Raw genomic sequence first — 71635 nt, 5'->3', positions numbered from 1 at the left:
AATCACTTAACCATTTGGTTAACCTAAAGATTTTTAACTGGTTTGTCTACTATATGTGGATTTTGAGAACTAAAGAAATAAAATGTGTGTTTGTAAAGTATAAACATGTAAATTACATGTATGATACATGATAACCATACATAATGACTACTCGTTATTGCTAATTGATTTCATATGGTGGTAACCACAATTGGTCATCATATAGATGTGAAAGGAGGTGTGTGAACACATTTCTTTCAACATGGAGCAGAATAGACAGCAAGGGAGAGGAAGAAATCAAAGAGCTCGTGGATGAGGGGCCTGTCAGAGAGGTGGGCATGGGCCCCATCAAAGAGGTCAAAGAGGTGGGCATGGGCCCCATCAAAGAGGTCAAAGAGGTGGGCATGGGCCCCATCAAAGAGGTCAAAGAGGTGGGCATGGGCCCCGTCAGAGGTGAACATCAGAGAGAGGGAGGCAGACAGCAGGGAACTGTTGTGTCTAATGAAGTCCGGGCTATCGTCGTTGACCATGTGGTAAACAGAGACCATGGCTGAGGCTGCCAGATTAGTTCACCCCAATCTGAAAAGATCAACTGTCAATTCAATCATGAGAACATTACGCCAGGATATGCAGGATGTTCCATATGCTTTACTGATACATTTACAGCAAATTACATATTGTAATGCATGTAAATTCATGTTACAGTATTCTTACAGTATTATCTATTGACATTATACTCTGTTCTACGCTCAGAATTGACAGAAGACCCAATGGTGGTGTCCGTGGCCTCGTGCTGATCGACCAGAAAGAGTGGGAAGTGGTATAAATGGTGAGGGCCAAGAGTGACATATGGCTGTCCAAAATAAAGCAGGCCATTGAGGAGAACGATGACACCTTTGCCAACGTGGCATCCATCGGCATACCAACAATCGCCCACCTTTTGAAGAGGCACCAGGTACTGTATCTATGAAACACATTTACCTGTTGCCTTTTGAGAGAAACAACGACTGGGTGAAACAACTGTGGGCCAAGTATGTTCAGGTACAGCACTGTATTACTGTTACTTCACAATACCATATTGGAACTATACTTTAAAAATAACTAACCAAAATATATTTTTGGAGGGTGATGGTGCTTGATGAACCTGTGAACCATCACAAGTATATCTTTATTGATGAAGCGGGCTTCAACCTGGTCAAAACTCGACGCCATGGGCGGAACCTCGTCGGCCAACGGACGACCATCCAAGTGTCTGGACAACATGGGTGTAATATCTCCATCTGCGCAGCTATCGCTGAAGATGGTATGGTAGGACGTAGGTCATTACTTGGATCCTACAACACTGCACACCTCATTGTGTTTCTCAATTAAATTGAGCAGGCCTGTCAAGGTGAAGGGGACTCCTATGTCATTGTTGGGACAATGTCAGGTTTCACCATGCAGTTGGTTCAGGCATAGTTGGGGGCCCATCCCAGATTCGTGACCCTATATCTGTCCCAATTCTCTCCTTTCCTCAACCCTATTGAGGAATTTTTTTCAGGTTGAAGGTGTACGTTCGCCATTCCCATGAGCGTGCCACCCTTCTGGCCATGGATGAGGCATGTGACAACATCAATGAAGACCAATGTCAAGCTCGGATTCACCAAAATATTTTTCCAGCAGTACATGAACAATGAGGACATTCACTGTGATGTGGATGAGAATGTATGGCCAAATGCTCAAGACAGGCTTGATGAAAGTTAATGCGTGATAAACAGTAGGTTTTATTTTCATTCATTACATTTATTTCATTTAATTTCTTACATTTGAATACAGACAGTACACCTACTTTATGTTGCAATTCTATCTGAAAAAAAATCTCTATATATTTGCATGAATGATTGTAGAGAATGTCTTCATTGAGCACACCTTTGACTACACATTGGATAGATATTATGGAAATTATAGATTTTCTGTCAATTTTGTTGGATAATGTAAGTGTATTGCCTAATGTGAAAACTGTGTAATCTACTGCAATTTACAGTACTGTTGCATATTACTTTCAGAACTTCTAAGGGCGATTTGAAACACGTGTCTTGCATCGTTTGCTATTGCATTTACATTTTACATTTTAGTCATTTAGCAGACGCTCTTATCCAGAGCGACTTACAGTAGTGAATGCATATATTTCATACATTTTTTTAAATTGTATTATTTGTATTTTTTTTGTACTGGCCCCCCGTGGGAATCGAACCCACAACCCTGGCGTTGCACACACCATGCTCTACCAACTGAGCCACAGGGGGGATTAACTGGTAGTTAAAACGACTAAATTGAAAAAGATATCATTATGTTGTGTTTTGGTGATTAAACCAATGTTCTCATTACATTTCACAATCAACTTATATTTTGAATCAATGGTTGTGCGGTGAGAGTTTATAATCTAAATGAATGCACAATGACAGGTTTTGAAAAACAACTGGCTGCGTTACAAGTATGACAGGTTTGGAGTTTTGTATTAAGAGTTGTGAAAATGTACCACATAATTGTGAATATAGTACCAAAGCAATTATTTAAAAAACTGTCAATCAGCTGCATGCTCATCACTGATTCTGCTAGCAGATGGAAACGGGTGTTTTAGAATGGAACAAGTCATTATTGACAAAGAAGTTTGTGGATGAGCCGTTCGTTTTACCAACACTAGAACACAGCCATGTCTATGAGGTTCACTGACTGTCTCTGACAGGGATAGGAAAGCAGAATGAAATGGTTGGCAGTGTAAGTGTAGTCTCACTGGGTGTGTTTGCAGTAGTGCAAAGTACTTAAGTAAAAAATACTTTAAAGTACTACTTAAGTAGTTTTTTTGTATCTGTACTTCACTTTACTATTGTTGACAACTTTTACTTTTACTTCATTACATTTCTAAAGAAAATAATGTACTTTTTACTCCATACATTTTCCCTGACACTCAAAAGTACTAGTTACTTTTTGAATGCATAGCAGGACAGGACAAGGGTCCAATTCACACACTTATCAAGAGAACTTCCCTGGTCGTCCCTACTGCCTCTGATCTGGTGGACTCACTAAACACAAATGCTTCGTTTGTAAATGATGTATGATTGCCATCTGGTTTGCTTAATATAAGGAATTTGAAATGATTTATGTTTTTCTTTTACTTTTCATACAAAAGTATATTTAAAACCCTTTTAGACTTTTACTCATGTAGTATTTTACTGGGCGACTTTCACTTTTACTAGTCATTTTCTATTAAGGTATCTTTACTTTTACTCAAGTATGACAATTGGGTACTTTTTCCACCAGTGTGTGTGTGTGTGTGTGTGCGTGTGCGTGTGTGTGTGTGGTAGGAGGATGAGAGAAAGACAGAGAGACAACTGGTTCCTGGCATTTGCAGCACTGATCTCTACATTCCGGGCTTTCTCAGACAGTGGAACACACACAAACACACACACGACACAGAGATAGATAGAACACGTCACCGTTTCCATCCTGTGCACACCGGGCAGTCTGCTGTGAGGAGGCCTGCACTGCAGAGACCAGAGAAATTGTTTCCCTCGTCGCTCTATTATTTCACACCCACAAAAATGACTGAGTGATTTATGCGATGCGGCTTCACTTGAAATATGAATTTTGTGACATATTGCAAATTTGGCAGGGGAAAAGGATTCAAAAAGAAACTCAAAGATGGTGAGAGTGCCAACAGAGAGGAAGCTCTTTGTAGGGTTGATATTAGTGTGTGTGTGTGCGTGTGTGCGCGTGTTTGTGTGTGCATGTGTGGGGCTTTGTTTCATCGACAGACACTTGCCATCTTTTACCCATGATCCCGCTGTGAGGGGGAGCAGGTTTGTGTTCATCTGAAAACATAGTTAAGTTCATCTTGCTCATTGTTTGTTTCTTGCTGCTTTATTTACCCAAGCTTGTCAAATTTAGTGGAGTGTAATGCTGTGTGATGCAGTATAATGCTACGTCTTATTAGAATGTAACGATTTGATACTTTACTGAATCAAAGTGGTTTCCAGTACAAAACAGTCAAGAGTATTCAACCTCGTGTACCATAGATAAAGTATGTTGGCTCTGTGTACGGTGGTCCTAAAGGGAAAGATTTTGTCAATGGTTTCATTCAGGGTCACTCATCATTGCTTGATCCATATTGTATCTTCGGGATTTCATCGATGCCCAAGGCCTGAAGGCCATGCCTGGAAATTACTTCTCGTTATAAAATGGTTAGTTCCAGCCACACATTTTGAGTGGTGAGAAGTCTGGGAGAATCTAAGCAAGAAAAATAAATGTTCTTAAAAGTTTTGAATGCTCTGCAGCTGCATCAACAACAGTCTTTTGACTGTTAATATCCCTTATTTCTTATAGTACTGATATATATATTTCCTCTTCATTGTTTGTCATTGTATTTGGGCCAGTAAATATTCTTCCTTTTGTGTTCTGTTCCAAAGCTGGTGGATAATTAGGCTTCATTAGTCTGAGTGTGCCAACAACTTTTATTGTTCTTATTTTTCAGACCATTACGCCGGACATTTTGAAATGAGACATGAGAAGATAAACTGGGATGCATCATCAGTGACCAAGTACATCATCTGCAAGGTTATTCAGAAGAGCCCCTCAATGTCAGCGACTCAGAAACTCAGAAATGAGAGCAACCTAACTTGAGATCCCCCACTACGTGTCTCCCCCTGATCCACTATTTCTGATATTATGTTCAATATGATTTTAGAGAGGTTCTGTACCAGAATTGAGCTGCAGATTGAAGTCACCTAAACACACCAAAGGCTGCAGCAGATACAGTATATGATCTAATTAGAAAACCTGAAAGCCATTTCACCCAAATCTTTCTGACTAATAGTTCTCACTTCCCACGCTTGTTTTAGTGGAGAATAATATTCCGTCCCTGGCCTTTTGTGGCGCTAATGCTAGTGTAATGATCTGCCATATGCACCCAAACCTTGTGACAGAAAGTAAAGCAGCTGTTTTGATGTTATATTATTAGGAAAGCTGATGCTAGAAACATGAGAATGAAATAGTGCGATAGGACGAGCTTTCAACAGGGAAGAAGACGTGATGAAAGCAGATAAGGGGCACTAAAGGTTCACACCATATAACCAACTCAGTGGCCTTGTGATTAGAGTGTCCTCCCTGAGATTAGCATGTTAGGGGTTCGAGCCCCGGTTGGGTCGTACCAAAGACTAAAATGAGACTCTAAAAAGCCTAGCAACAGAAAAAAGGTTGCTGCCTTTCTGGCTCGGACAAGACTGCTTTAAAGGGCCATGCCAGACTATATCACGTCATTTTCTATGAAGCTTGTGTACTTTGAGGTAACGTTAAATACAATATTCACTCAAACATGTATGCACACAGACTGATACACAACAAAATATTTGTGATAAAGTCTATGACATTATTTTCTAAAGCTAAGTATGAAAGGTGCTGAGTCCCACAGAGGGGACATTCTAACAATGAATTCCAGTTCTTAACAGCCCTCCATCTCCCACTGGCTCATAGAGTTTACACTGAATGCATTTCACAAGCACAGCTGCTTGGCAAATAGGCCATGTAATAGTATTTAATATTCACTCTCTCCCACTCTAGAGGCAATACAAGTATTCTTTGTGTGGCTGCATGTGGCAGAATATTACTATTGCTGAGAGTCATATTGCCAGACCCACCTTGATGAGTCTTCTGGCTCGAGATGTTTTTACTTTTTACTCTGGAATGTATTAAAAAGCTCTTTAATTTACATTTGATACCTAATTTTGGCAGCTGTGCATAAAAATGCTTTAAATCACAATCTTAAGTCTCGAAATGGGCAACGGATCACAGTTTTCCTAGTTAAGCTCATTTCATGAATCAGTCGGACTCTCAGGCTCTCTCCGCAGCTCTGCGAATTCATAATTCAGAACTTTGAGCCTTTTTAATACCAATCCAAAGATAAGAATAGTGGTTAGTGAGTCATGGTTTGATGAGTTCCGTTCTCTCTCTAGAAAATAATACATATATGGTTGTCCTCTACATCATATGTGCATGTGTGACAATCACCATACCCAGATCAATTTTATATATATATATATTGCATTGGCATATGGGCTCTTCATCATACCCAGATCCATGTTTATATATATATATATATATATATATATATATATATATATATATATATATACACACAGCTCAGAAAAATAAAGGGAACACTTAAACAACACATCTTAGATCTGAATGAAAGAAATAATCTTATTAAATACTTTTTTCTTTACATAGTTGAATGTGCTGACAACAAAATCACACAAAAATAATCAATGGAAATCCAATTTATCAACCCATGGAGGTCTGGATTTGGAGTCACACTCAAAATTAAAGTGGAAACCCACACTACAGGCTGATCCAACTTTGATGTAATGTCCTTAAAACAAGTCAAAATGAGGCTCAGTAGTGTGTGTGGCCTCCACGTGCCTGTATGACCTCCCTACAACGCCTGGGCATGCTCCTGATGAGGTGGCGGATGGTCTCCTGAGGGTTCTCCTCCCAGAACTGGACTAAAGCATCCACCAACTCCTGGACAGTCTGTGGTGCAACATGGCGTTGGTGGATGGAGCGAGACATGATGTCCCAGATGTGCTCAATTGGATTCAGGTCTGGGGAACGGGCGGGCCAGTCCATAGCATCTATGCCTTCCACTTGCAGGAACTGCTGACACACTCCAGCCACATGAGGTCTAGCATTGTCTTGCATTAGAAGGAACCCAGGGCCAACCGCACCAGCATATGGTCTCACAAGGGGTCTGAGGATCTCATCTCGGTACCTAATGGCAGTCAGGCTACCTCTGGCGAGCACATGGAGGGCTGTGCGGCCCCCAAAAGAAATGCCACCCCACACCATGACTGACCCACCACCAAACCGGTCATGCTGGAGGATGTTGCAGGCAGCAGAACGTTCTCCACGGCGTCTCCAGACTCTGTCACGTCTGTCACGTGCTCAGTGTGAACCTGCTTTCATCTGTGAAGAGCACAGGGCGCCAGTGGCGAATTTGCCAATCTTTATGTTCTCTGGCAAATGCCAAACGTCCTGCACGGTGTTGGGCTGTAAGCACAACCCCCACCTGTGGACGTCGGGCCCTCATACCACCCTCATGGAGTCTGTTTCTGACCGTTTGAGCAGACACATGCACATTTGTGGCCTGCTGGAGGTCATTTTGCAGGCCTCTGGCAGTGCTTCTCCTGCTCCTCCTTGCACAAAGGCGGAGGTAGCGGTCCTGCTGCTGGGTTGTTGCCCTCCTACGGCCTCCTCCACGTCTCCTGATGTACTGGCCTGTCTCCTGGTAGCGCCTCCATGCTCTGGACACTACGCTGACAGACACAGCAAACCTTCTTGCCACAGCTCGTATTGATGTGCCATCCTGGATGAGCTGCACTACCTGAGCCACTTGTGTGGGTTGTAGACTCCGTCTCATGCTACCACTAGAGTGAAAGCACCGCCAGCATTCAAAAGTGACCAAAACATCAGCCAGGAAGCATAGGAACTGAGAAGTGGTCTGTGGTCTCCACCTGCAGAACCACTCCTTTATTGGGGGTGTCTTGCTTATTGCCTATAATTTCCACCGTTTGTCTATTCCATTTGCACAACACCATGTGAAATTTATTGTCAATCAGTGTTGTTTCCTAAGTGGACAGTTTGATTTCACAGAAGTGTGATTGACTTGGAGTTACATTGTGTTGTTTAAGTGTTCCCTTTATTTTTTGAGCAGTGTATATATATTGCATTGGCATATGGGCTCTTCACCATACCCAGATCAATTTTTGTATATATATATATATATATATTGCATTGACATATTGGTTCTTCACCATACCTAATGTATCTTCTTGCACCATGAGAACCCTTGATAGAGGTGGTAATCTACTGAGAATGCATCATGTTGATTAGAGCTAGTCAGTGAGAGTGAATGAGTAGGTCCAGCCACTGATGGGATGTGAATGCTACAAAAGGAGAAAAGCATCCTGCCGTGATTCACCCTCTATCTGACTCAAGGGCTCTTTATTAGCAATCAAATAAAAATGGAATGTTTCAATGGAAAATTAAGGAGAGGGAGAGAAAGAGAGGGAGAGAGAGAGAGAGCTGTGCTTTGTCAAGATTTGTCTCCAAGCATCTCAATGCTTAACCTACCCTGCATCATTACAGTTGCATATTCATGAGATCAACATTACAGAGGATACTTTTTGTTGTTTTCCTCTTCCTTCAATATACATTTTAAAACTTCCTCCTTCATTGAATTTTGTTGGACTATTAACACCCCCACTGTCTCTGTGTAAATGGGTGTCCCTTTCCCTGCCAGGACAGCAATGCTTTGAACCAATTGGCCGGTAAGGAGAATGTTTTTTTTTCTTCCGTCAATGAACTAAGTAGACCAGACCGAGCTGCTTTTGCATTGATGTCTATGGGAGACACACCCAGTTAAGTAGACCGGAACTGACCATTTAATTTGATGGTAAAAGGCCTGAATGAACTATCTTGATTCCTCCACCATCTTTGGTTTCACTCTCACAGCTAAACATCATATACCTTAAAGGGGGAGGAAGGATGGACGAAATGGAGGGAAGAGAAAAAAGAGGGGAGGAAGATCTCTGAGAAAAAGAGATCCACAATAGAGAACGAGAACCACAATATGGATGCCGTCCTTATACACTGAGTGTACAAAACATTAGAAACATCTGCTTTTTCCATGACATAGACTGAGCAGGTGAATGCAGGTGAAAGCTATGATCCCTTATTGATGTCACTTGTTAAATCCACTTCAATCAGTGTAGATGAAGGGGAGGAGACAGGATGAACATAACTTTTTTAGCCTAGAGACAATTGAGACATGGACTGTGTATGTGTGCCATTCAGAGGGTGAATGGCCAAGACAAAATATTTAGGTACCTTTGAACTGGGTATGGTAGTAGGTGCCAGGCGCAGCGGTTTGATTGTGTCAAGAACTGCAACGCTACTGGGTTTTTCATGCTCAACAGTTTCCCGTGTGTACCAAGAACGGTCCACCACCCAAAGGACATCCATCCAACTTGACACAATCATGGGAACCTTTGGAGTCAACATGGGCAATCATCCCTGTAGAATGCTTTCGACACCTTGTAGAGTCCATGCCTTAACGAATTGAGGCTGTTCTAAGTGCAAAAGCAGGTGCAACTCAATATTAGAAAGGTGTTTCTAATGTTTTGTACACTTAGCGTAAGTAGTGAGAGCTAGCACTCTGCTTAGCGTGAAATAGAGACCAGCTCTCCTCCCACCATAGACAGCTCACATAGACCCATTTCACAACACCTCAGTGTGGTGTGCACTAGCCTTTAAGTATTTCCTCCATCTTGTGCTAAGGGTTTATAGAGAATAAGCCAATGCATAATGTATCCTAATTGATTACAGTAGGATTAGGGACCTGCATGATTTGGTATGATATGGACTAAGAGTCTAGGACTAGACTGTTTCAAAATATTGGACTTCAGACTCCATTTCAGAACAGAACAGACAGTCTTATCTGAACAATTTAACGTGGCATTGTGGAACGATAGCATCAATACTGAGGGAGTTGCTGGATTTCAACATTTGCTGGAGCTGTAGTGACACCTACTGAACATGAAATGTATTGTCATAGGGGAGAAGACGCCTAAATCTTTCTGCTTCCATTCTGATCGTATAACCAGCAAATGTGGAAAAAGTGCTTGAAAATAAATTGCTTGTTAACGGCTGTCATCCACGCTAGATCAAACATTGTTAGGGTGACAAAGAAAAGTAGGGTGGATGTGTTATCAAGCATAAACACTTACAGCACTCACTCTGCTAAGTAGATGACTAAATTATGTTATGGTTTACTTAGCGGAAATATACTTAAATAGTATCTGCATTCATCAAACATTACGCAATACTCGGGTGGCGAAATCTCAGTAAACGACCCCGTTGCATATTTTAAGGAAGAGCACAGATCTGCATTGAAATTGGAGCAGAATTAGACCCAATCATGTATCCACACGTGACATCACTTTCCCCTTATTTTGTAGTTATAGACTGGAAATCCACTCCAACTTTCTGTGGATGACAGAATTAATTTAGGAGAAATTCTATCCTAATAGTATTTAAATCTGTCTCCATATCATGTGTACTTAAATGCAAGAAGCTCTGTTCGTGTCTTACGGATCTAGCCAGGTAGCGAGCCTAGGCGTTACCAGTTTCAGACAGTGAAATTAACGGTTATGCAATTAACAATAGACTAGACACAAAAAGCTGATCCTTGCAATCAATGTTCTAGCATTAAATTAATTTAGTCAAATTAGAGCAGAGGTGCCAATGTAACAGAGTAAGAAATATGTCCTGTTTTATTTGTAAAGTTCACCAAAATTAGTTTCATAAGCTTTGAATACATGTTCTTGAGTACATGTTTGAATATTTTTTATTGTTTCAATTATTCCTATTGATAGGTTTATTTCATGGGTACTTGACTGACATCCTGTGGTTGATTGACGGTATTGCACCCTAAGTTTTGCGCACCATTTTCCCTCAGACTGTTTCATGCTAATAGAATTAATGGTAGGTAAGTAATGCTTCTCCACTCCTTTCCCAGTTCAAGGCACTTCCTTTGTATATAATTATGTCCAAATTGTTACAGAATATGTATGAACTAATGTACAATGTAATGACATTTAGTTTGTCATAATGTTTTTTGGGGGGAGGGGTTCACCATTATTTAACCATGTAGACCAGTTGAGAACATTTACAACTGCGACCTGGCCAAGATAAAACAAAGCAGTGCGACAAAAACAACAACACAGAGTTACACATGGGATAAACAAACGTACAGTCAATGTGAAGCAGTGGATGGAGTATCGCTGCAGAATGCTGTGGTAGCCATGCTGGTTAAGTGTGCCTTGAATTTTAAATAAATCACCGACAGTCCCGCCAACAAAGCGCCCCCACACCATCACACCTCCTCCTCCATGCTTCATGGTGGGAAGCACACATGCAGAGACAATCTGTTTACCTACTCTGCGCCTCACAAAGGCATGGCGGTTGGAACCCAATTTTTTTAAATTAAAAGTAAAAGTAATCAAAAATAGTAAAATAAAGTACAGATACCCCCCAAAACAACTTAAGTAGTACTGTAAAGGACTCATCAGACCAAAGGACAGATTTCCACTGGTCTAATGTCCATTGCTCGTGTTTCTTGGCCCAAGCAAGTCTCTTCTTCATATTGGTGTCCTTTAGTAATGGTTTCTTTGCAGCAATTCGGCCATGAAGACCTGATTCATGCAGTCTCCTCTGAAAAATGTATGTTGAGATGTGTCTGTTACTTGAACTCTGTGAAGCATTTATTTGGGCTACAATTTCTGAGGCTGGTAACTCTAATGAACTTATCCTCTGCAGCAGAAGTAACTCTGGGTCTTCCTTTCCTGTGGCTGTCCTCATGAGAGTCAGTTTCATCAGAGCACTTGAAGAAACTTTCGAGATTCTTGAAATTTTCCAGATTGACTGACCTTCATGTCTTCAAGTAATGATGGACTGTTGTTTCTCTTTGTTTATTTGAGCTGTTCTTGCCATAACATGGACTTGGTCTTTAACCAAATAGGGCTATCTTATGTATACCAACCCTACCTTGTCACAACACAACTGATTGGCACAAAGGAAAGAAATTCCACAAATGAACTTGTAACAAGGCACACCTGTTAATTGAAATGCATTACAGATGACTACCTCATGAAGCTGGTTGAGAGAATGCCAAGAGTATGCAAAGTTGTCTTCAGGGCAAAGGGTGGCTACTTTAAAGAATCTCAAATATAAAATATATTTTGATTTGTTTAAAGCAGCTCCAAAATGCAGGTGTTTCCGGTTGGTAATGTTCTCTAGTTGCCCAGTGATTGGCTAAGTGTTCCGTCTCTGATGGGGACACCAGGTCACCTCAAAATATATGGGGAGAGCTCGAAAATTCAAGCACCTTGGGTGCAAACCGCGACATTCAAACGAGGCTGCAAAGAAAACAAATGGGACTGTAGTGACTGTGTTGACTTCAAAATCTGGGGTGTGAACTACGTTTCTATTGAAGCGTTGATCGACATGGTAATGGCTCTATAGTATTGGAGAAAAGTTGAAAAAACTGACCCTCCGTTACATCGTGACGTGTCATGCCGTAACGTACAGCACGCATAAAGCAACTATTTTTGTCTTACAATCTCTCTCCACCAGGTGTAGCACTTCTCTCATCGTTTAAAAACAAGAAATTGACAGTGACGGGGTAAGGGGGGATACCTAGTAATTTTTTGCGTCATCACTGCAAGCGATCATGACTCTCAAAGCCGCTGTTTACTTCTGAAGATCACTTTAGCACCGCCCTAAAAACCCGATTCAAATTCGACACAAACCTTCAAATAGGTATGTAATGACACATTATATAAACTCTTTATAGTGTTTTATTTACATTTTAGAGGCGATAAGGTGATAAGTTGGACAGATCGAGTGAAAAAAAGCTGTTTTCCCACACGACATCTCTCCTTCTCACTACCACGCATTAGTTTCGCTTCCCCACCCACCATTTTAAAAAAAGACCCGACGGAGCTCATTGCCTTCTTGAATCATGCAGAAACAGGCAGCGTGGCGGTCTCGGCATGAATTTTGTTGTAAAGGGGAGAAATTGTCAATACCAATGTAAAGCACGTTACAGTTGATCTGGAGGTATTACGTTTTTTGGGCGCTAAAATAAGGTCAATTGTACGGACCAAGGCGATGTACAAAAGTGAGTGAGTTTACGTTAGAACCTGAAGGTTACACCAAATTGGAAACCAAAGTATAAGATGTGTTGTGTAATTAACTGTACCATTAAACCATAACATCAATCAAATAATATTACTCTGAAGTATGAGGACAACAGTATGTATCAATTTAAAAGTAATCAGATGTATTACAGGAATGCAATAAGATACAATTATCAAAAGAGTACATACCATAAGTCATTTTGTCTAAGTCTAGAACATAGCACACACCGTAACTGTGGCAAAGTCAAAGTGTTGCCAGAAGATTTGTAATTACAAATGACACAAATTGAATGGGGACAAACATCCTCATTTTATCCTACCCAGGGCGGAACCCAATTTCAATAACCCCCAACGTTTATTAGCTTCACTTTGCCAGCCAAAACAAAGAAATCAAAGAGAATAAAAACATCACACACATTCTCTAATCTAATCATCACAACTCAATCTAAATAATATGAGCACACAACAGGGCCGCTACTGCTTTGATGAAACCAGTTTAGTCAAGTAACTCTGGAAATAAATATCTGCTCCACATACAATACAGTGAGACATATCAAAATGTTCAGCTCTTTATTAGCTATTGTGTCACGTCCTGACCATAGTGAGTGGTTATTTTCTATGGTGGAGTAGATCAGGGCGTGACAGGGGGTGTTTGTCTGTTTTTGTATGTCTATGTTCAGTTTCTAGTTTTGCATTTCTATGTTGGTGTTGTTTGGCATGACCTCCAATTAGAGGCAGCAGGTTGTCGTTGTCTCTAATTGGAGGTCCTATTTAAGTTGATGTTTGTTTCACATGTGTTTGTGGGTGATTATTCGTTGTGAGTGTATTTGATCCTCCTGCGTCACAGTTTTGTTTTGTGTATATTTTGAAGTGTTTAATTGTTGCATTCGGTTTCACTGGTTAAATAAATATGTGGAACTATGAAAACGCTGCATCTTGGTCCGCTCCTTCTAACAGTTGTGACATAATGAGATTACAAACATGACAATTCAATTCATACAGTTACACTTCATATGTCAACTCAAGTTTGATCAGTCTTCACACCTATGATGGTGCCAGGAACTCTTGTTCCGGAAGGAAGATGCAAGTGTGGGAATGCCTCGCCCCTAAAATGTGAAAACATACGCACCCAATCCGGACAATGCCATAAATCGTGATTGAATCCCACAATGTGTTTTGGCGCCAGCATGTCGTCAACGATCCCTCCGTCACAGGTCATCATGCGTTGCTCTATCATTCTCTACCCACTACAATTTGGGCAATTATATCATGTAGGCCTATGTCCGTTATGTCTTCATGGTATTTGATAGCCCAAAGCCCGAGTATGTTCAATCGCATTTATAGTTTTGGTAGTACATTATCATTTGGTCCTATGTCCATAACTGAGGGAAGTAGGGGTGCTGAGGGTTCTACAGCACCCCTTGAAAAATCTTAAATAAAACTATATTCCTATGAGTGACTGATGATAGAATGTAGTAGTCCTGTGTCTTGTGTATACTGTATATGTTGCCCCCTACTGGATATATGCAGGTATGGTATGTATTATGGCACCGAATTCTCTTCAGTGATTAAAAAACAAAAGAAACTGTTGATTTCCTTGTCACTGAGTGTCCTGCATCCTTTATTAATGCATTACATATGAACTAAGTAGGCCTGTAGTTAATATTGCATCAGTTATTTTAGACTGAGGTAGGAAGTATCTGAAGTATTTTGTGTGTGTGTGTGTGTGTGTGTGTGTGTGTGTGTGTGTGTGTGTGTGTGTGTGTGTGTGTGTGTGTGTGTGTGTGTGTGTGAAAAAACAGATCACTCACATCACAGAGGACGAAACAGAAAGAATGTCTGAAAAACTACAGTTCCTCACAATGACAGCTCATTTTGGAAGTGGGCTGCTCATTTGATGGCTAGTTTCTTAAATACCAGCCCCTCGTGCTTGTTCAGCCTGGGTGGAGGCAAGTTTGTGGCACTGATATTTGGCGGTCTCTGCCCCGTACACAGGCTTGCAGTGCGTGGCCTCCAGATTGTGGGCCTGACAAAAACTAGCCAAAGCAGTTGGCAGCTGGGTACTCCTCTGTTTCAGCTGTCGTAGGCAGAAGAAGGAGATTCTTTCTGTGCCCCCTGTACCCTTCAGTGACTTGCATACAGGGACCTTTGAAAAGTTTGTATCCTTTTTTTAATGTAAATTTGATTGGTGGATTCAAATAAAGCATTTAATGTGTGCGTTACAGTTTAGCAGACCCGCTGATTGAGAGCGACTTACAGGAGAAATTACGGTTAAGTGCCTTGCTCAAGGGCACATTGGCATATTTTTCACCTAGTTGGCTCTGGGATTCGAACCAGCAACCTTTCGGTTACTGGCCCAGTGTGTGTGTGTGTGTGTGTGTGTGTGTGTGTGTGTGTGTGTGTGTGTGTGTGTGTGTGTGTGTGTGTGTGTGTGTGTGATCTAGAATCTACACATAGACAGCATTACTCTGTTTAGTAATAGTCTGGTTGTGTAGATGGTGATATAGCTATGACTATGTTATGATTAAATTGAGTGTGCCACTCCATGCTTGTCCTCAACCTGCATTAATCCCTGTTAAGTGGTAATCACTAATTACTAGACTAACATTAAAAAAAGTTATTTTCTAATCTGATTTAACACATGACCCCCACAAGAAGTCAGAAAGGCCATCAATTCATGCAATGATATTTAATCAATTAGCCAATAAGTTGGTTGGGTTACTTTCTCTTTGAGAAGCGCCTGGACAGGCCTTTGGAGATCGCCGAAAACATCCTGATGACAAGGGTATGCTTGCAAGGCTTCTCCTGTTGAGACGTGGAGGGAAGATCCTCTGGAAGTGCAGATGTGGCAGCATGTGGAACTATGCTGGGCACTACAGAAGACCGATTTGACACGTACTTTAATTTAGGAATGATGTTATAATGTACAATAGCATCTATTCTCAGTTACAACATAAATTACACTGGTACATGAGAACCAGGAACTTGAGTTGTGGAAAATAGAAACACTTTTACATAAGAGATAATTAGACTAGATCATTTTTGTTATTTTGCAATAGCTTTTCTTTGTACACCAATATCGAATACAAAATGTCCTGCTGTATGTTCTTACCCAGGCTACTCTCAGCAGTAGTCTGGTCTTCAGACTCTGAGAGGTGTGAATCCTTATTGTTCCCCTTCTTTGAGGATTAAGTGTTAGAAGAGAAAAAACAACCTCATAATAATAACAACAGAATCTAACACACCAGAAAGATTCATAAATGAATGGATGGTTTTATATTTGGGACACACAATTGAGTTATTTACTCACCTTGAACAATTTAGGCAAGCCTTTTCTAGGAAGGAGAACTTCACTTTGCTAGCCTTCGCATCCTCAGCCAGAGGAAAAGCTTTAGATCCAGTGGCTTCGAACAATGTTCTTGAGGCGGGCCTTATTACATAGGTCGAGGAGCTCTTTACTCAAGGACTTGACAAGAATCCTATCAAAGGTATAGTCGTGAGTCGACACAGCCAGTTGGAGGATTTTCTCTGAGCTAAACTCCTCCAACAGATGTTTTTACACGGCCCTGTACTCTTTATGAATCCTCAGGCTTTCTGGATAAGCTTGGGTCTCAGAGGAGCCTGATATTGCACACAAGACAGCCATTACCGTCGAGGATCAGGTCTTGTGATGTGCGTGCGACATCAACTGGGTACAGATCCATTTGGGTTTTGGATTTTGGACAGAAGCCTCACCCCTAGCATGTTGACGAGGCCGGTAAAGGCATCATCAATGTCTGAGTTGTCAGAGGATTGGGATGGAGGCGAGGCATATTTGACCACATCTGGGCCCGTCGACATCTGATCACTGATGATTTTCTGAGCTACACCAGAACGACTGGTGGTATCCTCTTTCTCTCCACACATGTTGGCTTCAAAGCCTCGTACTACTTTGGAGGGTTCACTTACTGCCGCACTGACATGGGAGAGAGATGGCCGAGGGGAGGACTTGCCACTCATTAAACAGCCTGGGTCAGTGACAGTTGTCAAAGATACTTGGAGGCATTCTGGTTTCTCGGTTGAAGATGACCCTCTGCTTTGGGCATCAGAAACCAAAGTCCATGACCTGGCTTACCATAACTTTGTTAAACAGACTGACTGTGCCACTCACTGAATACTGATGAAGAAGAGGAGCAGGAAATCCTATCTTCGGACGTGCTAGCCGACACACTGACTCCCTGAGCCAAACTCATTGATGCTAAAGAAAGCACAAGGCTAGGATGCAGGAGACGCTTCACAGACTCCTCTGCAAACAGCTGAACAAGCTCATAAGCTGTTGGATTCCCAACCTTCTTGTCCTTTCTCTTCAGCTTAGTAAGAACTGTATCGGATGCAATCTTTCCAGCCGCCACTGTCACTGATTAGGTTGACTTGGTGAGTAAGATCATGGGAGAGAGCACCAATCCTACTCTGATATATGACCTCCTCCATTCTAGCAATCCCAGCTGTCAGATCACAGTGAGCTGTAACCTGCCCTTCTTCCTCTGGATATTCCCCCTTTATCATGGTATCTGTTATAGCAGACATGGATTTCCTGGCATCACACACCAATGTTTCTGGCTCAGTGGATTCACTCATGTCGATGACTGAACATCTCACAATGGGTGGAGTATTACTCTCTGGTAATTCAGAAGGGATGGGAGTGCCAGGGAGAGCAAATTCCCACTCTTTTCTGTAATTTTGCTGATGATGCTGATTTGGCTGATGACCTTGGCAAAGAGGAAAATGGATTCCAGGTCCTCACCACATCCACTGCTTACCTTCTCAATGTCCTCCAGCATAATTCCAACCACATTCTCTATTTGTGAAAGCTCTCCTGCTGTCACCGTTTGGTCTAATTTTTCTTTTGGAAATCAGAATATGGCTGAGGATTGCTTTGCCTTGAGCCATTGTTGCTTTGGCTTGTTTTTCTAGTTTGAAATAATTATTTGCTTTGACATGCAATGTGCCATTTGGGGATCTCTCTGGGTGCTTGTTGGTTTATCTAATTTAGCTTCCTTCACAAGATCTTTGACATCATCAACAAAGTTGTCAATTCTTTTCGACGCCTCCAAATCCACATCTGTCTGTATGAGCCCAATGGCCACAGAAATCAAGGATCCTGTCAGATGGGCCAGACGTATTCATTAAGCTGAGAGTGGCACTAAATGAATGGGAAGTCTGATCAAAAAAAAAGGTAACGCTACAAAACCTTCTCGCTACCATCTCGGCCACAGCCTTTGAAGCTTTGGTGTTGAACTTCGCACTTAACAGTGTCAAGGTTTTTCCACCAATGCCTTGCAATATACTGTATGTTCAGGTTCTCTGGAACAGGAGAGTCTTCAGCATCTAGGTGCTCCAATGCAAGGTCACTGCCAGATGCCAACATTTTAACTTTCACAGCCACTTCTCAAAGCAGCTTAGATGATTTCCGGATCTTCTTTTTTTCCATTTATCCAACATGTCTTCAAAAACAGTCTTCACCTTGTCTGTCGCAGGTGGAATGCAGGACTCAACATCTAATTCATCCTCTGGATTGGTGTGATCATTGAAACACTTCTGGACCATGTTGACCATCTGTTCAGTTGCCGGAGTACCAGAGGCAACAGGGGAGGACTGCCCAGAAAGGGTTCTGCTGATGGTCATAGATAGGACAGAGTTGAGCTGTTCAATCACCTCCTTGACAAGACCAGCAGTCAGCTCAGGTGGGCAAGAGGACATAATCTCATGGTCAGAGTTGCTCCTGGACACTGCTGATGTTACTGTCCTCTGACGTCCCTAGGTGGACTTTCAGTGAGCTCTGGGAACTTCAAAACAAACAAGCAATACATGATCAAATCAATCTCACTCACAGTAGCAGTGCGTGGGTAAAATCACTGAGGAAGCCAAGCCAAGACAGCTAAAAAAGCCATGTTACAACCTATGTTGTGATAATTGCGTTGTTTGCTCTGTAATCCATTTGTTCATGAGCCACCGTGATATACAATAAGGCCGTGACAACAAAAAGACAACAGTCACACAGTGGCGGAATGAATTCAACTACACATAGTTTGTTTCATCACAAAACCAGAGACCAACATCTATCCGGTGAAATCCACAAAGCAAACGTTGCCTACAAAACAATTATCACCTGCAGCATGGTCAAACAAGTTCATGTTTTTCGATAGTTTACTATACAACTACTGATTTAGAACCACAGAGTTACCGCAAGTCAGCACAAAGACAGCAGGAGTACCGCTACTCCAGCACCTTGAGGAAGTAGAAGAAAATGTAAGAGAAATCTATATTCTCTCTCAATACCATGTTCTGGTAGTGATATAATTGTTTTATAGGTCTCTTTGAGTAAAACTGTTCATCCTGGCTACAATATTTGACTACAGTTAGACTACAGTTTCATTGAAAACGGATTACAATTGGCCTGCACATCACAAGACAGATATAGAGAACCAATGCTGTGGCCTATTTCTCTTACCTGCATTATTGTCAGTGCCCTGCTCCCCTGGCTTCTTGCCACTACTACTCCTCTTCCACTCTCTGCAAGTCAAAACACAGAAATGGTCCTATTCAGACCCCTTGACTTTTTCCACATTTTGTTTCGTTACAGCCTTATTCTAAAATGGATTAAATTGTTTATTTTCTTTCTCATCAATCCACACACAACACCCCATAATGACAAAGAAAAAAACGTTTTTTGAAATGTTTGCAAATGTATTTAAAATGAAAAACTGAAATATCACATTTATATAAGTATTCAGACCCTTCAGTCAGTACTTTGTTGAAGCACCTTTGGCAGCGATTACAGCCTCGAGTCTTCCGTGTGACGCTAAAAGCTTTGCACACCTGTATTTAGGGATTTTTCTCTGCAGATCCTCTCAAGCTCTGTCAGGTTGGATAGGGGGCGTCGTTGCACAGCTATTTTCAAGTCTCTCCAGAGATGTTCGATCAGGTTCAAGTCCGGGCTCTGGCTGGGCCACTCAAGGACATTCAGAGACTTCCCCCGAAGCCACTCCTGCATTGTCTTGGCTGTGTCCATTGGCCTGTTGGAAAGTGAACCTTCGCTCCAGTCTGAGATCCTGAGCGCTCTGGAGCAGGTTTTCATCAAGGATCTCTCTGTACTTTTCTCCATTCATCTTTCCCTTGATCCTGACTAATTTCCCAGTCCCTGCCGCTGAAAAACATCCCCACAGCATGATGCTGCCACCACCATGCTTCACCATAGGGATGGTGCCAGGTTTCCTCCAGATGTGACGCTTGGCATTCAGGCCAAAGAGTTCAATCTTGGTTTCATCAGACCAGAGAACCTTGTTTCTCATGGTCTGCGAGTCCTTTAGGTGGCTTTTGGCAAACTCCAAGCGGGCTGTCATGTGCCTTTTACTGAGGAGTGACTTCCGTCTGGCCACTCTACCATAAAGGCCTGATTGGTGGAGTGTTGCAAAGATGGTTGTCCTTCTGGAAGGTTCTCCCATCTCCACAGAGGTACTCTGGAGCTCTGTGAGAGTGACCATCGGGTTCTTGGTCACCTCTCTGACCAAGGCCCTTCTCCCCCGATTGCTCAGTTTGGCCAGGCGGCCAGCTCTAGGAAGAGTCTTGGTGGTTCCAAACTTCTTCCATTTAAGAATAATGAAGGCCACTGTGTTCTTCAGGACCTTCAATGATGCAGACATGTTTTGGTACCCTTCCCCAGATCTGTGTCTTTACACAATCCTGTCTCTGAGCTCTTCGGACAATTCCTTCGACCTTATGGCTTGGTTTTTGCTCTGACATGCACTGTCAACTGTGGGACCTTATATAGACAGGTGTATGCCTTTCCAAATCATGTCCAATCAATTGATTTTACCACAGGTGGACTCCAATGAAGTTGTAGAAACATCTCAAGGATGATCAATGGAAACAGGATGTACCTGAGCTCAATTTCGAGTCTCATAGCAAAGGGTCTGAATACTTATGTTAAAAATACAAAACAGAAATACCTTATTTACATATTGTCAAAAATGTCTAAAAACCTGTTTTCACTTTGTCGTTATGGGATATTGTGTGTAAATTGATGGGTGCAAAAATTATGTAATCCATTTCAGAATTAGGCTGTAACGCAACAAATTTGGAAAAAGTCAAGGGGTCTGAATACTTTCCGAATGCACTGTAGCCTATGCCGTCCTATTGTGGATTTGTTTTGGTAGAACATGTACGATCCACTTTTCCCTTATCACTGTCTTACGCTTTGAATTAGTCATCATGATATACTACGAACCCAAAAGCTAAAACAAACTCAAAAGCTTTGGACAGTTTTTTCCAAACTAGCTTTTCAATCAAATCCCATTACCACTAGCACACCACCAGAACACATGCATGTAGGCTACCATATTTTTCAGCATATCTTTTGGAAGCTTAAACTCATTGGGTAGGCTGCAATGAACAATTTTCACTTCATGTAATGGGGTAGGGCAGGCTATCTAGATAAACAAATACATAAATAGGCCTACACTTAATTGCAGTTCATAGGCCCATTTCTTATTACAGGTTTTCCATGTCGGTGACTTTGGCATCACAGATACACCAGCTGCATCCACATGAAATAGGAGATTCAAGGATGAATGTGAGATGGTCTGTATTCTCTTTCTTTTGCCTTAGAGATACAGCTGCCTAGACCTATAGTTTGATATTGCTGGGCACATGATTGCAAACTTTTTTTTAAAGTATTTGATTGAAATTGTGTGTCATACTTTTAGTTTCAATAACAGTATTTTCAATCAGTCTTCAAAATGAAAACGTTAAAGATCCACTAGATGGCAGCGTGACTCTGTTTAACAGGGCAAGTCTGTAACAAATAAGCAACACAAGATACTAAGCTGTTTACAATTCAGTCTACTTCCATCTTATTATCTCATAGTCACATGGCAAAATAAATGTTAGGCTACATTAAGTAGGCCGGCGTGTCTGGCTTCACTTTTTACCTACATTGTAGCCTAAACATGACAAAAAACGTTTGCGGTTGATAAGGCTAGATAGCGCTCTGAATGTGGGAAACAAATAGAATATATAATATTATTGACTTGTTTACAGTGCAAACCCACAACTAGGCCTAAATAGTGTCTGAAGGTCAGATCGTGGGGATTCCAATTAACGCTGTCCGTGGTGCTGAATCCCCAACAAGTGCAAGCACTTGTTTGTTTACTGTCTGCAACAATTCTTCACATGGCATTGACACCACAACGCACACACACCATTGTTTCCTATAACTGCTTAACCCTGTGAGACCCACTGTTGCAGCTATGCAAGATTTCTTAATTTAATTGCATCCAATACAAGTTCTAAACTCAAAAATAATGTAAAAAAAGACATAGTTTATGCATCTCCTTAGACCCAGTTGTATCTTTTCAGATGAAAGTTTATTTTTTTAAGCTTCATATGTAGCCTACAGTAGACTACATGTTACAGTCAGGCCATTAATTTCCACAATGAGCTCACCAAAACTCATCCAATAATGTGGCCTAATGCATCACAGTTTGGAGGTGTGTCTTGTGGAAGACGGACGTCCCCAGAGTCTAAGTCTGCTGACCCCTCCATCTGGGGCAATGACCAGACGCACGTGACTGACCGGCCCAGACAGCGCCAGCGGGTCACATGAGTAAAAGTGCCTGTGATGGGCCTGGAGCTAGAACAAAAAGAAAACAGTTCTCACCAAACTGATGTGTTTTACTGTTGCAGTTTGGAATGGTTATTATCATCACTGGCTGTAGGTTATGACTTGTTTTGGTACGTAAGCAGAATTCTGGTACAATTGCATGAGGAAAAAAAGCAAGTTGGATGGACTGTTGACTTTGGCAGACATTTCACGTCACAGAAACTTGAGCACATTAGAGAGTGAAGTGTGAAGCACAACACCTCTCACAGATGAGACAGATATCCTCCTTACATTTGCCAAGACCTGATTTAGTTATTATACATGCACATTCAATATTGTTTACCTAACTAATATGTTTTGAAACACACACACTTGAATTTCTCCCCATCTGTCTGGAATATGGACATTTAAATACTGAATTGATTAAAATGCTGAAAAAAACTTTCTGGATGAAAATGTGCTGATAAAGTCTCGGTAGGAGCGCTGATCTAGGATCAAGTCCCCCTATGCATTGTGAACTTACTGAAAGGCAAAACAGATCCTAGATCAGCACTCTAACGGGCCCAGGCATTGGAGTGAATTATAGGGATAATGGTTGACATACTTTCTGAGGTTGCAGAAGCACCCGCCATTTGTTTCCTGGATCGCTGCTCCACCTGCCGCTCACATACTTCCCTTCCTCCTCGGGGGTCAGATAGCACGCTTCTATCTTACATGAGTCTGGGAAGTTTCCTGCGTGTTGACATCACATGATACAGTAAGAGAAACACAAAACCTCTGTCTCAGTAGTCTGTACAGTGGACTGCCGTACTTACAACAGAGGCGAAAGATGTGGATGTCTCCATTGTGATCGCTTGTAATCTAACCTGTTACATTGTCATAACTAGAGAAAGGGGATACCTAGTCAGTTGCACAACTTAATGCATTCAACCGAAATGTCTTCTTCCTGTGAATCAGAGAAGTGCAGTGGGCTTCCTTAATCGACATTCATGTCATCGGCGCTCGGGGAGCAGTTGTTGTTTGGGGTTAACTGCCTTGCTCAAGGGCAGAACGACAGATTTTTCCACCTTTCGGTTACTGGCCCAACGCTCTTAACCACTAGCCTACCTGCCCTAATCCTAACCCTAGTAACCAAGTCTTTAACAGAGACTGGAACAGACAGAATGTGTGTGCGTGCGTGTGTTACTCTACCTTTGAAGTGGTTGGTGTCTATCTCAATTTGGCTGATGACTCCGGGATGCCCCAGTCTGAGAACGGCCCACTCATAACCTGGTACCTGTAGGATGCCCTTCCCATCCACCTGTGGAGCACAGTATCATGTCACCAGATGATACAACAGAGTCGTGTTCACCAAGGAGAAAATGTTTTGAACTAGAGTGAAACAGGGAGGTACTACCTGAACTTGTCCAAAAAGAACACAGATTTTCTGTAGCAAACATTTCAAAAAGCTCTACTCTGATGTGTACTACTGAACACGATCCAGTGCTATGGCATGTGCCAAACTTAGCTGAATTTATTCTGCACTGTTGAGGAAGAGTGGCAAGTAAGCATTTCACTGTACCGTTTACACTCGCTGTGTCCTGTACACGTGACGAATAAAATGAGATTTGAAGTTACCTGTAGGTTTTTGGGTCTGTCCAGTCGACGGGCTGTCTCCCATCCATCGCCCATGTTTGCAGATCTTCCCAAACCTACAAGGGTATGACGTTTCCCGGTCAACCCAGTCTATAGACTTGTCTCATTTTGATATGTTCATTACCAATGGTATGCACTACCGATGAGATTGTGGACCGATGCCAATATTGACATCTTCATTAAAACATTTCACCGGCCTGCCAGTAATTTCCCTGTATATATTAAGGAACACCTAACTATTCAAGACTCGCACTGCTTTGCTTCTTTCGACAACAATTGCAAATCCCTAAGGTACATCATGAGATCTTTCAGCTACAAAGGCTCAACTGACTGGAATCATTTGCTAAATAGATAAATCATGTGTGCACTTCATTAGTTAAAGATAGATCAACAAATGTGATGGACACAGCTGGTTGAAAGAATTCTGCCTTTGTTATATCTGTCTTTGTTATATACGTCTTTGTTACTCAGAATTTCCAAATCAGTAGTGCGAAAATAAATATTGCCCTATTTGTTTTTACTTTATATTCCAGTGCTATCTGTACTGAAGTGATTGATTCCTTAATCAGTATGATGACAGAAGCCCCATTTTCAAATGTTTGCAGACTGACAGCACTGGCATACCAATCATATTCCGGGGGTGGCCAAAGTGGGCGTCGCTGTAGCCCAGACAGACCCCACCGTTGACCAGGGCCACCAGGTCTAGCTGGTCCTGTGTAGGCAGGGCAGACCAGTCTTTCTGTCCAACGCCATAGACCTTCAGTCTAGCAATCCCCCCATCTGCAACAGAAGCATAAGTACAGATCCTTTATCAGGAATATCGATGAGAAATTATGTAACCAATATCGGAGAGAGTATCTGACGTGGAGGTGTTACCTGGGTACATGTTGAGTCGTAGGTGGGTGACTCTCGTGGGGTAGGTGATCGGGAAGTAGTTATGGCAGGTGTCGGAGAATCCAGGTTTCAGCTCTGTCACAGGAACAAGCTCCTCCCATGACTCAGAGTGCAACTGTCAATTAAACACAATTGATCGTTGATCTTCTCCAGTGTGTGTGTGTGTACAGTGTCAGTGTAAACGGTTGTACCTTAGCAACTGCTTCAAACTGACTCTCGGAAGCAGCCATGCCAGTGCGGTCTCCCTCCAGGGTCAGTGCTGGGGCCTCATCTGATCAGACAGACAAAACACAGAAACATACATGACTATGACTTTTGCCAATTGTAACTGTAACAGTGTTGCTTCCGTCCCTCTCCTCGCCCCAACCTTGGGCTTGAACCAGGGACCCTCTGCACACATCGGTGACAATCACGCTCGTAGCATCGTTACTTATCGCTCCACAAAAGTTACAGAAAATCTGCGTTCTTACTGGACAAGTTCAGGTAGTACCTCCCTGTTTCACTCTATTTCAAAACAACTCCTTCAAGGTATCAGAGCAAGTGACGTCACTGATTGAAACCCTACTAGCACGCACCACGAACGAGCTAGCCATTTCACACGGGTTTGTTTGCTAATGTCATGTAGAATGTGGGTCTTGCTAATTCACACCCTGAAACAGTTATCTTCCTGTCTTGTGAAAGCAAAACTTATTCTGTAGAATTCTGACAAACACTCTAGGAAATCAAACCAGCATACTGAATTCCATATGTAAAAACACCCTATGGATCTTTCTAACCTATCAGGAGATATTAGACAGATTTTTTTGCCCAATTATTGGCAAAAGAGCTGATCTGATTGGTCAAGACCAATTAGTGGAAAAATATCTGAATTTGGCTGCCTGTGTAAACACAGCCTGTTACACAGTCATCCATACCCAGACATGCAGCCTGAACAGAGGCAAATGGCGAGTAGTTTCCAGTAAAGAAGGACGTGTCCACATCCAGGCCATGTATGATGCCAGGTACACCCAGCTGGATGATGCACCAGTCATGACCTAGCAGAGATAGCAGACAAGATCAAGATCAAGCTTCTGTATTCAGATTAGCCTGCCTATGATCATTCCATTTCCCCACCATTGAAATGATTGTAATTTTGTGTCTCTCAAGTTATACCAGGTATTCTTTTCCTTCTCGTCTCCCAGCCATCCATCCATTTTCCGTACTCGGTGAATGCAGACGCTATGAACTCTGGTGGCTCTTTCTTCCAACCACGTGCAGTGAACAAAGGGAGAGGGTTGTAGATGTGAATGGTAGTGGCTCAACAGATGACAGTGGATTAGTAATGTAAGTGTGCACAGTACCTTCAAAAGATTGCTAGCTGGTGCAAACCATTCGTCTGTAGCAAAAATAACCTAAAATGATAGTGAGCGCGTAAACAGATGAACGTTGTCTCATGTTGCGTTATTTAGTTTTCAAAATGTCAATCTTGTGTCCATGGTGTAAGACTTACTTTCCCTCCAGCTGTCTCACAGGCCAGGTTATTAAACTGCAGAAAGTCTGGTTGACCACTGACAATTTTCACTGCTTTTCGGTCTGCCATTCTATTGCAGACTATAATTTACAATCCCTACATGTAACTCAATCCAGAATGAGAAAATATTCTTCTCATTTACCTCATACAATAAGATAAATCTGCTTTATATATTACAGCTTCCTGTACTTCAAGTTGAAAAGCAGTCCACAACCACTAATGAATAGATTCTTCTGGTGCCTGTTTTTTTCTATCAATCCACCAGGGCAAAGTCCAGTGACTGGGAAGTCATTGACAGCAGTGTTAAAAACTAAACGAGATAGGTGGTGGGGGAATGGAATTTTTTGTTTTGAATACTGAATATCTGTTCAAGATTGTTGCTTTCTTTCTTTCTAGCTTTCTTTTGTGGGAAGAAAGCGAAAGCACCTTGTACAACCACGATGGGATTATGTTAAACTGGCCAGAGGTGCACTGAGCTATGGTCCGTCACGTGAGGGAGGCGCGCCCTGCTAAAATCGAACAGCAATCTGAACCGCTTGGTTATGTTTTTAGAAAGGCAGCATGATCCGTCATTCAGAAACGTACATCTCTTTTCCATAAAATACATGTTCACATTTTCTAACTAGTTTTCATTGGGAAGGCAGATAAAGCGTTTTCATCAAAAGCAATCACTTTTGCATGTGAAAACAGAATACTACTCATTACATTCTTGTTTTGACCTGACTTCACCGTTGGGCAGAACTGGTCACTCCTGTCTAGGCAGGAGCAGTTTTTTCTTGTATATACCAGTAAAACATTCTTCAGATGACTTTGACATTTCTTGAATGTTAAATTCTTGCACATTTTCTCATGAAAAGTACATTTCAACACTCGGCTCTCTTGTGAAAACGTGAGCTGCTGTCTGATGAAAAGGAACATATATAGCAAGCTAGCTCCCAGACTGAAATAAGATAAATATCTGTTTTGGAAAGACGTTTAAATATACTGAACAAAAATGCAAACGCAACATGCAACAATTTTACTGAGTTGCAGTTCATATAATGACATCAGTCATTTGAAATAAATGAATTAGACCCTAATCTATGGATTTCACATGACTGGGCATAAGCGTGGCCATAGATGGGTCTGGGAGGGCATACCCACTGGGAAGCCAGGCCTAGCCAATCAGAATGAGTTTTTCCCCAGGGATTTATTACAGATAGAAATACTCCCCAGTTTCATCAGCTGTCCGGGTGGCTGGTCTCAGACGATCCCGCAGGTGAAGAAGCCGGATGTGTAGGTCCTGGGCTGGCGTGGTTACACGTGGTCTGCGGTTGTGAGGCCGATTGGATGTACTGCCAAATAACAACATTGGAGGCGGTTTGTGGTAGAGAAATGAACTTCCAATTCTCTGGCAACAGCTCTGGTGGACATTCCTGCAGTCAGTATGCAAATTGCAATCTGTGGCATTGTGTTGTGTGGCAAAACTGCACATTTTAGAGTGGCCTTTTATTGTCCCCAGCACAAGGTGCACCTGTGTAATGATCATGCTGTTTAATCAGCTTCTTGATATGCCACACCTGTCAGGTGGATGGATTGTCTTGGCGAAGTAGACATGCTCACTAACAGGGATGTAAACATATTTGTGCAAAACATACTGGGATCTTTTATTTCAGATCGTGAAACATTGGTCCAACACTTTACATGTTGCGTTTATATTTCTGTTCAGTATTATGCAGTATGCAATACGAATTGTCTTGATCATATAAAGGAGGTACTTCGTTGGCCATTTAGACAATTTATTAAAAGCTAGCCAATGTTAACAGACTAGTCACCTACTGTACATGTCAATTTGTGTTTCATTAGCCATCTGTCCGTGAATACAGTTGTTGAATCATGTTTTGGCATGATTATGTCTCATTTCAAGCAACTAGTAGCAGGCTTAAAGAAACATTAAATCATACACTTAGGATGGAAACACATAAAAGCATGTATAGAGAAAGATGTCTGTCATGCTAGAATGGAGGTTCTAAAAAAACAGCTGCATATGCATATTAGCCAATACATATGGTATAGCCTAGCACTTATAGCATACCTCGCTATACATCCTCTCTAAAAACAGGTGTACAATGTGTTCTGCAAAAAGATAAGCAGTTTGATTTCTAAACCAGATGAGTTCTCAAATAGCAGCTGCCCAATACCATGGTGGGCATGCATAATGTTGGATCCATTGGAATATAAGGTATGGAGAATGATAAAGAGCCTGTAGGATTATAGAAACAGCAGTTGGGAAATTAATGTTCGAGTTTCAAATACTCAATGTTCAGTGAATGGGAGTATATTTAGGTGGTTTAAATGAATACCTTTTCTACTAACCTTCTAAAAGTTGACAGTGCCAGAATCTCGCCAATCCATTCGCTATTCTACTATGACTGTGTGAGAAATATTTTCAATAATGTACGTTTCACGCATATACATATGAACAAAGAACACCACAAAAGTGATTCACCATTTGAGAATGGAGACAAGTAACAAAGGTGTCTCGGGCAGTATTTGACGTATGTAAATATATTGTCACCTCCTGAGTGTACAAAACAATTGGAACATCTGCTCTTTCCATTAGACTGACCAGGTGAATGCTATGATCGCTTATTGAGGTCACTACATCAATCAGTGTAGAAATCCATGCCCAGCCAAATTGAGGCTGTTCTGGGGGCAAATGGGGGTGCAACTTAATATTATGGTGTTCCTAATGTTTTGTAATGAGGACACAATAGTATCCCACCCCGGTCAACAATGTAGCTGACCGATGTAGACATTTCCATTTTAGTCATTTAACAGCCTCTTTTCCCAAGCAAGTTACTGGTGGAATGAGGATTAAGTGCCTTAGTCAAGGGCAGAGATTTTAGACCTAGTTGTCTTTGGTTTTCAAACCTGCAATCTTTCGGTTACGGGTCCAATGCTCTTAACTGCTGGGCAACCTAACACCCTGACGTGACTAAGACAAAACACAAAGAAAGACAAATGGTCTCGGTATTTATATAGTGACGGCTGGGCTAGGTGAATAGATCATGGAAGACTAAGGTAAAAAACCTTAGTGAATAAAGATGCTCAAACAAGCAACTGCATCTGTATTGGGTGTTCCAACTCTAAAATGCACTAGACTATGACAAAAACTGCAAAATGCATGTGGTCCCAATGTCTAAATAGTGACATCAGGGCTAATTCAAACTGCAGTAGGATGTTCTCCTCACAGGTGAGCGATTCAGCCCATGCTTGGTGAATAGCACTTGGTTGATCTCTGGGAGCAGGACACAGGAGAGATGAACAGACAATCCGAGACAAAAGTGAGAATGAATAAATAAATCACAGCAAAGGAATGTAGTTTGTAAGCTACAAAATGAAACACCCCGACAGACTTGCAGGGTGGGCTGCAAAAATCCTACCCCCAATCCTATTGATAGGAATAATGTGGCATTCATCAGTATGAATGACATTTGTGGGTCCCAGGGGCGAAAATCTGATATCCACTTTGGAGGGGACAATTACATGAAATTTTCTCAAGAGCAATTCCTGAGGGGGACACCAAAAGTAGTGCTGTAACATATAGCCTACATTGTAATATGGTAAATGTATATTGAGGAACCAAAGAAATAAGGTGTTTGCCGTACTCCTAACTACCGGTACCCAAAACTACACAACTAATCACAACAGCAATACCATTGCCTTTAACAAATCTTAGTTCAGTCACCAGTTGAGAGTAGGGGTATCCATGGCATTTTCCAATTATGTTCCTATACTGCTCAAAAAAATAAAGGGAACACTTAAACAACACATCCTAGATCTGAATGAAATAAATATTCTTATTAAATACTTTTTTCTTTACATAGTTGAATGTGCTGACAACAAAATCACACAAAATAATCAATGGAAATCCAATTTATCAACCCATGGAGGTCTGGATTTGGAGTCACACTCAAAATTAAAGTGGAAAACCACACTACAGGCTGATCCAACTTTGATGTAATGTCCTTAAAACAAGTCAAAATGAGGCTCAGTAGTGTGTGTGGCCTCCACGTGCCTGTATGACCTCCCTACAACGCCTGGGCATGCTCCTGATGAGGTGGCGGATGGTCTCCTGAGGGATCTCCTCCCAGACCTGGACTAAAACATCCGCCAACTCCTGGTCAGTCTGTGGTGCAACGTGGCGTTGGTGGATGGAGCGAGACATGATGTCCCAGATGTGCTCAATTGGATTCAGGTCTGGGGAACGGGCGGGCCAGTCCATAGCATCAATGCCTTCCTCTTGCAGGAACTGCTGACACACTCCAGCCACATGAGGTCTAGCATTGTCTTGCATTAGGAGGAACCCAGCATATGGTCTCACAAGGGGTCTGAGGATCTCATCTCGGTACCTAATGGCAGTCAGGCTACCTCTGGCGAGCACATGGAGGGCTGTGCGGCCCCCCAAAGAAATGCCACCCCACACCATGACTGACCCACCTGCAAACCGGTCATGCTGGAGGATGTTGCAGGGAGCAGAACGTTCTCCACGGCGTCTCCAGACTCTGTCACGTGCTCAGTGTGAACCTGCTTTCATCTGTGAAGAGCACAGGGCGCCAGTGGCGAATTTGCCAATCTTGGTGTTCTCTGGCAAATGCCAAACGTCCTGCACGGTGTTGGGCTGTAAGCACAACACCCACCTGTGGACGTCGGGCCCTCATACCACCCTCATGGAGTCTGTTTCTGACCGTTTGAGCAGACACATGCACATTTGTGGCCTGCTGGAGGTCATTTTGCAGGGCTCTGGCAGTGCTTCTCCTGCTCCTCCTTGCACAAAGGCGGAGGTAGCGGTCCTGCTGCTGGGTTGTTGCCCTCCTCCTCCACGTCTCCTGATGTACTGGCCTGTCTCCTGGTAGCGCCTCCATGCTCTGGACACTACGCTGACAGACACAGCAAACCTTCTTGCCACAGCTCGCATTGATGTGCCATCCTGGATGAGCTGCACTACCTGAGCCACTTGTGTGGGTTGTAGACTCCGTCTCATGCTACCACTAGAGTGAAAGCACCGCCAGCATTCAAAAGTGACCAAAACATCAGCCAGGAAGCATAGGAACTGAGAAGAGGTCTGTGGTCCCCACCTGCAGAACCACTCCTTTATTGGGGGTGTCTTGCTAATTGCCTATAATTTCCACCTGTTGTCTATTCCATTTGCACAACAGCATGTGAAATTTATTGTCAATCAGTGTTGCTTCCTAAATGGACAGTTTGATTTCACAGAAGTGTGATTGACTTGGAGTTACAATGTGTTGTTTAAGTGTTCCCTTTATTTTTTTGAGCAGTGTATTTTACAAGTAAAAAAAAAGGAGAACCTTTCATAATGTGCCAAACAAAGACTCAACAAACTTACCTGAGACTCCCTGTCTCTGCCAGTCTGTCCCTGCATATCTGTCCCCAACTCTGCTGTCTGTGAGCCATCTGTTGCCTGCTCTGCCTAATGACATCATTGTGAAACATTTCCATTAGAATTTCATTTCTTTCTTATGAACATTTTATCAACTAGTCTTTGAGATATTAGGCTACTAGGGTTCTTACTATGCTTTTTGGTGTATTGAAAAATACTCTGATGTCCGTCTTTTATTTTTCTGCCATTTTTCTACCTGGCTGGCTACACACACATTGTGTAGGTTATTTACAGTAGGAGATGGGCTTCTATCATCTTCAATCATTCTATATGGGCTTCGATCTAAAAGGTAGCTAGCAAATGTGAAACGGATTAAAATGACAAGAGTTGACAGCTGTATGAGTTCACCATTTACACAACATATGCTACAACCTTTTGTAATTTTAATAGTTTGTTTCATATTGGCTGGCTTCCAACAATAGCTGAATTTGCAAAGCTAGGGAGCACCAATCAGTTTCAGTGGTGTTTGCTATAATCTTTGCTACCCGGGTTAAATAAAGGTGAAATAAAATAAATAAAAGTTCCCTTGCGACAATTTAGCTTTTGCAATGAGACCATTAAATATATTTAAGACAATGGTAGAAGAGAGTGTAGTTCTGTTCAGTTTGGACTTCAGTTTATCGCTAACCTTATCACAGGGACTTTGAAGCACTAACTTACATCATCTGCATGCTGATTCCATCTTTGACGACGCCACATAAATGGAATAGGTACTAGCTAGCTTAATAGTTAATATTTGCGCGCTAGTTCTGCATACTCAGCTAGTGTGTGTGTGCGCGCGATTGACTGGATGAACCTCACGGCAGTTACGTATCAAGCTAAGGAACTGGCAGTGGATCAAACCATTGTGATGCAAAGGGCGGGGGGGTCGCAATCTTTTGAAACTTAAAAACGCGCTATTAAGCTTTCATTGCGTATTATTAATATTATTAAATTACATAGTTATCTTTCAGTGATATATTGAGGGGGACAAATCATATTTTTCCCAGGACGGGGGGGGTCGTGTCCCCCCCGTCATTTCCGCCCCTGGTGGGTCCTGCCTTTGACTATTAGATTTACACTACTTGTCATGTACATGTTTGTAGTCTTACATTACTTAGAATAACCTTAAAAGCTAAATCTCTCCTTGTCCTAGAATGACAAGATAGCACGAACAGATGGCTTTATCACGAGCTAGCAAGCAACAGATCTTGTTGCAACTACTAGCTAGCTACATTAAAAGGCTGCCGTGTTCAGTTGTCATTTCACAGCTTGGAATGATGGTATCACATATTAGAAATAAATACCTTATTTGATAGCAGTTTGTCGGATGGAGAGCCCTCTCGATGTCACCAGCTGTCTACTTACTACCTAAGATGCCGATGTGATTGGTGATCAGAGATTCTACACAATTTGATTGGTTCCGTTTAAAACTTGGCAGCAATTACCTGTCCAGCTAGCGAACATAAGTATTTTGATTAAAATGTGCAAGAGTTGACATTGCCAAATGGAAATTTGTTCAGCAGAAATACACAATATATAAAAACCATCTTTCTCACCAACTAAAGCAGATGGCTTGCTACGGCCCACCACCAGAATACACTGACAAATAGATTACTAGTCAATTTCATTCTGCATCAGTGAATGTGCAAAAAATACATGTGAATACTACCATTGCATGCAGGTGCAAAAGCAAGTCTGAACAAACCCTCTTAGCAGTTGTTAGATGTCAATTATCAAAGCTGCTCCAAGTGTACAATTATTTGAGGTAATGGTCCTACCGTTTTGGTTATCAAGGTCCTTCTGTCTGAAAAGACATCCGTCTTGAACATGAATGGACTAGCATGACTCACACACCCCCCCCCAGAGAACAGAGCAATGACGTTAACAGTAAACACATTTATTTTGTCATCTGCACTTTACAGTTGGAATTCGGGGAACTCAAAAACAACATCTTTGCCTGTGAGCTTCTTGTAGACGCCTGAGAAGGTCTCAACCTAGAAAATAGAAAAGCAACCACTGGTTAACCACTGCATAGACTAACATTTATAGGTCATAACGATTTTGTACAAAACACAAAAACCTGAGACATCAAAAAATATATATTGTACACTGCATGGTTTAGCCCCCCAGTCATGGCCCAAAGGGCTCTGGGAAGATGTAGGAATATACAGAACACCGTCCTCACCAGCCCGAAGGCCGGGGACAAAGCTTGCTCTCCAACGTCGTGGAACGGGACTGTACGTCACAGCACTGTGAAGCGCTACGCTCACATACGCCACAAGGACAGAGCCATGTGAGAGCAACCTCACCGGATGTCCACGTTGGGGTTAAGTTGGGTGAACTAGCAAACTGCTACACGACACTCACTTTGTGTTCAACGTTGTTCTGCTGCGCCTTGTCAAGGTGGACCTTGATGAGCCGGCTGCTGTCCAGTTTCACGCGGATCCTCTTGCCAACAATCTCACTGGGGAAGACCAGGTCTTCAAGGATGGCGTCATGCACAGCTGTCAGAGTACGGCTGGAGAAATAAATCAGAACTTGCATTAGACATTTGGCAACAAAAACAAAATGCAACCTTACAAAAACAATTTCTCCTACCATCAGTCTCATTCAAAGTTAAAGGAAGATTCTGTATAGATGTCTGAATGCATGTAATGGAAAGACCAATTCAATCTAACACTATGCGGGCGTCTCGAAATCACATCACTGGAGACAAGCAGAGTCTGCTTTAGATAACGCAAGGTAATAAGAGGGAACGCTGATTTTGCATCACAGGGTTAGTCTCCAGTTCATCTTGTAACCGTATCGATTTATTCAAAATCCCATTTGAAGTTTCAAGTTGTCACATGCTGAAGTAGAGAAGCGCCTTTCTCGCGAGCTCTTCCCCAACAATGCAGTAACCAATATCAGTATTACAAATAAAAACACGAGAAAGTAAGCAAGCTATATACTGGGTACGTTTCAGGGTCGGTGCCAATACCATATCTACAATGTGCAGGTTTACTGGAGTGGTAGAAAGCATATACAACATGTTAGTAAAATTGTACACTGCATGGTTTAGCCCCCCAGTCATGGCCCAAAGGGCTCTGGGAAGATGTAGGAATATACAGAACACCGTCCTCACCAGCCCGAAGGCCGGGGACAAAGCTTGCTCTCCAACGTCGTGGAACGGGACTGTACGTCACAGCACTGTGACGCGCTACGCTCCCATACGCCACAAGGACAGAGCCATGTGAGAGCAACCTCACCGGATGTCCACGTTGGGTCCAAAAATGGTCAGCAATTATGGCAGCACCAGATATGGCAGGAACTATTTGAAGTTATAAACTAGTACCCATTCACACAAACTTTAAAGCCACATTTGATTGTCTCTTCCAAACAGTATGTAGTCATGCACATGCAGGTATGATAATATAACTCACCTCCTGGGACGCTTCTGCTTATTCTTGATACGGCTTTTCCTGGTTGGTTTGGGCAGGATTCTCCTCTGCAAGTTTAATGAAAATATTAAGGATGACCAATTTACATAGGCAGACTTTAAAAGCCCAAGAAGCATACCTGATAACTAATGTACACTGCATGGTTTAGCCCCCCAGTCATGGCCCAAAGGGCTCTGGGAAGATGTAGGAATATACAGAACACCGTCCTCACCAGCCTGATGGCCGGGGACAAAGCTTGCTCTCCAACGTCGTGGAACGGGACTGTACGTCACAGCACTGTGAAGCGCTACGCTCCCATACGCCACAAGGACAGAGCCATGTGAGAGCAACCTCACAGGATGTCCACGTTGATATTAATGTTACAATCACAGCATGTACACTACATTACCAAAAGTATGTAGACACCTGCTTGTCGAAAATCTCTCTCCAAACTCATGGGCATTAATATGGAGTTTGTCCCCTCTTTGCTACTATAACAGCCTCCACTCTAATGGGAAGGCTTTCCACTAGAGAACATTGCTCGGCGGTCCCGTCCTGTGAGCTTGTGGCCTACCACTTTGCAGCTGATCCGTTGTTGCTCCTAGACATTTCCACTTCACAGTAACAGCGCTTAGTTGACCGGGGCAGCCTTAGCAGGGCAGACGTTTTAGACAAACTGACTTGTTGGAAAGGTAGCATCCTATGACAGTACCACATTTAAAGTCACCGAGCTCTTCAGTGAAACCATTCTACTGTCAATGTTTGTCTATGGAGATTGCATGGAGGTGCGCTATATTTTATACACCTGTCAGCAATCGGTGTGGCTGAAAGCCAAATCCACTCATTTGAAGGGGTGTCCACATACACGTGTATGTATGTATGCATGTATGCATGTATGTATACACACACATATACATACACGCATCTCAGTAAGTCTTCGCAAAAGGAACCCCTTCTGTTTGCATAGCTGTTGCTGTGAACCAAGCTAACTGCCCCTGCAACTCAGAAAACAGGACCGCTGCATTCTTACCTGTGCAACGAAGACGACATGTTTGCCACTGAACTTCTTTTCCAGCTCCCTCACGAGTCGCACCTGAATTTTCTGGAAAGATTTCAGCTGGGGCACGGGGACAAAGATGATGATGGCTTTCCTGCTACCACCAACTTCAATTTCCTGAGGGAGAGGGAAAAAAAATTGTTTTAACTTAGAGGCAAATACAAACAATTTAGTAGATACTTTTTCATCCAGAGAGCTAAAAAAAAAAAAATATGCACTGCATGGTTTAGCCCCCCAGTCATGGCCCAAAGGGCTCTGGGAAGATGTAGGAATATACAGAACACCGTCCTCACCAGCCTGATGGCCGGGGACAAAGCTTGCTCTCCAACGTCGTGGAACGGGACTGTACGTCACAGCACTGTGAAGCGCTACGCTCCCATACGCCACAAGGACAGAGCCATGTGAGAGCAACCTCACAGGATGTCCACGTCGGGGTTTAACTCAAATAATAACCCAACACAGCTCTTCTTCCTAGGCATCAGAAACTCCTCCAACATTTAAATAAACATTCATCTTCAGTTATACAAAAAGGTCAGAGTAAAACAGTCAGAAATAACACATGCTCCATGTAGTGCAGTGCATGATCCTCACCTTTGCAGCAGTGATGTTCAGCTCCCTCAGCTGAGCCTTCATGTCTGAGTTCATCTCCAGCTCGAGAAGAGCCTAGAAAGGCAGACATGTTGAATACTGCAAACAGCATTAGCCAAGTGACTAAGTTAAAGAAGTTGTTTAAATTTGCCATACATGCAATAGCTAACATATTGGCCATTGGTTACCTGGGAAATGCCAGACTCGAACTCATCTGGCTTTTCGCCATTGGGCTTCACGATTTTGGCGCTGGTACTGAACATGGCCTATGTTTCTGGAAAACAAGACAGACAAGAAAACCATTTGAGCATGTTGTACATCTTTGGACATAATTGAATGTTTCAGATGCAACTAAACAGCCAGCAAAGTGGTCCATGCTGAACGCCATCTCACCATACGTACATGCAGTTACTAAGTTAACTAGCATAACGATAGTCAAACTACTATCACCCAGCTAAGGTTGATCAAACGAAGTCGACACTGGTTGGTTCCACTCTACACTCAACCATATGATCTCGCAAACAACTGAGCAAGTAATTGCATTGAATCAATCTAGCTAACGTTACTAAACTTTTGGTCGCATGTCCCCAAGCTAAATTGTTGGCTAGTCAACGTTAGCCGGCTAGCAGTGTTTTTCAACCCATGTTCCTTATCACATGGCTAACTTTAGTTAGCAACTAACATCAGGGAACACAGTACTCAAACATACACCAAATTTCAAGTCTACAAATCTGACAGGCCACTAGACAAAAGGTAAAATACTAAACTATGCGGTTAAAAAACGGACTCGCCGATTGACTACAAGCAATTATTCTTGGAACACATGGGCCTCAAACCGCGCCAGTTATACTACCAGTCATTCACGTTAGGTCTATCCTGAAACACTTCATAATTCATTACACACCGGCCATCCAAAAGCGGGAATATAACAATCTAACGCATCAAACGACTTACATGCACCCTGATACAAAAAACAGGGGATTTGATGCACATGTACAACATTTTGAAAAGAAATTCCGATTAGTGAGAGCATTATCAAAACCAACCTCAGTCAACAACGGCCAGGGAAGAGGCCGGAATCTCGCGAGAGGTACCTAGAAGTACATCGTGCTAGGGAGTCATGGGATCACGGAAGTAGCTAGGATTTTGAAGACTTTATTTCTCCCCCCAGCAGATAGTGTATTTCGAAAGAAAAAGTAATTAATTAATGCAAATACATAGGCAAAGGAGAATAATAAGTACGTCATGTTACAATGTATAGCTAGCTAACTTTTATATGTTGACATTACGCTTGTCACACAGAAATAACATCTTTGCTTGTCAGATAGCACCTAGCCTAACGTTAGCTAGCCAGCCAAATATTTTTGTTGGATTAAGTAACATGCTATCTGCACTGTTTACATGCCTGTACTAGTTCCAATGACAACTAGTTAATCGTTTCCCTAGCATTTCAACACAGTTAGTTTGTTCACATTGCTCATGTTAAGACCGTGCAATGACCGGTGCCTCCACTTTCAAGTAATTGCTGGTCTAAGTGATGTTCAGATTGACTGGTCTGTATAGTATAGTACGCAGGGCGGTCTGCAATGGCACAGAGGACATCGTGAAAGGCAAATTCTTCTACGCTGTGAGGAAAGGATTCAAACCTGGCGTTTACAAAACTTGGTGAGTTGTGGTGTAGTTGGCTAGCTAGCTGATTGCAGCTGTAGTGTGTCTTAAAACTCATTGACATTTATATGATAATTTCTAGTCTAATTTCTTTTCATAGAATTGCATGTGTTGACTTTTCTTTTAGGGATGAATGTAAGAGCCAAGTCGACAAGTTCCCATATGCCAGCTACAAGAAGTTTGCAGCAGAAAAGGATGCCTGGGAATTTGTCAGAGGCCAAGCAACATCGATAACGCCAGACGTGTCAGAGGGTAGATACAGTAGATGGCTATGTTCCTTCTCTATATGTCGCTATACTGAAATGGCAATACGATGGGTGCTGATGTTACTGGCTCTAGGAATGGCAGCAGTCTAATCATTAGAGAACTAGTGCTCCATTCAAGCATGGCAAAATCAGACTTGCACTCAGACCACAATATTATCTTTTAGGAGCCAGCTATGAGGCAACACTCCCTAGAAGAGCACCGGAGGCTCTTGAGTACATACCCATTGGTCAGAAGAGGCACTATGATCACATAGACGAGGAGGAGATGTCCCCTGCCAAACAGAGTCAATACAGCAGGCCATCTTCAAAAAGATCTGATGGATTCACCTACATTGGTACAGACATTCTCAATGTGTTGTTAATGTTGCAGATTGAAATGGTTCCCGTCAATGTTTTTGGGGTGAATAAATGGGGGGGAAAACAAAGTATTGTCTTTTCCTCCAGGTGATGCAGTGGTGGTGTACACAGATGGTTGCTGTTCAGGCAATGGGAAGGCCGGGGCCCGAGCTGGCATCGGAGTGTACTGGGGACGTGACCATCCTCTGTGAGTTGATTCAGGCCTGTAGTAAATTATACTTCAAGAGAGCTTGACACAATATAGTCCAGAAGTGTTCATGTTGACTGTCTTTATTGTAGGAATGTAGCTGAACCACTGGATGGAAGACAGACCAACCAGAGAGCCGAATTACAGGCAAGTACTGTGTTAATGTCATATTTGCTTTAATTGTGAACTCTAAACCAGATTATTATTTTCGACTCATTTAATTGCCACAGTTCCCTTTAGATTGTAACCAACCCCACGAGACGAAATCTCACGTTTTGCTTCTAAATAACAGGCAGCATGTAAAGCCTTGGAGCAGGCCAAAGAGATGAACATCAAGAAGTTGGTGCTCTATACAGACAGCAAGTTCACCATAAACGGTACATATGTGCTGCTTATAACACTCTACCAACACTATCAGCAAGGGCCTGACTAAATGTGGCATGGCATCATGTAATGCTGCAGGCATGATGCAGCAGCTAATGTTACTAGCTAGGCCTACTGTGACCATTGGATGAGAAATCCAGAGGTCCCTCTCTCTGACCTTCTCTTCCAATGGATTTTGAGAAGGAGGCGAGGTGTATGCAATTAAGAAAAGGCATATGTCGGTGTTTTTTTTCCGTCAGGTGTCACCAGCTGGGTGAAGAACTGGAAGCTGAACAACTGGAGGCTCAACTCTGGTGGCCCCGTCATCAACAAAGAGGACTTTGAAAAACTTGACATGCTGAATGAAGAGCTGGAGGTTGTATGGGTAAATATCAATGTTGCTCTACATATTTTCACTTCAGAGATTCCGTACACAAGTGTTTTGAGTTTCAGACTAGAACAGTGGTTCCCAAACTAGGGGTCATGACAGCCCATCTATCTACCTCATCCCCATACTATATTTATTTATTTATTTATTTATTCTGCTCCTTTTGCACCCCAGTATCTCTACTTGCACATTCCATTTTTGCACATCTACCATTCCAGTGTTTAATTGCCATACTGTAATTACTTTGCCACCATGGCCTATTTATTGCCTTAATTCCCTTATTTTACCTAATTTGCACTCACTGTATATAGACTTTTTGTTTTATTTTTTTCTTCTGTATTATTGACTGTATGTTTTGTTCATTCCATGTGTAACTCTGTGTTGTATGTGTCTAACTGCTATGCTTTATCTTGGCCAAGTCGCAGTTGCAAATGAGAACTTGTTCTCAACTAGCCTACCTGGTTAAATAAAGGCGAAATAAAAAAATGTGGGTTCACCTGATTTGAAGATGTGATAGCAGGAGAAACTCCCAAAAGCCTGGTGAAATATTTTTATAATAAAAAAATATATACATTTATCATTATAAGTAATGTTTGTACCCGCATCTCAAAAACATTTGTGGTTAACCACACAGAAAATGGAACAGTGATGGAGTTCACGAAATACATTTATTTTGAAATGTATTTGTTCAAAGTATTTATAAAGCAAGTCGTATGCCCTTAATTCAATACTTTACCAAATCTTCCAGTTTCTATAATGGTCTTCTTTGGGATTGGGTTGGCGGATCGCATCCAACTTTAAGGTGCATACACCGCCACATACTGTACTGTGTGAGACCAGTCACAGCCTACCTATATTAAATTCTCTTCATTATTCCTGTTCCTTAAAAGGAACAAAATAGCACCACCACATAACCCTACAGTATATACCACCATTTCATAAAAATCACCACCCCATTAACTTCTGCAGTAAAATCTTATATACCCAGGTACTTCTCTGCAGCTGCCATCTACTAATTAAAAACCCGCTACCCGATTCCAATACTTTGACCCTATCTGCTCCTGCACCATGCAAACGGCCTGGGTGGACAGGACACCTACACACTGACTCTTCTGAAATACTTCTCTCCTATTTTTTCTATTTTCTGTGATTTATTTTAAGTTTCTGCAATACAGTTGGTAACCATTGCTATGAACACTCAGAAGCCAACCTTACTGAAGCATAAAATCACTCATTGCCCTATTCCTCTGCTCTGACACAAATCTACTACAAATCCTCTCAGGATCCCTCACCCTTGACCCCTCACCCCATCCTCCTCTACTTTCTTCACTGCCTCAGCAAACGACACCTTCTGCACTACTCTGACTCTGGCCACTTCATCCTGCCTCTCTCGCACCGGACACCTCCGATCCCCAGCAACATGGGCATCCCTACAGTTGACACACACAACTTTATCCACCGAAGCTCCACAATCCTCTATCCCATACCCTCCTGCACACTTCCCACATCTTGGAATCTCCCTCCTACACACTGCTGCGATATGACCATAAACGTTGTACCTCAAACAGTGCAGTGGATTCTGAACAAGTCCTCTAACAGTATAACTGATATATCCTAACATGACTTTGTCTGGTAGAGACTGACTCAAAACTCAAAGACTGACAGTGACAGTTTCACCACGCTCCCCACCGGGTCTTTGTCTTCCGGTGCCGGTACCCCTTGCAAGTCTTCCGATGTAAAATCCTTGAGTCCCAAAAACGTTTCTGCCACAGTAATGTCCAGTTTCTTCGACTTCTTTGAGACTTGTGCTGTATAGTTTATAACTGTGGCAATGAACGCAACAAAATCCACCTTTTTAACACACATCTTATCTTTTGTCTGACAGCAAACATTTACTACGGTCTGTGGTGTATTCACTACCATATCTTCACTAGCATCACTAGTGTTCTCAATTATTTTAAGCGCCCCCGCATAGGAGATTCGATTGACCTCTCTAACTGTTGCCACCTCAATTTCCTTCACCCTTACCGGGCACTCCAGGAACTCAGGATCATGATCCCCACCACAATTGCAACACCATCGTTCTTCTACACACCGTTCTTCAGTATACTCTTGTTCGTCTGCACACACTTGAAACATGGCCATATCCTTTACAATTCTTACACTGCAGTAGTTTGGGGACAAAAGCTCTTACTGCTTATTTTACTTAACCAAGCTTCACATGCGGAGGTATTTGCTCTTCCTCAAAAAAACAACACGACCAACAGACTTTCTTCTTTTTCTCCATTCGCCGGGCACCAACCACACCAGGAATTATTTTCAGGTACTCGACATGAACATCCGTCGTCACCCCTGAGATGACTCCTTTGACAAGTGTTCTACTCCGAAGTTCAAAACTTCTATTGTCCGGATTCTTTTGAGCCCCACTGCAATCTTCCTCAGTTCTTCAGAAATACAATGAATCAAAATAAGACCACTCCTGGTCACTCAGACTCCACTTTTCCAAGCTCATACTTCACCATTTGACACCTCAAACGGGTTTTAGCTAGGGTCAGGGCCGCCCTGATAGCTAGGCTCAGAGCCGCCCAGCAAGTCTCCTGTATGGAGTCAGTGAAAAATCGCTGAAGGTGTGAGTAGAGAGAAGATGGCAGTGGATGTCCCACAGTCTGCAGTGAATGCCATGCAGGAGAAGGATCCCGACACACTAATAGTGAAGGTGGACTTTGTTGCGTTTTATAGCACAAGTGATAAATTGCACTAGTCAAACTAATAACAAATCTAAGAAGCTAGACATGTGAAGGCGGCATAGATTTCTGGATCTCCAGGACTTTACAGCCGAAGTGTTACAGGGAGTACTGAATGAAGAGGTCCCCCCTCCCAGGTTCCTGAACCTATGTAGGGATCTGAATAGACATTTAAATCTGACTGAAGGAGTACAGTTCTTTTTTATTTTTTGAAATTCAGTGTAGTAGTGTGAATTTGGTTAGTGTTTTTTGGTATTTAGTATAAATTTGTTCATTGGGGTCTTTTTTTACTACCCCGTACAGTAGGTGGCGGCAATACACCTTATGAGTGTAGTCTGCCAATAAACCTCGAAGAAGAAGCTCTCTTACATCAAACAATGAGAGTGCTTTAAATTGGCTCGAAAAAGCTGGCCTACACTTGACTGTTGCACTTGGATCCTTCCCATGGTTAATGGCTACTGCCTCTACACTGCTGCAAAATTGATTTTTTTTGGAGACCATCCTCAGCTAGTTCTTCGGTGGCTAGCACATTAAGTGAGCAGTGGCATGTATTCATGGACGCCAAGGGAAGCCACCCCCACACACACAAAAAAAACATAAAACAATGTATCTTTAGTCTTTGTGTTTCATAAATTCGCAAAAGGCTGAAAGCATCTGAGCGAGTGAAACAGCGCCCCTCTTCAAGGGAAGCCAGCTTGGATTTGGCGTCTTTCTTATCGTATACGTTATTAACAGAAACAACTTGAATTGTTGCATCTCATTTTGTTGTTGTCCTCTGGTGGCTAGCTAGCTAAAATTTGTCTCTTTCCTAAATTAGCTACGGATGGAGATAGAGATTTGGACTTGTGGTTTTACTAAATTCTCCGTACTGGCCAATGATTATAACGCCGATTCTGATCCAACCATTAAGTCATACATTGTTGTGCCCCTGGCCTAAGAGGATCAAAGATCAATATGTACAGTAGATGGATATAGAAGGCTAATGTTAACTAGCTAACGTTGCCCATGAATGGAAGTTAGGCAAGCAAGCAGGTAGCCTAGGACAACAAAAAATAAAAACATGGTACTACATGACAGAGTGATAAACTGTTTCGTCAGTGTCGTGTCTTTGGGCACCATTAACTTGAAGACATGTTTATCAAATAACTCCCTGTTATTATTATTACGCAATTAAACTGATTAATCGTTTAACTGTAATTAACTAGGAGATCGGGGCACCAAGGAAAATATTCAGATTACAAAGTTATAATTTTCCTAATATAACTTTCCTATATTATAACATTATATATTATATTATAGTACAGGCCGATTATCTTCTGGTTTAAATGGTGTATTCTTTACCTCGCGTCCAGTCTCATTCCAAACGTCGTAAATTGTTGTATCTGCACGAACCCAGTCTTTACTAAAAGTCATCCATACATCAATTGTCTTAAAATCATTTATTTACTAAACTAAGTAATTCACAGAAAGCATACAAACAGTAGTTATCGTCACAAAGAATTGGTAGAGTAATGTGCCCTAGTGGGCTAAACTGGCATGGCGGCTTGTTAAACAAATAAGGGGGTTGGGGGCAGCTGAGAAGGCACAACAGAGTTGATAAATATTAACAATTGATATGCTAATCCTTTGCACATGAACGCTCACTCATTCGGAAACAATTGCAATCAATATATATATTTACGCTCAGTGTGTCGTCGTGATCTTCGTTGGAAAGGTCGTTCTGTTGGAGAGTTCCCTCTCTCTCTTGGTTAGAATGGCTCTTTCAAAGCGACATTCATTAATGTCGTTATAGAATGGATGTTTCGTCGGTCTTCGCGTTCAATGATAGAATTTCTAGCTGCAGACTATTAATTAATATCAAAGACTTGTTATTATTCTGTCGGTATCGATAGTTTAACCACGTGGTATGGTTACTTCAGTAGAGGGATGCATGGTCAAACCTATTGGCCAACTCGTAATGGAGTGGAGGCCTGGTCTGAAGAAAGTAACCCTGGGTGGGGGTTTTATTCGGAATGACAGAAAAAGGCTGTCTCATGACGCCAGGTCTTGTCTGTGTCCCTGGGGGCGTGCCGATGACTGAGTTAAGCTTTGAACAGAAATACAATTCTATCACATTAACCTCTATGGGCAAGCGTCCCACCTACTCAACAGCCAGTGTAATCCCGTGGCGCGATATTCAAATACCTCAAAAAATGCAAAAACTTCAATTTTTCAAACATATGACTATTTTACACCATTTTAAAGACGAGACTCTCGTTAATCTAACCACACTGTCCGATTTCAAAAAGGCTTTACAATGAAAGCAAAACATTAGATTATGTCAGCAGAGTACCCAGCCAGAAATAATCAGACACCCATTTTTCAAGCTAGTATATAATGTCACATAAACCCAAACCACAGCTAAATGCAGCACTAACCTTTGATGATCTTCATCAGATGACAACCCTAGGACATTATGTTATACAATACATGCATGTTTTGTTCAATCAAGTTCATATTTATATCAAAAACCAGCTTTTTACATTAGCATGTGACTAGCATGTGACTAGCATTCCCACCGAACACTGCCGGTGAATTTACTAAATTACTCACGATAAACGTTCACAAAAAAACATAACAATTATTTAAAGAATTATAGATACAGAACTCCTCTATGCACTCGCTATGTCCGATTTTAAAATAGCTTTTCGGTGAAAGCACATTTTGCAATATTCTCAGTAGATAGCCCGGCATCACAGGGCTAGCTATTTAGACACCCAGCAAGTTTAGCATTCACCAAAGTCAGATTTACTATAAGAAAAATGTTATTACCTTTGCTGTTCTTCGTCAGAATGCACTCCCAGGACTTCTACTTCAAAAACAAATGTTGGTTTGGTCCCAAATAATCCATTGTTATATCCAAATAGCGGCGTTTTGTTCGTGCGTTCAAGACACTATCCGAAAGGGTAAATAAGGGTGACGAGCATGGCGCATTTCGTGACAAAAAAATTCTAAATATTCCATTACCGTACTTCGAAACATGTCAACCGCTGTTTAAAATCAATTTTTATGCCATTTTTCTCGTAAAAAAGCGATAATATTCCGACCGGGAAATCGTTTTTTATTACAAAGAGAGTGAAAGTAAAAGCATGCTATCCCTTCATGCACGAGCCTCAGTCTAATGGCCCTCTGATAGAGCACTTGCCAAACGCGCTAATGTGTTTCAGCCTGGGGATGGAATTACATCGTTCAGCTTTTTCCCGCCTTCTGAGAGCCCACGGCTCGTAGGAAGTGTCACGTCATGCCAGAGATCCCCTGTATTTGTTAGAGATGATCAAGGAGGGCAAGAAATTGTCAGACAGGCCACTTCCTGTAAGGAATCTTCTCAGGTTTTGGCCTGCCAAATGAGTTCTGTTATACTCACAGACACCATTCAAACAGTTTTAGAAACTTTAGGGTGTTTTCTATCCAAAGCCAATAATTATATGCATATTCTAGTTACTGGGCAGGAGTAGTAACCAGATTAAATCGGGTACGTTTTTTTTATCCGGCCGTGCAAATACTGCCCCCTAGCCCCAACAGGTTAACATCAGTACATATCCTCTCAACATATTCCAAATAGCTTTAATCTTATTAAATAATTGTATACAACCATTTAGATGCAAGTCCCATAGCTGAGGCTATTATATAAACCTTAGTATGGTAATATGGTACTATTGTCTCCAATGGGTATCACAAAATTGTACCAAGCGGACCAGTTCGTAGCTGGATTCTTCACCAATCTTTTATACCTTCTCCAGACCATAAATGTCGTTCGGTTGCCCAATTCTGTGAGTTGGAAGAATTTCCTTTGTCTCTCTATGAAACCCCTCTCTGTCTCAACTGGGCCATGCGGCAGGACATTCTCCTTTAGAATTTTACGACCGCCTTCACAGGGCCTGGGTAGGGAGAGGTAGGTAGGGGGATGGTGCAAGGGGGAGGGGGTCAACTGTGCTCCCTGTTCCCAGAGAGAGGGCAACGTCATGACAACAGCATGAAAGAGAGCAGGATGGCATTGGCGTTTCTCTATATGTAGGATGAGTCAACATGTTTTTCTTCTTCCACGAACACATGTTCGCTCAAACAGAAATCAGAACCATGAACAATTTTTAACATATGTTGATTGGACTACATTGTTTTTGGTATCTTTTAGTTGTCACTGTGTTAGACTAAGCATAGGGGATTTATATTGTTGTAATGCTGAAGTTGAAATGGTGGTGGAGTAGTGGAGATAGATCCTGTTTTCTTTGCGACTTGAGGTAACTCTCTGGTTCTAAATCAATAGTTGTTTAGTGGTATGAAAATGTCAAAAACATCAACTTTTCTTAACCATGCTGTAAGTCATGTAACTGTCTGTTACATGCAATATGCGTCGTGGACTTCACCGGACAGAGGTGGCTCTCCGGTTTTGTGATAAAACAAAAGGTGTGGTTGATTTTCTTTATTCTGCCATTGTCGTCTTATTGTCTCGGCCTTTAGGCACATAGATCATGGTCACAAGGCATGTGAATTTACAGCAAACAACGCAGTGTAGGTTGTAATATTACTTTTACTTTTTTTGGGGGGGGGGGGTGTGCTTCCCCCAGTGATATATATTTTTTTAAATTACCCACACACCGCTCTGACTCAAAGGGATCCCTGAAATCTCCTTCTGAGTGTTAAAGTTCATGGTATCCTTCGCCAGCTCATATCTATGTGAAGCAGGATTCAGGGCTCTTGTCTGTGTCCGATCCAAACTCTGAAGGTTGAGACAGCAGTGACGAGGTGTGCATTGTCGACCACACGCCCCCTGACTTTTGAGAACCTCCCCAGGACATGCATGCATACCCATCTCATTAGTTGTGAGTTAAGAAGATCATAAATCCTCTGACTGTTTTTGAAATCGACTGTCATAGCCCCAAATAAAGGTTGGTTGGGGTTGCAATACATTTCTGATATCGTTCTGATATCGAAGTTGGGTCGTGGCCCCAAAAAATTTGGGAACCCCTGCACTAGAACGTTCAGTCATGGATGATGCACAACTGAAATGACTAACAGTCCCCTTTTGCCTCTGACTATCTTCTCTCTCTTCTTTCCCCCAGTTGCACATCCCAGGCCACGCTGGGTACCTAGGAAACGAGGAGGCCGACAGGCTGTCCAGAGATGGAGCAGCGAAACACTTAGATTAGCCAAAGAAAGATAATCTAATTTACTGCTCCTGGGCAGTTCATTCAACATTTGGATTATGGTTTTGAATGGAATATGGGAATTATATATTGTCCTTTCTGTTGGGCTGCCATGTTCTAAATGTTATGAAATTACATCTAGTTCCATCCTGTTTGACATCTTTATGGTTATTTCTAAGTTAAGAAAAAAATTCAGCTTGTGCTTGTACCGTATGAACATTTCTTAATATTCCAAAATCATTCCATTCTGATAGATAAAACAGTTCTGTAACCACTGTGTAATGTACACTTCAGACAGTAGATGGAGCTCTAGCGCATCAAAACAGGTCCAATACCTCGGAATAGGACTGGCTCTCTTAATTACATTCCATGCTAGGCTCCTCTGTGGAAAGAGGATTCCTCACATAGAAGATGGATTTCTCTGGTTTCTATATGCATGCTGTAAGATAACGGCCACTTATGACATATGTGTGTGTGATCTAAGGATTATTTGTCTTGCTCAAAAGCCTGTCTATTACTAGGACTAGTGGTCACGTTAACGTTTCCCTCTTCTAAAAAAAAAAAACAACACACCCTTCAAAGATCATCTATTCATGTATACTCTGACATGAAATGATCTTGTTGATATTCTCTTTGACTACTTGGTGCACAATTCCATCTTCTCCACTTTACTCAGTCAGCTCTTGGCAGATACTACTTAGTCTCTCAGTACGTGTCTCATCCATTCAGTAAGCTGGTGTCTAGACAGTGGACCTATACGTGTGTGAGGAAAAATAATGACAGCTCTAGCTGAGAGAGTAATCTCCATATAGCCTTTCCCCTCTGTGAGGTTGGTGATTGTAGAAAACCAGAGCACCAGGAATGAGTGTGCCTCTCTCTGACCTTAGCTGGCTGGCTTCTCCACGGCACGCTCCCGGCTTGTCTGGAGATGTGAAGTCCTGCCTGGGGCTGGGTGTTGGAGATACTGCGGCTGCAGTCGGAGGTCGATGTGAGACGGGGTGGAGAGGGGTCACGGCGCTTCACCACATCGGACTGAAGCTCGTTAGGGCTTCGTCTCAACACATTTGCTCCATCAGCAAATATGCTGCTCAGGCATTCATCTGTCTGACACCGCCTCTTCTATTTAGCTCTTGTGGCTAACTAGCTCTTGTTGCCTAGTTGTTAATTTCGCTTGCCAAGCTCAGGGCAGGTCAGTCACGGCGGATGACAGAAGAGACTTCTGCGTTGGTTACTGTTAAGAGCACTGGGTGTTGTCTGCATGTGTAACTCACGATAAAATCTAGATTTGAAGATGGTATTCTATCAGGGTGTTGACTGCCACAGTGAAAGATATTGCAAAGCCCTGTGGTTATACAGATAATCCATTTGAATCTGTTCTTGTTTTTGGTATAATATTGAGTTCTCTTGTGTGTGGCTTGAGGATAAGTATCTTAACGCTATTCATCCATGTGAGATGCAGGGGAGGAGTAGTAGACTGAGTCCTAGTCGTTACCGCACATCTGGTGCCGACGCAGTTCAGAGACGGCTGGCAGCTGACTCTTGTCATGTGCATTAGAAGACGTGTGGAGAATGATTCTCTCCTAACGAATCCAGCAATCGTGTGTGTTACGGTGGTGACGGTGGGGAAACATCAAGGGAAGCCACTCTTGGTGAAAGGCAGAGGGAGTCACAATCAAACATCATGGCAGCCGCCTCTGTGGAGCAAAGCGGCACCTCGGAACAGAACTGACATCTGTTTCCATGACAGCTGTCTGGATCAGCCTAACTAACTCCTGCCTTAGAACTAATGTGACCGTTTGATTTCGCAGTGAAAAGAAAGACATTCTGTCAGCAGTACTCACTCAGTATTGTTTGGTTTCCACGAATTGAGAGGTAGTCGAACAACAAGTTAGTTTGTATCATCTCAACAGGGTGAACTAATGTCTTTCAACCTGCTGTCGTCATTGGACATTAATTGGAGGTGGGGAAATAAGGGAGCAACATGAAGGGAGTAGGAGGTGAACAATGTTGAGAGACTCTTCACAAGCAAGAGAAGAAAGGAAAAGAGAGAAGAAAAGAATGTGCACATGCAAAGAAACTTGAAGCTAAAGTCATTGAAAAGTATGAGCAGATGAATCTCGCTACCCACTGTGCCACGGGAGGTTACTTCATCAGCCTCATTAGTATCTCTCTGTCCCTCTCCCTCTCTTTACCGGCATTCAGTCTCTCCCACCGTCCCTCTGTTTCTGTCTTCCGGCCTCTCGTGCTGTCTTTCTCTCCCCGTCCCTCAGCAACCAACTCATCTCCTCCTCCTCCCCTTCTTACCTCCATCCCCTCCTCCTCCCACACGTCTTCCTCCTTCCTCTCTCCTCCTCCTCCTCCCCTCTCTGGTAATGGTCGGGCAGAACTGGCAGACAGACTTCCAGGCCCAGTCTTGGCATGGTGCCCCTGGAGTAGAGCCTGTGAGGCTGGGTTACTGTAGGCAGTAGCCAGGCCCAGTGTGGGCACCTCAGAGCCTGACAGCTCACTCCCAGAGACATGCACCGCTGGCAGAGGGGGGAGGGCAGCGCCAGCCTGCTGTCTGCATGTGAGCCGTACCCACAGAGGGTGCTTGACAAGGTGAGAGGCTGGCACTGCGGTACTCTGCAGCTCCTCCTCTCAAGGCTGCCTCCAGACCCCCCCCCCAGAACACACCTGCTCAGGAAGAGGAACACTCTCCTAACTCTCCATCCTGTAGCTTGTCGAAAATGTCAGGTATTAGATGGGGTTTTGTGTCCATCTGAGAATAGCAGACAGGTGGTTTAGCCCAGTTTCTTACTCTCTGTAGATTAGACGTATCGATCAATTACAGCAAGTCTTCACTTTTTACCATCTAATTACACAAGATCCATAAAAAGTAATAGGGTTCAGTTGATAAAATGTCCCTCCCTAAACCAGTGTTTGTGGGTCCTCATTGAGACAATATTTGGAGACTGAACACTGCGGTCATGGATTTTGAATTCTATAAGCATGTTAGCTCCCCGTGTGGCTCAGTTGGTAGAGCATGGTGTTTGCAACGCCAGGGTTGTGGGTTCGATTCCCATGGGGGACCAGTACGGAATAAAAAAATGTATGCACTCACTACTGTAAGTCGCTCTGGATAAGAGCGTCTGCTAAATGACTAAAATGTAAAATGTACTGTCAAGCTGAGGCTGAGTTTTCTCCACTTGAGCTAGGAAAACTCCACACTGGTAAACTGTCAGTGTGTGTCTTAGACCTGTTGTTCATCACATAGCTTGACGAGGTGTCTGAGAACAAGGCGGTAGCTCGTGCCAGCATAGAGACATTTTTAAGTCTCTCTTCTCCACAGAGGCTGCTTGGGATGAAAAGCTCCGGTGTGTGCCTGTGGAAAGAGAACGGCCTTGAAGTTTTACTGTCCCCTGCTGGCTTGTATAAAAACATCTACACAGACACGCCGCAGTAACAAATAACTATTGTGAGTGTATTATGACTGAGTTTTACCTGGACACGTTAGAACATTGGGGTCAGTGTTTTGTGCAGAATGTGTAAATTAACTTCAGGGTCACAATAGCTTTCTTTAGATTAAAGGGGCAGGGCAGTTATGTGATTTTCCTTTTTTGATATGTCCACACTATGAGATCGAAATAACACTGACATTGTGAAGATGATGCCCTTTCTGTATAAGAGCTGTTTGAAACAAATGCCTGGAAATTCAGGCACTTCAGGTGGTATGAAACCTTTGTCCCACATCATGATTTCACAATGTGATCTGTTTATAATAGACCAATGTCTGTTCGTCTGGCTAAGGATGGTCTAAAGTCCACCCCCTATCAGCCAATCAGGGCGGTGCATGTAAATATCTTAAAACGTGTTTCATAACACCCACACAATCAGACTGAGCAATTCAAGGGCCAAAGGAAGTTCAGGGAAATAAATGATAAAAAATATGAAATAAACACACACACTGATTTATTAGACATGCAGTGATTCTTTTAAAACAAAATTACAAAGACTGTGGGTTCAGCTTATTATTTTCCTTTTGTTGGTTTTTTATGTTGAATCAGAGAGAAAGGTAGCATTATGATATGTTATGTGACTATCAAATGCAACCTTCATGTTGCCTTGGAGATATGTTGTACTGCCAGCATGCAACTGTGTCAATGGAACTGTGTTTGTACCAATCTTTTCTTTCTCTTTGAGAATGCTATAAGCTACATTATTTATAGAACATTATCTTACAGAGCCTGTTGCAATTGTAGTAGGTGTGTTGATAATATGTACTCAGGAGAACATACATCAGGTGCAACAGTAGGGCACTAATGACAATGATCTGTGCGCCTGTCTGGCATGTAATGTCATGTCTGGGAAGAGCCATCTATCTGTGGACCAGCTGAGGGTATGTCTGCCAGCCCCATCTCCTCCTATACTGTACCCTTCATCATGGTCCTGCAGCTTTCAGCACTCCTTCCAGAGAACAAAACAAGGGGAGTATCAGCCGTCCAGGGTAATAAAGAGAGAGAGAGAGAAGGAGAAAAAATACACAGAAAGAGAGGATGAGGGGGGGACAAATGGTCCCATTAAAGTCAGCAGCTGCTTGCTTGCCTGTGCTCGAGCCGGTCCAGTCGGCCCTGCCGTCCCATAATGATGCCAAGGTCAGGCGGGCCGCGCGGCGCGCCGCTGCAGTGCCATCCATCACACGCCAGGGCTCTAATTATCCTGCAGATCCCTAACCAAGCGTGAGATGTCATTACGCAGATGGGAGCTCCTCTCGCTCTCTCTTGCTCTCTCTTTCTCTGGCCGTGTGTGTGTGTGTGTGGGGGGGGGGGGGGGTGACAGGAGGAGGAGGACAGGGCTGTCACCCAGCGCTCGGTACATCCAGTGCCTCGGAATTGTCATTAGACGGGGCAATGTAGCTCAAAATAGCAAAACAGAAAGCTGCATTCTCAGAACATAAAGATTCAATATTTCTGTACTGCACTACCACACAAAGCTGATGTCGACAAGCTTAGCCAGACCAGCAGAGCATCAAAATGATTGTAGGACAAGCCCGGGTCCATAATCCTAGTATTTTCCCCTCCATCTCATGGCAGCATTTATTCTTCTCAGCACCAGAAAGAACCCCCCCCCCAAAAAAACTATTTGTTGCTGTGAAAACATTGCATTGAGTAAGTCAGAAAAATCTTTGTTATGCTTCTCTCACGGAGGCTAAAGAAAGAGATTTAATTGCTGCTATCAGCTTTTGAACCTAGGTTACCCTCACGCCCCAGGCTTTCCCTGTGCAGCACCTAGAGCACATATTTCATCGTAATGAGAGGTGAATTCAGGGAAGAAACTGTGGGGTGCAGGAACCCAACTGAGAAGAACTGTGTTAGGGGGAGGGGGGCGGGACAGGAAGGAGAGAGGAGATGGAGAAGACAGACTGAGGGAAAGATGTGAGAGACCCAGGGAAATGAGTGAGGCACTGAAAGAGAGAGGGGGGGGGCAAGAAGAAGTGAGAAGAAATCGGAGCGACGCTAGGAAAACCTGTGAGGAAGTAGATGAGAAAAGAAAAGACGGGATAGAATAAGAGGAGCAGGGAATGAGTGACCCAAAGAGAGAAGAGACTTGTGCAAGAGGGAATGTTTGAGGAGGGTGAGGAGACAGTAGGTCATAGGAGAGGGTGAGGTCATGGGGGTAGAGACTGTGGAAAGAGGATGGGGTTGTTGATAGGAGAGGTCAGAAGAGGGCTTTTTGTCATATTATTGGCTGCAACAGTACTCACCTCTCCTGTATTCACTGTAGTGTTGTACAGACATGGGAGTTGCTCCATAGTTCCCCCTGCCTGATAATCCAGTCTATGACACGCAACACCCATTTCTATTAGATGTTATTGGGATTCGGTGAGCGGCTTCCCTCTCTCTCGCTTTCTCGCACACACACCCTTTCCACACACACACGTTCGGGCTCAACCAGGGGTGTTAAAATGTTGGTCAGACATCACACACATGAGATTTAGCAGCAGTACAGCACACCCAGACAGACAGACAGAAAGAGAGGGGGGGGTTTACTAAGCAATATGGAAGTGTTTTAGGAAGGTCATACCAAGGATGATTTTGATTTTTGAATTTTAAGTATAATTCTTTTTTTGTTGATGATGATGATGATGATGATGATGAAAAAGAAAATTGGCCCTTACTGCTATTAGCCCATACACACACATTAAATAACAGATTAACTATATGGAGCAACAGATAATCCCCCCCAAAATCTAAAGGAAGTGGCTGTCTTATATCTGAGAGATATAAGAAAGATTGGTCCCATGTTTCATGAGCTGAAATAAAAGATTCCAGAATTTTTCCATAGGCACAAAAAGTGTATTTCTCTCACATTTTATGCACAAATTTGTTTACATCCCTGTTAGTGAGCATTTCTCCTTTGCCAATATCATCCATCCACCTGATAATATCGACATATACACTGATTCGGTGAGTGAGTTTATAAGGAAGTGTATAGGAGATTTGTACCCACTGTGATTATTAAAACCTACCCTAACCAGAAACCATGGATAGACTGCGGAATTCGCGCAAAACTGAAAGCACGAACCACTACATTTAACCATGGAAAGGTGACTGGGAATATGGTTGAATACTAACAGTGTAGTTATTCCCTCCGCAAGGCAATCAAACAGGCAAAATGTCAGTATAGAGACGAAGTGGAGTCGCAATTCAACAGCTCAGACACAAGATGTATGTGGCAAGGTCTACAGACAATCACGGACTACAAAAGGAAAAGTGCCACCGATGCGGCCCTCTACCAAGGACTGTGGGCTCTCCTTCTCCGCAGCCCAGACAGCATCCCTAACTGCATCCTCAGAGCATGCGCAGACCAGCTGACTGGTGTGTTTACGGACATATTCAATCTCTCCCTATCCCAGTCTGCTATCCCCACATGCTTCAAGATGGCCACCATTGTTCCTGTTCCCAAGAAAGCTAAGGTAACTGAACTAAATGACTATCGCCCCGTAGCACTCACTTCTGTCATCATGAAGTGCTTTGAGAGACTAGTCAAGGATCATACCACCTCCACTTTACCTCCATATCAGACCCACTTCTATTTGCTTACCGCCCCAATAGGTCGACAGACGATGCAATCACCATCACACTGCACACTGCCCTATCCCATCTGGACAAGAGGAATACCTATGTAAGAATGCTGTTCATTGACTAGCTCAGCATTCAACACCATAGTACCCTCCAAGCTCATCATTAAGCTTTAGACCCTGGGTCTCAACCCCACCCTGTGCAATTGAGTCATGGACTTCCTGACGGGGCACCCCCAGGTGGTGAAGGTAGGAAACAACATCTCCACTTCGCTGATCCTCAACACTGGGGCCCCACAAGGGTGCGTGCTCAGCCCCCTCCTGTGCTCCATGTTCACCCATGACTGTGTGGCCATGCACGCCTCCAACTCAATCATCAAGTTTGCAAACGACACAACAGTAGTAGGCTTGATTACCAACAACGACGAGACAGCCTACAGGGAGGAGGTGAGGGCTCTCGGAGTGTGGTGTCTGGAAAATAACCTCTCACTCAACGTCAACAAAACAAAGGAGATGATCGTGGACTTCAGGAAACAGCAGAGGGAGCACCCCCCTATCCACATCGATGGGACAGCAGTGGAGAAGGTGGAAAGTTTTAAGTTCCTTGGCGTACACATCACGGACAAACTGAAATGGTCCACCCACACAGTGTGGTGAAGAAGGCGCAACTGCAGCCAACTGATTAACGACTGTTGTAAGTGGTTTTCAGGGGTTTTACTCCTTACAAATCACGTATATTTCACCTTAATTTCCCTTAAAAGCTAAATTGAAAACATTAAAAAGAAAAATCAAGGATATTGGGTATGTACACATGCTTAAGTTTTCCAAGTAAGAATTAAGTCTGAATTAAAATATTTGGAATGACCCTGGAGAAACACCAAACTCAGTTCACTTTAAAGAAGTTAAAAAACATCAGCGATACTTTATCCTTTAGATTCTAGGAAAATGAAAGACACTGTCTCAAATTGAAAGCCTTATTATTAAGGCTTTAAATAGTATTTATTTATTTTTTCGCTTCCCTCTAATGGGCTTAAATACTTTTGGGGGCCTGTAGTCAACATATTGCCAAACCCCCCATTGCTCGCTCTAAGTGTCTCTTCTCTCTCTCTGACCTCACCCTCTCTCTTGTCTTCTCTTCTTTTTTCCTCTATATCTGCACCTTCCTCTTCCTCTCTCTTCCCCCTCTCTCTGCTCTTTTCCTCTCTCCCCCCTCTCTCTCTCTCAATACTTTATCTCTCATCTTCCACTCTCTCCTCTCTCTTGTCTTTCCCTCCCTCTCCTCTCCTCTCTTCCCCCTCCCTCTCCTAACTTCTGCTCTCCTCTGCTCCACTCTCTCTCCTCTCTTCCCCTCTCCTAGTTCTCTCTTCCACTCCCTCTCCTCTTCTTTCAGGGTGCACACAAGTGCTTTTCCACCACAGATACTGGCCCTCATATAAAACAGACAACACAATATGTAGTCTTGTTCACATTGCTTTACAACTATTAGATGTATAATGAAATTGAGTTATTTTAAGAAAATGTGCTGACTTGGTCCTGACATACGGCAGGCGATACTGTATCTCGATTAAGTTAGGGTAGGTAAAGGTCTGTGTACCAAACTTCAGATTTACTCCTGAAGTCTGGGGTGACATTAATTAGCCTCAGCTTTGTGTCTTCAGCTGTGTATGAAACAAAATGGAAAATTAACTGGAAATTTCAGGTTACTAAAAGTAGACCCAGTGTTTCCTCCACACTTATTCAGTAGCGGCGGCGTTCAGACCCCTTGACGTTTTCCACATTTTGTTACGTTACAGCCTTATTTTAATTGGATTAAATATTTTTTTCCCCCTCCTCAATCTACACACAATACCCCATAATGACAAAGCAAAAACGGGTTTTTAGACTTTTTTGCTAATTTATATATAAAACAAATGAAATATCACATTTACAAAAGTATTCAGACCCTCTACTCAGTACATACAGCCTCGAGTCATCTTAAGTATGACACTACAAGCTTGGCACACCTGTATTTGGAGAGTTTATCCCATTCTTCTATGCAGATCCTCTCAAAATCTGTCAGGTTGGATGGGGAGCGTCACTGCACAGCTATTTTCAGGTCTCTCCAGAGATGTTAGATCGGGTTCTGGCTGGGCCACACAAGGACATTCAGAGACTTGTCCCAAAGCCACTAGTACGTTGTCATGGCTGTGTGCTTAGGGCTGTTGTCCTGTTGGAAGGTGAACCTTCGCCCGAGTGTGAAGTCTTGCTCTGGAGCAGGTTTTCATCAAGGATCCCTCTTTACTTTGCTCCATTCATCTTTCTCACGATCCTGACTAGTCTCCCAGTCCCTCCTGCTGAAAAACATCCTCACAGCATGATGATGCCACCACTATGCTTCACCGCAGGAATGGTGCCAGGTTTCCTCCAGACGTGACGCTTGGCATTCAGGCCAAAGAGTTCAATCTCGGTTTCATCAGACCAGAGAATCTTGTTTCTCATGGTCTGAGAGTCCTGTATGTGCCTGTTACTGAGGAGGAGCTTCCGTGGCCACTCTACCATAAAGGCCTGATTGGTGGAGTGCTGCAGAGATGGTTGTCCTTCTGGAAGGTTATCCCATGTTCACAGAGGAGCTGATAGAGTGACCATCGGATTCTTGGTCCTGACCACGGCCCTTCTCCCCCGATTGCTCAGTTTGGCAGGGCGGCCAGCTCTAGGAAGAGTCTTGGTGGTTCCAAACTTCTTCCATTTAAGAATGATGGAGGCCACCGTGTTCTTGGGGACCTTCAATGCTGCAGAAATGTTTTGTTACCCTTGCCCAGATCTGTGCCTCAACACAATCCTGTCTCGGAGCTCTATGGACAATTCCTTCAACCTCATAGCATTTTTTTTTTATTGAACACGCACTGTCAACTGCGGGACCTTATATAGACAGGTGTGTGCCTTTCCAAATCATGTCCAATCAAGTTGTAGAAACATCTTAAAAATAATCGATGGAAACAAGATGCGCCTGAGCTCAATTTCTAGTCTCATAGCAAAGGGTCTGAATACTTATGTAAATTAGGTATTTTTACAATGAGGGAAAAAAGTATTTGATATTTTGTACGTTTGCCCACTGACAAAGAAATGATCAGTCTATAATTTTAATGGTAGGTTAATTTGAACAGTGAGAGACAGAATAACAACAACAAAAAATCCAGAAAAACACATGTCAAAAATGTTATAAATTGATTTGCATTTTAATGAGCGAAATTAGTATTTGAACCCCTCTCAATCAGAAAGATTTCTGGATCCCAGTTGTCTTTTATACAGGTAACGAGCTGAGATTAGGAGCACACTCTTAAAGGGAGTGCTCCTAATCTCAGTTTGTTACCTGTATAAAAGACACCTGTCCACAGAAGCAATCAATCAATCAGATTCCAAACTCTCCACCGTGGCCAAGACCAAAGAGCTCTCCAAGGATGTCAGGGACAAGATTGTAGACCTACACAAGGCTGGAATGGGCTACAAGACCATCGCCAAGCAGCTTGGAGAGAAGGTGACAACAGTTGGTGCGATTATTCGCAAATGGAAGAAACACAAAAGAACTGTCAATCTCCCTCGGCCTGGGGCTCCATGCAGGATCTCACCTCGTGGAGTTGCAATGATCATGAGAACGGTGAGTAATCAGCCCAGAACTACACGGGAGGATCTTGTCAATGATCTCAAGGCAGCTGGGACCATAATCACCAAGAAAACAATTGGTAACACACTACGCCGTGAAGGACTGAAATCCTGCAGCGCCCGCAAGGTCCCCCTGCTCAAGAAAGCACATATACACGCCCGTCTGAAGTTTGCCAATGAACATCTGAATGATTCGGAGGACAACTGGGTGAAAGTGTTGTGGTCAGATGAGACCAAAATGGAGGTCTTTGGCATCAACTCAACTCGCCGTGTTTGGAGGAGGAGGAATGCTGCCTATGACCCCAAGAACACCATCCCCACCATCAATCATGGAGGTGGAAACATGTTTTGGGGGTGTTTTTCTGCTAAGGGGACAGGACAACTTCACCGCATCAAAGGGACAATGGACGGGGCCATGTACCATCAAATCTTGGGTGAGAACCTCCTTCCCTCAGCCAGGACATTGAAAATGGGTCGTGGATAGGTATTCCAGCATGACAATGACCCAAAACACACGGCCAAGGCAACAAAGGAGTGGCTCAAGAAGAAGCACATTAAGGTCCTGGAGTGGCCTAGCCAGTCTCCAGACCTTAATCCCATAGAATATCTGTGGAGGGAGCTGAAGGTTCGAGTTGCCAAACGTCAGCCTTCAAACCTTAATGACTTGGAGAAGATCTGCAAAGAGGAGTGGGACAAAATCCCTCCTGAGATGTGTGCAAACCTGGTGGCCAACTACAAGAAACGTCTGACCTCTGTGATTGCCAACAAGGGTTTTGCCACCAAGTACTAAGTCATGTTTTGCAGAGGGGTCAAATACTTATTTCCCTCATTACAATGCAAATCATTTTATAACATTTTTGACATGCGTTTTTCTGGATTCTTTTGTTGTTATTCTGTCTCTCACTGTTCAAATAAACCTACCATTAAAATTATAGACTGATCAGTTCTTTGTAATTGGGCAAACGTACAAAATCAGCAGGGGATCAAATACATTTTTCCCTCACTGTAGTTTATTTTATATACATTTGCAAAAATGTAATAGGGTATGTTTAATGGGTCCCCCTTTGCCTTTTAAAATTAAGGTAAATTTAAGAGGCAAATTGTTTAATTGAAGGTGAATTTGCATGTTTTAAGTGTAAATGAACGTTTGTATAATACTAATTTAGGGCAGTCCTGTTTCCTAGGGCATACACAAATACTTAAGTTATGATTAGTACATGGTTTGTAAGGTGCAGAAGGAGAGTTTAATAACAATGATGCAAGGCAAATGAACAGGATGCAGACGGAATGCATAGTGAACATGAAAACAAACCAATACTGCCTGATGACTGCGGCTGCTGAGTGCTAAATAAAGGGAAGGTAATCAAGGTGGTAATGAAGTCCAGGTGTGTGTAATGATGGGGAGCAGGTGTGCGTAATGATGGGGAGCAGTTGTGCGTAATAATGGTTGCCAGGGCTGGTGGTTAGTAGACCGGCGACGTCGAGCGCTGGAGAGAGGGAGCGGGAGTAGCCTGACATCTTATGAATCATTATTACATACTTTTTTCTATAAATGTGTGACTAACGGTAACTAGCTTAATAACATTTACAAATTTGGGAGTAATGATTAATAATTAAGTGAAAATGCCCTCAAAGCTGGTGTTTGGAGGATATATTGGCACGGTTGTTGTAAACCGTGCCAATATATCCTCCAAACATCGGCTTCGAGGGCAATATCACATTTATACAAGGGGTTACCAATATATTCAAATAATGATTTACATATTTTCATAAAAAACTTTATTTTGATAAATGTATTCGTAATATTTCATCCTTCCACAACATATAATCCCGACACAAATCTAGGGTTGCATCCCAAGCCGGCAGGTCGTTCATTCTATCGGTTTGGTTGTCAGAGACGCGACCCAGTCGTTAAGTCTTTTTGTTCTGTATCTATGGAAGCGACCCAGTCATTTGTTCTAAATGCTCTATTGCCAAACTGGCTGGCAACGTTCTTATCCCTTGCTTGCTAGCTAGCCAACTATGGCTAAATTAAAGTCATGTCAAACAGTGCAGCGAGATTAACAACAAAGTAGCTGCATTTGCGTTTGTTTAAGATGTTTTCTAGTGACATTTATTTGGATACATCCTTAACAATGCGCTAATGATGCATGGTTTCACCTGACATAGAAAATGTGCTCTCTCGTCAGGAAACTGTTGTTCAGAGGAGCTATCCAACAGCAACAACACAGCTAACACAATCACTTCAAACTGAAGCTGGAAAGACTGCAAACTAGCTGCACTTTGCTTTGTTTTTCCTGTTTTCTATTGACATTTCTTTTGTATATATCCATAAGAATTATGCTGATTCATGATTTCGACTGGCTGAGAAAAGCTGCCTACCTGTCAGTCTCATCCCGACTCCCGACACCTTCATTACTATGGGACAGCTGGAGGTCGAATTTCAATACTGAACATTTTTGCAAATATAAGAGAATGACAGCAAGGTTTATATAAATCTCCGCTATTGATAATCTAAAAGAAATGGAAGATAATGTCTAGATGCTTTTACAGTGGAGATCAAGTTTATAAATTGCCTGGCTGGGCTGATGAGACAGCGGATTGCGCAGTGAGATGGAATAGAGTAAATAGGCATTTCACGGTGGTAACTTGTGGAACAGACACAGGCTGAAATGCGGTTTTACTAATCCATTATAGATGCTTTATTACAAGGTGTTATTATAAAGTGCTATCCTATAAGGTTTTAGGAATACTTGAATTACTTTGATTTGAGGATTTAAATCCATTTAGGCTATTACATCAAACTCATGTTTAAAACAGTGAGTTGGACTTCATGTGGAACACAGAAGTGTGGCAGGTGTATGGACAAGCAAGCGGTCTGGACTGGAGAATTCCCTTTACTATTCCACAGGGGTTACCTCTGTACAAATTCCAATCCCATAGCCTTTCCCTAGCGCCTTTGGAGCTGAGACGATAAGACCTCTACAGAAGGATAATGTGGACTGGTTGGTTGAGGACATAGCCAGACACAGACCATAGCCAACCAAGGCTTGACTTCCTCTGTTGCTCATCAGTGAATAGTAAGGGCCTGCTGTCAAGTTAATTAGGTCCCTGAGAGATTCCAATCTGATGGCACCAGGCCAAGCCAGTGTGCGTCATGCAGCGCAGGCCCACCTGCCTGCCTGTCTCCCTGCCCGTCTGTCTCCCTGCCTGCCTGTCTCCCTGCTCGCCTGGCTCTGGCTCTGGAGGCAGGTGGTGGGATATGGAGGCAGGGGAGAGAGAAGGAAGCCTCTGGAGACTCTACCTTGGGTTTGTTGGGCGGATATCAAGGAGAAGCCCCCTATGGTCTCTTTGAAATGGTTGCGTGTTTAGATCTTAGATCCTGGATCTCTCTCTCTCTCCTTTTCTCTCACACACGTACACTGACGGTGGAGGCACACACAACCTAGACCACAGCAGGGAGACTTAATCTGGGTGGATTTGCTTCTGTGTGTCTGACTGCCTGTATTGGGAGATGAGTCAGAGCAAAGTTTTTTGTTGTTGTTGTCATGCCTGAATCGCTTTCTCGTTGAAGTATGAATCGTCTCTGCAGGAAACGCAGCTCTGAAATCCCTGCAAATAGCATAGTGTTTTCCATTCTGAACAAAAGTTGTCCACTGTGTCCCGTACCTGAATAGAGAGCCAAGGACAGGATGTAATTCGTGAGCATTTTTAGAGTGGTTTAAATGAGCCTTCATGAGTGCAGGCAACAGCTCTGGTGAAAGGGAGAGTAACTAAAGTTTCAAATCTGTTCAGACGTCTCCCCAGCCTACACTGTGTGTTTGGTTATGCATATGCATGCGCTTCTTTATGTGTGTGTGTGTGTGTGTGTGTGTGTGTGTGTGTGTGTGTGTGTGTGTGTGTGTGTGTGTGTGTGTGTGTGTGTGTGTGTGTGTGTGTGTGTGTGTGTGTGTGTGTGTGTGTGTGTGTGTGTGTGTGTGTGTGTATGTGTGCACTACTATTTTGTGCATGTGTGTGTGTTCCATCCTATGCCCATTGACTGTGACACTGCTGGTATGTTTTTGAGGCACATTAAACCTTCATGGTCGTACTGCGGTATGAGTCACTTAAAGACACCCCCTCTACCTGTGGGCACCAACCCACTATCACTAATTATTGTGAAATAGACGTGAATTACTTGTGCGAAATTCGTGACGACCAATATTTTTGTGTCCACAACATGATTTTGTATACAGTGCATTTCAATAGCAGATGAAGGCAGTAGGTTACTTAAGACAGAAACGATAGGAGGGAGGTTTTACTGGGAGGATGGGTAGGCGCATAATGCAAAGGTCTAGCAACCGAAACATTGGGTGTTTGAGTCACATGATTGACGGCTTTAGCACTTTAGCTAGTTAGCAGCTTTGCAGCTACTTACTACATTTTTAACTACTTACCTAGCATGCTAGCTAACCCTAACCTTAACCCTATCCCTAACCTTAAGCCCTAACCTTAATCCCTAGCCTAGCTAACGTTAGCCACCTAGCTAATGTTAGCCACAACAAATTGGAATTGTTTAATAAGAAAACATTTAACGTTACTAGCTACAAATGTACTATGAATAAAATAATGTGGTGGACATGAAAATCATGTACTAGACACGTATACATTATGAACAAAATTGTGTGTGCCTATCGCAATTTTTGAGTAAGCAATTAGTGTCTATTTCACAATGATCTGTGATAGGGTGTTGATGGGCACATGCCACACAGTCATGCCAACTTGGCAAGTAGCCCCCTGGAGAGGTCCACAGTCCCCCCCCCCCAGAGCCTGCTCAACATGGCACAGGCGTTTCATCATCAGAGAGAACCCATGGGTGCCAGCGCTGGTGCCAAGCTGAGCAGATGGCATGAACACATTGCGGAAGTGTCAGTCACATCAGTGTTCTTCTCTCTTACTGTCTTTATCTCCAACACATAAGGCGTGAGAGCACCATCTGTAGACAATTTTGGGGGGGAAGAGAACAGTTTAAAGATGTACAGTAATAGTACATCACATTTGATCAAAAATCAGCACAAGATTTTACAAGTATGCACTTGTTTTGAACCAACCGTGTATACATGATCGTATTCTTTTATATGATTCACTGTAATGTCAGTGAAATCTCTGTTGAGGTCTGCAAAGTACAGCATGTTCATATCAGTCAGATCCCTTACGCTAGTCTAGCCTCCTGCCCCTCCTGTAATGCATGGGAGTCCCTCCATTTGGCAGCGTGCGGTTAGCTTGCTAGCATAGCCTTAGCAGCCCAGTGGAGCCTACCCACAGCCGAGCAGCAGAGCAACCAACCCGTGGATCAGGGGGTCATTCATCCTCCACCGATTCATCACACATCCCACAGAGCTCCCAGCTCCTCTGTCACCTTGACAACCCAGCCCGCAGCCCACATCTACATGCCCTGGCTGAAACCTCACTATTGATTTAGAGCCTGGTGCTCTCTCTCTCTCTCTCTCGTGTGGTGTGTGTGTGTGTGTGTGTGTGTGTGTGTGTGTGTGTGTGTGTGTGTGTGTGTGTGTGTGTGTGTGTGTGTGTGTGTGTGTGTGTGTGTGTGTGTGTTTGCACATTGGTATCCATATAGGACCCTACATTATTTCATGAACCAGTACTTTTATCAATATATTGAATATTCAAATCACACCTCCAGATTCCTCCTGGCTCACCACATGAAGCCAGGGATGTCCAGGCAGGGCTGGTGTGCAGTGCATCTGTCTGGCTATCTGTCAGTCTAGCTCTCTGGCTCAGTGAAGGCTGAGGTATAGTGCAGATTTGGCTCCTCTCCAGCTCCGAAGTCAGCCTGGCACAGCAGGCGGGGGCTGTGGAGTGGCACTGCCAACTGAGGGCACTGCGGCATTTCAAATAGAAGGCTGGTGAAGAAGAGGATGGCAACCCAGTCATTTTCCCCAGTACTGATGGGGATGCAAATATTATGCATGTATGCTCACACACACACACACACACACACACACACACACACACACACACACACACACACACACACACACACACACACACACACACACACACACACACACACACATTCTTTCTCTTACGCTATAAAGCAGTCTCCCTTTCCCTCAGCTCTGCCAGACATACTGTAACTAAAGCACGAAGTAGTCTCACACAGGGTTTAAAATCCACTTATTAGCATAATTTAATTTCACTCATAAGGAAGCCTACCTGGGCTGCCTTTTCTCCCTTGTATTTATTTCTCAATCTCTCTGTCTTCTCTCTCTCTCTCTCTCTGTCTTCTCTCTGTCTTCTGTCTCTCTCTGTCTCTGTCTTCTATCTCTCTATATATATCTCTCTCTGTCTCTGTCTTCTATCTCTATATATATCTCTATATATCTCTCTCTGTCTCTGTCTTCTATCTCTCTCTATATATCTCTCTATATATCTCTCTCTGTCTCTGTCTCCTATCTCTCTCTATATATATCTCTCTGTCTCTGTCTCCTATCTCTATCTCTCTCTGTCTCTGTCTTCTATCTCTCTCTATCTCTCTCTCTCTCTCTGTCTCATATCTCTCTCTATATATCTCTCTCTTTCTCTGTCTCCTATCTCTCTCTACTCTCTCAATCTTTAATTATTTCTCACTCTTCCCCCCCCCCCCCCACCCTCTCTCCTCTTTCTAAGTTTGAATTAGATTAAAGTCTGTTGTGTCCTCAATGAGATACAGAGACAAGAGAGCCTTATTGCTTTTTGGCTCCTGTCCGTGTCGACTAATTTGTGCTGTAAGGAAGCCCTATTACTCTGCCAGTGAGAGGCATCCCTAAAATCCCCAACTTTCTCTTTTGTCTCACTAATGAATTCACTTGACTGGCAGTGGTTCCAGCAGAGGAAGACTCATCAGATGCCGAGTAAAGATTTGACATGAGGGAAGGCATAACCATAGCAGGTGCAGAGATGTTGCCGATCGATATCTCCACCATGAAACAGCCTTCCTTCGCTATGCATGTGATGAGTGCTTGTTTTGTCAAAGGTCAATGAAGATCTGTTTTCTCCTCAGCGCCATCGATTTTATTGGTTCACACAAGCTAAACATATTTTTGTGGGTAAATGGTAATTCCTCTCTATTGACGTGGACCCGGCCGGTTTCTGGGGGTGGGTTGACGAGGAGATGCATGGGGATGGTGGGGGTCTGCGGGGAGCGAATGATAGCGGATGTACGCTAATCTTTGCCCGTGAGTTACGACCTTTCCTCTTTCATTAGCTTTCCGCCAGCGTCTCCGTCCACACTGGCGCTCCAGCGGTCTGGGCGTTCTCACCGTTCCCCAGTGATTGAATAGAGTTCATGGATCTTTATTAAATGTTAATCAACCTCCTACTGTCTCAGGCTATTCACTAGGCTCTTCTCTTTTTTTTGTCTCTCTCTATTTCTGAAATCTGGCTTCCGCGTCCATTAGTTCATCCTATGTCAGATTCATTTAGGAAGATCGCACATAGCATGTATTGACATGTCTAAATGTATTCTCTCTCTCAGTTCCTCAAGTCGGTTCCTGCTTTTTCATTTGGCGCCGCATTTGCAGAGCCTCTGCATCCACAGATTATATTGGATTCATATAGGAGAAATGAGGGACCACGTATAGCATTGATATCGAAATATGTCTATTCATGTCAATTTCAGGTGACATCCCTGGTCCCTCTCCTTCTGCCACAGTCTCTGTACTGTAAACGGCAAGCCCTCTCTCCCCCCCTACCTCCCTCCCTCTCCCCCCCCAGTCCTTTTGGCGCGTTGAGCCCAGCCAGTGAGTCTGTCCTGTGAGTGAGTGCTGCTGCTCGGATCAGAGCCTCTATCGCCGCTAGGCTCCTGAGAATGATTGATGGCAGCCTTATTTACGCCATCAGGTTCCCTGCCACGAGCCAAAATGGCTGCCTGTTCCTACCGAGACGAAAAGACGCCCCCCCCCTCCCCCCCGCCAAGGAGGGGGGGCAATACAGTCATGCTGTCTTACAGACAAAGAGGGATGATAGAGAGCGTGAGATAGAAATAGAGAGAGAAGGGGGAGAGAGAGAGAGAAATTAACAAAGAACCACCCTATTCCATTGGTATTCCTTACAGTAGGGTGCACTCAGATGTGAAGTCTATAAGCCAATGCCAATGATGAATGGTCGAGCGAACAATAGCCCAGAAGAAGATGGTGGCGGCGAGGTCTGTTCAGTGTGGTGCGTGATCTTGAGATCTTATCGATTCTTCAGCCAATGCCTGTAAGGGTGAGCATTGATGGATAACGTTCCCTGTCTTGGGCTTCACTCTAACGCCCTCACGCCAGCCCGTGACCTTACGCCCAATGTCACTTGTATCCCCAGTAACACCAGCCACCGGTGAGGGCCAGATCACTCAGAGAGTGAGGCACCTATGACAAGTGTCTTTTGTGTGGCCCGGCTGGCCTGTCTGATGGGGATTGAGGAGGTACGGTAGATTGTGTTCCTGTGGTGCTGCTGATGGGTATTGTCAGGCATAAAAGCACACGCATGGGTTCGACTGTTGAAACCACAAAGCAGAATCAAGAGCACTTCAAATCAAATCAAATTGTATTTGTCACATGCACCGAATACAACAGGTGTAGAACTTACCGTGAAATGCTTACTTACAAGCCCTTAACCAACAATGCAGTTTAAAAAAAATACAGTTGAGATAATATTTACAAAATAAGCTAAAGTAAAAAATGTTCAATTAAAAAGTAACAATAAGGCTATATACAGGGGTTACTGGTACCGAGTCAATGTGCTGGGGTACAGGTACGAGGTAATTTGTACATGTAGGTAGGGGTAAAGTGACTATGCATAGATAATAAACAGTGAGTAGCAGCAGTGCGGAAGCAGAGAGAACAGTCTATGACTTGGGTGACTGGAGTCTTTGACAGTTTTTTTGGCCTTCCTCTGACACCACCTAGTATATACGTCCTGGATGGCAGGAAGCTTGGCCCCAGTGATGTACTGGGCTGTACGCACTACCCTCTATAGCGCCTTACGGTCAGATGCCGAGCAGTTGCCATACAAGTCATAGACTGCTTACTGTGCTACCGCACGGCAAGAGGTAACGGAGCGCCAAGTCTAGGACCAAAAGGCTCCTTAACAGCTTCTACCCCCAAGCTATAAGACTGCTGAACTGCTGAATCAAATGGCCACCGGACTATTTACATTGACCCCCCCCCATTTGTTTTGTACACTGCTGCTAATCGCTGTTTAATATCTATGCATAGTCATTTCACCCCTACCTACATGTAAAAATTACCTCAACTACTTGTACCCCCGCAAACTGACTCGCTGTACCCCCTGTATATAGCCTCATTATTGCTATTTTATTGTGTTACTTTTGACATTTTTTTACTTTAGTTTATTTGGTAAATATTTTCTTAACTCTTCTTAAACTGCACTGTTGGTTAAGGGCTTGTAAGTAAGCATTTCACGGTAAGGTCTACACCTGTTGTATTTGGCGCATGTGACAAATAAAGTTTGATTTTATTCGATTTTTTTGATTTGACACCAGATAAGACAGGATCATTTCACCAGATTGGACAGATGACCCTAACCCCCCAGCACATACTGTAGACTGTGTCTCTGTCTCTGTGTCTGTGTGTGTGTCTCTGTGTCTCTGTGTGTCTCTCTCTCTCTCTCTCTCTCTCTCTCTCTCTCTCTCTCTCTCTCTCTCTCTCTCTCTCTCTCTCTCCCCCTCCAGTGTGGCGGCGGCCGTGTGAGCGAGAGAAAGTGACCTACATAACGGCGCTCGCTCGCCTCATCTGTCTTTTGCATTTCAAGGGGGATGAATAATTTACCGCCTTCCCTCCCTCCGCAACATGACAAGCCTCAATAAAATTAACCAAGTAAATGAGCGCCGGTGAAAATCAACGCCCCTGAATTCAAAAGGGCTGCCGCGAGCAGGTGATCCCGGGCAACGCAGGTGGCTCTAGGAAGACCGCCACAGGTCTTCTAGCGACTTTCTAGCGTTTTCCGGCGCCAGTCACTCAAATACTTTGGGGAACGGCAGAGAGAGATGTATTGGTAGAGGAAATAATAGGCAGCTCTTTAGTATTCCACACCATTGTTTGCCATAGATCCTCCTTAGCAGGCTCCAGTACGGCTAAGCCCAGAGGAGTGCTGCAAACAATACAAAGGACGGAGAGGATAGGAGCTTTATGCAGTGGTTTTGGTTGTGGCGTAACGTACGTAATGGAAGATGTACATGTGTACTGTATGTAACGTTAAGCCAAACCCATGGCTCTTGTAATCTTGGGACTGTAATCTCGTCAAGGTCAATTATCAATATTGTGGCCTCTGTTTTCGTCGACAATGGATACAAAGCATAAATACGGGCGCACAGAGACATAGGCAAGGCACTGCCTTTAGAAACACACATACACAAACACAGACTTGCTCACCACAGCCGGGGAAATGTGCAGGAGTGTAGTAGTTTTATCAGGGTGAAAGCAGACACCACGAGTGCACTTCTGCCTCCAGCTACAGGCTGGGGCTCCATGGGAGGAAGTCAATTACGGCGAGATGAGCCTGCCTGGGGTGAACATATGGGAGGGAGATAACGTCGCGAGCAAGATGGCCACCGCCAGCTCCCAGCATTCCCCTGGCTGCCTGGGCGTCGAGCTCTGCTCTTTGCCCTCCTCCATATTTACAGGCAGATAGGGGACGTGCTGCTGGAACCAAATAAAGACCATCTGGAATCTGGAGAGCTGCCCAGTTGTCACACACCCCACTGCCTTGTTTGGGTCTGAATGCAGCAACTCTCACTACGTCTGATGCCATAGAAGCTACTGCAGTGCAGAGCATCGCGGAAGAGAGGGAGAATGTAGGCTACTTTGTGTGTGGTGTTGTGTGTGAGATAGAAGTTTGAGCAGTTGAAGCTGTTTGAAAGACTAACTCTTAGAGTCCAGCCTGACTACACGCTCAGCTCTCATTGGAAGGCTTTGATAAGAGTAACATTAGCCTTTCCGTCACGAAGCTTCTCGTTTTTGTGTGTGTGTGTGTGTGTGTGTGGATGTTGCGCATGAAAACAGGTTCCTCTGAGGCAAGGAGACTAGCAGCCGTCAAGCGTGTGGGATGACAATAACAGCAGCGTACTGCATAGGAAAACAGTGGGAGAAATCGTTTGTTGTTCTTTTCCGTGTGCCTCAGAGTGATTTGGGATTCAGCACACGCACCGCCATACCCAGCACCACTCAAGCACTCATGTGGAGCCTGGATGAGTAGAGTAGACAGGGGGGGTGTTGAAAGAGAGCGAGGGAGGGAGAGTGTGAGAGAGAGAGAGAGAGAGAGAGAGAGAGACACCCGCAGACACACATCTGCGCACACTCACAAATGCGCACACTCACACACACACACACACACACACCTCATACTCAGTCCACACACCCTACATATCCCACACACCCCCAATACAGGTTCACGTTTCCATGGCCCTCCCCTCCTAGGCTTTAGCTGTTGTGTGGCATTGGCTACATAATGCCTGAGAAAGTGCAGCAGCACAGGACAGCAGCAGTGGGGAAGGAAAGGAAGTCTGGGGAGAAAGATGGAGAAATACCCATTCGAGAAAGCCTAAAGCTCCTTGCTGCTTTGGATTAGCAGTCTTCCGTTTCAAGCTACCATCGATGTAGATTGTTCTTCAAATGTTGGGGCAGAGAAGCGGTGGCGCTTCAGAGCGTAAGTCTCTGTCAGAAAAGCAATCAGCGGCTCCAGTGCCTTCCCTCCTGCAGTGGGCTGATTACAGGATTAGACTGAACCCTGTTTCCTTCCTTCCCCTTGTGTGGTAAATCATTTCAGCGCCATAAAGAAATTTGTGACAAAAGAGAAGTTAATTAAGATGAATTAACTTTTTAATGACGGCCGTACATTCTGACTTGTGCATGTGGCAAAAGGCGTTTGGTCCTAACTTCATTTTATCTCTCTGCGTTCTTTATTTATTTCACCTTACTCCAGTTAGATGTTTTATTAGACAGTTAGCAATCTCACCCGATCTGCTACTAGCCTGGTTGACATAGACATACAAGTGCTTTCCCTTTAACGCTGACTTGGTACCTAACGGAATGGTTGAGAATTATTTTATTTTCTACTTCGTATTCTAACCTATAGTACGCTATTCTGCCAGCCAGGCCTGTTGAGAAGGTGTGTGTGTGTGTGTGTGTGTGTGTGTGTGTGTGTGTGTGTGTGTGTGTGTGTGTGTGTGTGTGTGTGTGTGTGTGTGTGTGTGTGTGTGTGTGTGTGTGTGTGTGTGTGTGTGTGTGTGTGTGTGTGTGTGTGTGTGTGTGTGTGTGTGTGTGTGTCTATGAGCCAGGCATGCAGACTGACTAATGGAGCTGGGGCTTCAGGGCTTAAGCTCAGAGCCTGGCCGACTGTCTGCTCTGTGTAGGAGGAGGTAGGCTCTGCTACTGCATGCCTATGAGAAACAACCAGAGATCAAGTGTGTGTGTGTGTTTGACGGTCCCTGCCTGTAGAGGGGGGCCAGGGACAGCCTCTGTATCCCTGGTGTCCCTGCTGATTTACATTCTGCTGGTGTAGGCTGGAGTTTCAAACAGCACACCCCCATACACTGACGTTCAATCATCTCTCTCCCTCTCTGTTTGCATCCTCCCTCTCTCGACACACCACGCACACACTCCCCCCTTTCTCCCTCTCCCCTGTCACTTTCCATCCCTCTCTATCTGTGTGCTATGCACTGTGTATATACGTGTGGAAGTGTGAGTCTGTTCATATGCCCTCTACTGCCCCTGTCCTTCTGTGAACCCTTTTTCTTGAGACAAATCGGGGGCTGTGCAGCCCAGCCAACATCTCCCACAGGAAACACATTCAAATCAACACATCCA

General features: G+C 43.3%; 3 protein-coding genes, 1 long non-coding RNA gene and 4 other non-coding genes across 11 annotated transcripts; 1 reads left to right on the top strand and 7 right to left on the bottom strand.

Annotated features, from left to right (window-relative positions):
• Nucleotides 1-15486: 15486 nt before the first annotated feature.
• On the bottom strand, nt 15487-19311 carry LOC123727283 (uncharacterized). The gene is made up of 3 exons (XR_006759201.1): nt 16081-19311; nt 15883-15949; nt 15487-15643 (listed from the first exon to the last, which is right to left on the bottom strand). It is a non-coding gene; the product is annotated as an uncharacterized lncRNA (long non-coding RNA).
• Nucleotides 19312-22155: 2844 nt separating this feature from the next.
• On the bottom strand, nt 22156-27033 carry allc (allantoicase). 4 transcript variants are annotated; one of them, XM_014144915.2, is made up of 11 exons: nt 26429-26725; nt 26280-26330; nt 26092-26179; nt 25854-25973; nt 25131-25210; nt 24922-25054; nt 24670-24825; nt 24028-24101; nt 23602-23710; nt 23015-23142; nt 22156-22440 (listed from the first exon to the last, which is right to left on the bottom strand). In XM_014144915.2, the coding sequence occupies exons 1-11, from the start codon at nt 26516-26518 to the stop codon at nt 22285-22287; spliced, it is 1185 nt and encodes a 394-aa protein (XP_014000390.1). In that variant the 5' UTR covers nt 26519-26725; the 3' UTR covers nt 22156-22284. The 4 variants fall into 4 exon arrangements, with proteins under 4 accessions (XP_014000390.1, XP_045551807.1, XP_045551806.1 ...); XM_045695851.1 differs by lacking the exon at nt 25854-25973; XM_045695850.1 differs by lacking the exon at nt 26280-26330 and having other exon boundaries at nt 26429-26717.
• Nucleotides 27034-33755: 6722 nt separating this feature from the next.
• Nucleotides 33756-38110, bottom strand: rps7 (40S ribosomal protein S7). The gene is made up of 7 exons (XM_014144917.2): nt 37985-38110; nt 37127-37212; nt 36942-37013; nt 36324-36467; nt 35297-35361; nt 34242-34392; nt 33756-33868 (listed from the first exon to the last, which is right to left on the bottom strand). The coding sequence occupies exons 2-7, from the start codon at nt 37199-37201 to the stop codon at nt 33791-33793; spliced, it is 585 nt and encodes a 194-aa protein (XP_014000392.1). The 5' UTR covers nt 37202-37212; nt 37985-38110; the 3' UTR covers nt 33756-33790.
• Nucleotides 33975-34199, bottom strand: LOC123727427 (small nucleolar RNA SNORA73 family). The gene has a single exon (XR_006759423.1). It is a non-coding gene; the product is annotated as a small nucleolar RNA SNORA73 family (small nucleolar RNA).
• Nucleotides 34914-35138, bottom strand: LOC123727405 (small nucleolar RNA SNORA73 family). The gene has a single exon (XR_006759401.1). It is a non-coding gene; the product is annotated as a small nucleolar RNA SNORA73 family (small nucleolar RNA).
• LOC123727416 (small nucleolar RNA SNORA73 family) lies at nt 35441-35665 on the bottom strand. The gene has a single exon (XR_006759412.1). It is a non-coding gene; the product is annotated as a small nucleolar RNA SNORA73 family (small nucleolar RNA).
• LOC123727438 (small nucleolar RNA SNORA73 family) lies at nt 36559-36783 on the bottom strand. The gene has a single exon (XR_006759434.1). It is a non-coding gene; the product is annotated as a small nucleolar RNA SNORA73 family (small nucleolar RNA).
• Nucleotides 38067-48244, top strand: rnaseh1 (ribonuclease H1). The gene is given in 8 exon segments (NM_001141611.1): nt 38067-38603; nt 38734-38858; nt 39037-39207; nt 39317-39416; nt 39509-39563; nt 39709-39793; nt 40040-40164; nt 48011-48244. Coding segments are annotated over 8 exon segments (876 nt in total). The 5' UTR covers nt 38067-38475; the 3' UTR covers nt 48098-48244.
• The last annotated feature ends 23391 nt before the right edge of the window (nt 48245-71635 follow it).

Source organism: Salmo salar, chromosome ssa15, assembly GCF_905237065.1.
Source record: "Salmo salar chromosome ssa15, Ssal_v3.1, whole genome shotgun sequence".
In the NCBI taxonomy this organism is placed as follows: domain Eukaryota; kingdom Metazoa; phylum Chordata; class Actinopteri; order Salmoniformes; family Salmonidae; genus Salmo; species Salmo salar.
Note: the sequence above shows the minus strand (reverse complement) of the source record. Positions and strands in the feature narration are given on the sequence as shown.

Excerpts from the sequence above, each read along its gene's own strand:
- allc (XM_014144915.2), bottom strand. The coding sequence starts at position 26,518 with ATGGCAGACCGAAAAGCAGTGAAAATTGTCAGTGGTCAACCAGACTTT. Across the intron at positions 25,974-26,091 it reads GAGAAGGAAAAGAATACCTG|GTCATGACTGGTGCATCATC; the intron begins GTATAACTTGAG and ends TATCTCTGCTAG. Across the intron at positions 25,211-25,853 it reads TGTTCAGGCTGCATGTCTGG|ATGAGGCCCCAGCACTGACC; the intron begins GTATGGATGACT and ends CTGTCTGATCAG.
- rps7 (XM_014144917.2), bottom strand. The coding sequence starts at position 37,201 with ATGTTCAGTACCAGCGCCAAAATCGTGAAGCCCAATGGCGAAAAGCCA. Across the intron at positions 37,014-37,126 it reads TCGAGTCTGGCATTTCCCAG|GCTCTTCTCGAGCTGGAGAT; the intron begins GTAACCAATGGC and ends CTGCCTTTCTAG. Across the intron at positions 33,869-34,241 it reads AGAACAACGTTGAACACAAA|GTTGAGACCTTCTCAGGCGT; the intron begins GTGAGTGTCGTG and ends TCTATTTTCTAG.